The 72089-nt window shown below is 40.5% G+C and overlaps 2 protein-coding genes across 4 annotated transcripts in view; one reads left to right on the top strand and one right to left on the bottom strand.

Annotated features, from left to right (window-relative positions):
• The first annotated feature begins 9386 nt into the window (after positions 1–9386).
• RMDN2 (regulator of microtubule dynamics 2) lies at positions 9387–48501 on the top strand. 3 transcript variants are annotated; one of them, XM_063305602.1, is made up of 11 exons: positions 9387–9476; positions 13915–14383; positions 19381–19564; positions 21601–21703; positions 24671–24731; positions 33366–33441; positions 34173–34250; positions 40419–40517; positions 42053–42106; positions 42242–42322; positions 47498–48501. In XM_063305602.1, exons 2-11 carry the CDS (start codon positions 13926–13928, stop codon positions 47549–47551), a joined length of 1248 nt encoding a protein of 415 aa, XP_063161672.1. In that variant the 5' UTR covers positions 9387–9476; positions 13915–13925; the 3' UTR covers positions 47552–48501. The 3 variants fall into 3 exon arrangements, 2 of the variants coding, with proteins under 2 accessions (XP_063161672.1, XP_063161682.1); XM_063305612.1 differs by having other exon boundaries at positions 9388–9476; positions 13972–14383; XR_010068095.1 differs by lacking the exons at positions 42053–42106; positions 42242–42322; positions 47498–48501 and adding an exon at positions 37621–38183 and having other exon boundaries at positions 40419–40490.
• A 12751-nt stretch (positions 48502–61252) lies between these two features.
• Positions 61253–72089, bottom strand: part of LOC134488483 (cytochrome P450 1B1) — a 13618-nt gene continuing 2781 nt past the window's right edge. The window contains exons 2-4 of the mRNA XM_063290980.1: positions 70004–70271; positions 65263–66291; positions 61253–62195 (exon numbers count right to left, since the gene is read on the bottom strand). Coding sequence (XP_063147050.1) covers positions 61589–62195; positions 65263–66291; positions 70004–70271 — 1904 coding nt within the window. The 3' untranslated portion in view covers positions 61253–61588. The remainder of the gene's footprint in view (positions 62196–65262; positions 66292–70003; positions 70272–72089) is intronic.

Consider the following 72089-nt stretch of genomic DNA (forward strand, 5'->3'; position numbering starts at 1 on the left):
CCTCTTTGGTTTTTTTGGATGATGCCTAAGTGCCTTCCCAACTGGGAGTTTGATGGGAGCTTTTGCATGGAAGCAGCGACTTTGATAAAGTTTTATCCCCATACTAATGCCTTTCAAAATGTTGTTATACCTCTTCAATTACATACTATCAATATGTCCTATATATTATTTTTAGGGTTTTGTGTTTTCTGTGGTATTTTAATGTAATTTATCATTCTCATTTTTTATTTTGTTGCTGTTGTTCTGTACCTTACTCTTTTTTTAGTTGCTCGAAATATCCTTTCCAGGTAGAAAGGCAAAAGATAAATACAATAAATGTTACTTTTTTCTCAAGGCTTCCCTTTTCAATGAATCCTGAGAATTGAAGTTTGGTGGCAGTATTGTGAGCTTTTAATCAGAATCCCCAAAATGATCTTAAATCCAAGCAAGTAAGCCAGGGTTTCTTGGCCTTAGCAACTTTAAGGTGTGTGGACTTCAAGTCCCAGAATTCCCCAGCTGGCGTTGAAGTCCACACACCTTAAAGTTGCTAAGATTGAGAAACCCTGAAGTAAGCGATATAGGTAAGCCTTCGGGGTCTCCATCACTTTTGATGGCTCAAATCTCTTAATAAAGAAATGACTGCAGAGTGGTCTTTATTTTTTTTCCCTTCTCCCTGTCAAAAGGACAAATGGGGACTGGGTTATAACCAATGCTTTCCATAAGCTGCCACATATATGTTAACTGTGAATTATCTTTCATATTATGTAAACAGGAATAAAAGAAAAATATGTGGATTAATAGCCAGAAGAAGAGCAATGGCAAGGGGGTGGTTCTTCTTCTTTTTCAACCAAATACCACAAGCAGTCTGCACTTTGTAAATTTAGTTTATTGCTCATTCCTGCCCTTTTCCCTTGTCTTCCCATACTTAAACACTGTTGGAACAGTGCTCTGAACCATATATTCAATAGAATAGCGTGATCCTTCCAGAGTCAATTAGCAGCATATTTTTAACATAAAATGCACATTTGTGGGGATCATAAGTACTGCACATGGTAGCTCTTTGAAGATTTTGTTGGAAAGGTGTACAGCTGTTCTGAATTGAAAGTTAAATCGGGAAAATCTGGCCTCCCTGGAGGTCTATAATAGTTAAATGGCACCCCATTGCCAGAATCCTTTGCTGCTAATCTTTCCGCACTCCTCAGTTTCTGAGACCTGCTTCACTAGAATCAAACAGCTACAGCTGTAACCCTGTGGACTTCTGGGATTAAGTTCCCTTGCAATCATTAGGACTTTCTTTTAAGCAGATACGTTTATCGCTGGTTTAAAAATTAAGGATGAGCAAGATGCTCCTCCAGATGGCTATGAACTTCATTTCCTCTGAGTGCTAGTTACATGGTCCATGGAGAGGTGCAGTCCATTAAAATCTGGAGAGTCACATATGGCCAGGCACAATCATAAAAATATTCAATATAGCAGCCAAATAAATAAACCTTTTTCAATGCGTGGAGTACTGTGCATGAGTAGGAGCAATATTTATTACTATTGGTGTTTGGGAGGGGTTAACAAAGGCACTAAGAAAGGATAATACATCGGATAATGTTACAGCTATGGAACATGCATTTAGTAACAGCTGGATTCACATATTCCTAAATTATAATGTGGTTTCCTTGTTTGAGGCTTAGTCTGAAGTGTGAACCCCACTGATAGTGGCTTATTCCATCAGAAAAAATTATTGATCTCTTAAGCACAATTTGTGAACTACGCTACAATATTCAGATGAAATATGGGAGAAGGTAGCAGACGTTTAGGGACTGTTAGGTATTCTAGTTGCATCTCCTAGAAGTCTTTGACTAGCAGAAACAAATTACGAATGAGCCCCCAATTCTGAAAAATGTAAGATCCAACCATTATCTGGTTTTGTCTTCTTGCTTAGGAGAAGCACATAATTTCTCTTGTAGGTGGAATACAGAAGAGGGTTTTTATATCAAGAAGGCTGAAGGTAATACAACTTAGGTGTTACAGCTAGAGACTTCTTGATAGGTCTCTAGAAGTGAAATTGGGTAGCTTTATCTAGAATTAGAGAGGAAGTATGCTCAGAGAATAACTTCCCATTAAGAGCTCGCTGAAAATGAAAAACCCAGTAAAACTATCCTCCCCCAGAGAAGCAACATGGAAAACTACTGTAATAGGAGCTGAGTCAATGTTTAGAGCCATAGATAGCTTTTTAATTTCCTTTGTTTGGAATAGCAAATTGCCTGCATCCAAGAATCCCTGAGCACATACTTTTCTTCTATTTCGCTACAATTCATTTTCCTCTTGATTCCCAAGAGACAACAACTAAAAATTATAACAATATTGTATCAACTGAACATCTGATAAGGCAAGCTCCAATTAAGAAAGTGTATGTGAAAGTGTACCCTATTAGTGCAGTATCCATTAATCTGCCTAGCTTTCATTCCTCTACTTCATTGGTGCAGGCTTAATCACATTAATACTACAGCCAAGTATATTTCCTGCTTGGAAATATTCATGGCAGTAAAACATGGGGAAAGTAGTACATGATGATGCTGGAAACCATGGCTAATGAAAGGGCCCATTGAAAATAGATTCATTTGAGGAGTGTTTCTTAATACCACCCATTAGGAAAAGTTTAACTAAGAGCTCATAGTGGAGCCAAAGAGGGCACGACCGGCAAAGCTCATTAAACTATGAAACAAAAAACCCTAATTTCATTAAAAACTGCAGCTCGGATGCCCCCATGTGGACAAAGTAAAATATTTTGATCAGCAAAATATACTGATCTTTTAGCAAAGGATCATTCAAAACTTGTTTTAAAGGAACGCTTTTCATCTGGTTTGCCAATAGGAGAAATCAACAATATACTTCAAGTAAAACAAGAACCCCATTTCTTAGTATGAGTGCACTTTTATAAATCTCAGACAGATAATCTGATAATCAGCCTTGTAATTTTTTTTTCCAAAGTGTATGTGGAAGAGCAGGCTGCTTAGCAAAATTGCAAGCATCTGGGCTGCCTTCTCCCCCTCCCATATGAGCTTTTTCCCCAGTGTCAGCACAGCAGAGTTGCAACCTTGACAGAGGTGTGGGAGGAGATGTGGAGAATGAAGAAGAAGTGTGTTTTGTTGCTCTGCAGCCGCCAGCAAACAGAGTACAGCAGCCAAACAAAAGAAGGCATTTTTCCTTCATAGGGAGTGGATGGTCCAGAGGAAAAAGAAACATAGAGGCACAGCAAAGCAAAGTGTGGAAATGTGCAAGTATGCTGGCTGTTAACAGAGAAAAAAAAAGCTGAAAAAACACAGAGGAATGAAGGCAGAACAATATTTGTAAGAAAAAAACATTGCTATGTAATATACTATAGAGTGTAGTATAGTAATTGATTAGTATAGTAATATAGAAATAACAGCAATAGAATATAGGATAGAATATAGGATAGAATATAGGATAGAATATAGGATAGAATATAGGATAGAGGCAATAGAAAATGAATAATAGTTTATAGGAAAATGTAATAACTGCTTTCCGTTCTGGACATGACACTTTGAGGGCTCCACTTCAGGAATAATTCTGTAATGGGAAGAAGGAATAACCTTAAGGAACAGCAGCTACCAAGATAATGTTCAGATAAAAGAAATCTTAAGTCTGGAACAGAAATGTAATTTGAGAAAGCGTCTCAGACAGGACCCTCCCTAGTTCTCATGGGGAGGGGGGAAGCATATTCAGACTTGCAAGATGGATGTCAGCCCTTCAAGGTAGACCAGACTGGGAAACTAAAGTTATGAATGCTAATACAACTTTTATTATAAGGATACAGTAACAGAATCTTGCAAGTCTGAATACATTTTCCCCCTCCCTCTTTACAAATTGCCCATTACAAATTCAGAGATGTCCAACACAGATAATTAGGGGAACGAAACTAAAGAGAAATTGGATATGTTCAACTCTGAGAAAAGATGATTGAGAGGGGATATCATAGCATTTTTCAAGTATCTGAAGGGATGACACAAGAAGAAAATCAAGGCCTGCGTATCACATACAAAAATTGATTTAATTAAAAGAATATGGGGACAGACCATTTAGACTTGACACAAGGAGCTATTCTGGTCAGCAAGGTTAACGCCACCTTTTTTTCTAGCCAAAGGCAGGGTTTGAACTTTAACATCTGGTAGAGGGAGTTCCTCCTTCCCCAGTTGTATTAACCTCAGCTGAAAGCAAAACCAATCAACATCTTTACACAGGGAAAAAAATACTTCCAACAACATCTACAACTACATAACCACTTGATCAGTGAAATAACAATATTAAACAATTGGATTACGTGTGCTTCTTACTATAGTCCTTTCTCTCTGGTTTGGATTCCTGGTGCTGTTCTTGATTACTGATGATGATGCTAATGGGATAGGGATACACCATACCCCCATCCTGGGTGTGCAATAATAGTTATAGTACCATCTGCAGCACAGCGTGTATGAAGGCTGCCTCTGAGATGAATTTATTTTAACCTTCACCCAAGTCACAACCCTACAGATGTCTGTCAATGAAATGGAAAGGATGTGAAGGAGTAGGCTATGATGCCATCCAAGACCCACAGATTACTGGCAGAATAAGTCAGAGCTGTGCTATGCATTTCCTGCCCCATCTGCTAATGGAGGGTAGAGATATTCATCTCCCAGCACTCCCTGTCTTGTAGAACACAAATATGCAATTGGCCTTCTGGTCTCCTAGAATGTGCACATGAGATAAATTCTTAAGGCTCTGTACCCAAATAGTTTGTTCCAATTGTATTCCCTGGAAAGGCTGTAACTTGAACAAAAATTTGGTAAGATTATCTCCTGCCTCTTGTGAAACCTGGAATTGACTTCTGGCATGAAATAATTGTGAGGTCTCAGGATCACATTGTCTTGGTGGCACGCACCACTGATCTCTCATAAAGAAAGCTCCCAGTTCCCTACTCAATGAGCTGAGGGCACCAACAGTAGGTAAGTTGCATTCCAAGTGTAGATGTTGATGGCTGTCTGCTTAATGGTTTCGAAGGCAGCAGTGTTTAAGGTCCTGAGAAGCACTGAGAAATCCCATAAAGGAAAAAGATGTATGATTATGATGGGGGCGGGGGAGAGAGAAATAGACTGGTCTCCCTGACAAAATGTTTAATGTAGGGATCTCCTGATATTGGGTTTCAATATGGAACCCAGGATGGTCACTTGTCCATACAAGGTATTAGTCCTTAGGCCACTCTCCAGACCCATCTGCTGGACACCTAAGAGTTCTGGAGCCTCAACCACTGCTGCTGTTGTTTTATTTTGCACCAACACTTGAAGGTCATCCAGATCATTTGGTAGATTCTAATGATTCTTGGGTGACTGGATATCAAGATAGTCTCCACTGCCCATTCTGGCAAACCAGTTTTCGGGAGATGTTCCTGCTAAAGTTCCAGGTGCATAATCAAAGCCATCCTACATCCACATGTAGAATGGGTATCTGGTTTAGTATGTCCAGTTGTACTGACAGTTGCCATGGGTTGTCTATGCTCCTCTCCACTAATGTGAAGGAAAAAGCCTCTTGGATAAAAAATGGCGATCAGGATTACTCATGCTCTGAGCATTTCAACCTTGCACATCAGGTTGCAAACATGCAAGGGTTGGTAGTGGTGGAATGCAGATAGCAGAGGATCTGGCCATGGCAGAACCAGGACATGTCTCTTTCCACCCTCTCCCCCCAGAATTGTGAGAAGAACTGTTTCACCTTCCTGTTTTCTGCTGCTGCAAAGTGGCTCACCAGGAAGCTACAATGTCTGATATTCTTGGGAAAAACTGGGGCGCAGGGCCAACTTTCCCTATGAAAGGCTGTGTCAGTTCAGCCAGTCTGCTGTTAACTTCTGCGATCGCTTTATGTATTCTGCTGACAGGGAGGCCAGATGTATCTCATCCAATTGATCAGGTGAGGTTGTTAATGTAAGCCTTTCTGGTGGTGGTGTCTGTCTGAATTAAGACATGTTGCCCCTCTATGAGGTTTGCCAATTCCTTCAATGTCAAGCATACTACCCTCAGCTCCAGCTGGCTGATGGGATAGTGTTTACTCATACTGAAACCATTGCCTGTGAACTGAATAGTTATGCAGGTAGGCTCTCCAACCTGTAAGACTAACATCTTTAGTAATCTGATCCTTTACTGGTTCTCTGAGCAACATTCCCTTTGCCAGATTGGTTGGTACAAGCTATCTTATCCAGGATCTCTAGACTTATATATGCCCTTTTGGTGAACTGATCCTTTTGTGGAGGAACCACTGAATTGGCCTGGAATGGAAATGAGCTCATGGTACTACCTCCATTGCTGTGATAATCATTCCTTGCAGCCTTCCTTCTCCATAAGAGGTTGCCTCGTGGATATTAGAACTGATCATATATTGTTGCTTTTTGGTGCCCCCCTTTGACATGAAAAATTTCTTTTCCTGTGTGAATATGATCTTCAGATGCAAGATCTGTATTAACAGTGCTCAGTTCCTCTTCCAAAAGTATTATGAATCTACACTCCTCCAGGCACAGAAAGGTGTGGTGCTTTACTGCTTTCTTCCTTTGGGGAGTTGTGATGAGCAAATCACCAAAATAGGCATAAATGTTTTCACTTAGAGGAATATCAAGCTGCTAGATTTCTTTCCTGCAAGGCAACAATTATCCTCCTGAATCCTCAGGTGTCTTTTGACAACATTTTGGGTACTGAAGCCAGACTAAACAGGAGAGCTCTGAACTGGAAGTATTCCTTCCCATATGCACAACTGGGGAACATCTGGCATGCCTGTCTGATGGGGATATGCAAGTATACCACTGAGAGGTCTAGGTAAAGGTTTCCTTTGACATTAAGTCCAGTTGTGTCCGACTCTAGGGGGCGGTGCTCATCTCCGTTTCAAAGTCGAAGAGCCAGCATTTGTCCATAGACACTTCCGTGGTCATGTGGCCAGCATGACTAAATGGAACGCTGTTACCTGCCCGCCAAAGCGGTACCTATTAATCTACTCACATTTGCATGTTTTCGAACTGCTAGGTTGGCAGGAGCTGGGACTAGCAACAGGAGCTCACCCCGTCACGCGGATTCGAACCGCCGACCTTCCGATCGGCAAGCTCAGCAGCTCAGCGGTTTAACCCACAGTGCCACCGCGTCCCTACTGAGAGGTCTACTGATGCTGTAAAATTGTTTGGTATGATGGCCTATGTTGTGATCTCAGAGTTTCTATTCTAAAAGATTAGAGCCTGATGAATTTGTTCAGGGGCTTGAGATTCAGAATGGCCCTCCTGGTCCCATTCTTCTTTGAGATATCCTGTGATACCCTTGTTTACTTGACTGAGGTATGGGTTCCATCTCTCTACTTAGCACCATGGACTTCAAGAACATGGGTGAGATAATCCCTCTGAAAAGATTTCCTCCCCACTTCATTTGTCTCTCCATATCTACTAGATGTGCTCCTTCTCATTTTTCACTTCTTTCCCCCAAGAACATGAACTGGAGTATTCCAAAGATGGAGCAGGAGAGGAATGCGAGACATCCAAAGACTTTGTGGCCTGGTACCCTCAATCTTCTCTAGAGTCTTGCTTAAGGCACAATAAAATACTCCCTCTCCAATCACAATGTGCCCCATTGCTGCCTCCATCTCTGAAGTAAGGCCTTGTTGGCCTGGAATCTGGGGTTCCTGTGACATTTTGCTATGTCTACACAATTCAGCTAGGGATTCTCTCATGTAACAAGAGTCGGTCCTCTTTCTTCTGATAACATGTCCATTCTGAAGGCTTCTTGAACCTCCCATTGCTATGCTGATACAAGGGAGGGGAATGAGGTTGACTTATTTGTCAGGGCATAGGCAAGGGGAGGGAAGTTTTGGCTGCTCTTTGGCTTCCTTCCTGGGAGAGGGAGTTGGTGGGGGGAGTCTTCTGTATTAAGTCACTGCCATTGACCTACACCATCTCCAATTCTGTCTTTGTGATAGCAAAGACAAGCAGGCTGCAGCTGTCATCTACTAAAAGCAAAAGCCCATGTTCCCCAGTTGGGAGGACTCAGGAATTTTGCAGTTCTTCCCCCTAGGCAGCTTGCTGTGCTGCCTGCATACTTTGTTGTTCAAGCTCTGTGTGCTTTGCTGCATGCCAGGCGCTTTTACCTCTGGTAGGCAATGAAGAAAAAAAAGTGTCATGTGGCTGTGCTCCCCACATGGTATCTCCTGATCATGACTTCCCCAGCCACTGGCCTCTTCTGCCACCCCATACCCAAGGTCTTTTTGCAGAACTCCTTGTTGCTTTGCAGTACTATAGACTTAAAATGGCAGGGAGGAAAAAATGTCACCTCCGCCACCCACCTCTACTTCCACTCTTTGCTTTCTTCCTTTTTTTCCTTTTGTATCCTTCTATTGGATGCAAGTGAAAAGAAAAAGGTGGTTTCTTGGCCCAAGATGGAGCCAAGAAGAAATGCCCTTCCTCTACTCTAGAAGGCAGAGTTAAGTTCCCTCCACCAGATGCAGAAGTCTAAGTCAAGAAGAGGTGGAATGAACCTTTCCTGTTGGCTCCATCCTTAGTGATCAAAATAAATTTCTCTACAAAGCAAGTATTTAATGCATTTACTGCAAATTTGATGGGAAAAAAAATCAGTCAAAATAAGGTACTTTTAATTTCTTTTATTGTCTTTGGCGACTGTGTGCCATTGCACTTTAAGTCAAGTTATAAGCTATATAGTTTGGGCTCCTTCCTAGCTTACATATTACAGTAAAAAGTATTCTGGCTCATTTGTTGTGCAATCTTCCAAGTAAATGGTAAAAGGTCGTTTCCCAAGGACAATTTTCAACTAGCAGTTGCATCACTGGTGTAAACAAAATTACTTTGTGGCTGATTGGAGACAAAACGCATTCACTCCAGTGTAGTCACTTTGTTCCCAATAAAACAAACCAATTCTTTACGTCAAAACTCCTGTTCCGTTCAATGGGAATAACCTCGGATAAGTGGGCATACTAAGGCTTCCGCCGGTATCTGATACCCGAGACCTTCGAGGCGAGGGGTGGCGGCGAAGAACCTGCCAACCGGGGGCCCAGCCGGCAGGGTCCACGGCGGCGTTTACGATGCAAGCACTCCCGGAGGTTGACAAGGTCTCCATCCCTGACCGAGGACCCCGGAAGTCTTCCCAACTCCACGAAAGCGTCCTCAAGGCGCGTTGGAGGCCAACTTCCACCGCTCCACAAGCGGCGCTGGCAGGGGACGATGGGAGCTGCCGCCCAACGTGCCTGGCGAACTACCCTGATTCAGCAGACCCTCTCCGCCTCCAAGGACGCGGCGCTTCCCCAGGAGCACCGTCCACCGCCCGCCCATCCGTATCCGGGTGTCAGACCGTGTGGGCGGCCCTTGAGCGTTTTCGCCGCTCCCCGCAGGCTCAGGTGCAGAAGCGGCGGTGGCAGCGCAATAGGAGCAGCTTTGTAGCAAGCCGGAGCGGAGCGCCAGCGGGAGGGCTTCCCTGGTAGGTGGAAACGAGGAGACTGGGCATGTCTGCGTCCCTCGACGGGGAAAGCCGGGCTGGTTGCCTCTTTTTTTTTTCTCCCTCAGAGGCGCTCAGAAGAGGGTACAGGGATGCATGCCCCCGCCCCCGGCAGCGCCAGAGGCTCCCTCTCTCCCCCACTCGCGTAGTTGGCGCCTCGGCACTCTCTGCTCCGCTCAGCTATTGCTTCAGGCTGCCTGGGCTGTAAACAGCACCGCGCCTTGGGAGTGTCGTTTCGCCCAGAACGAACGTGGATCGATTTTCGGGTTATGCATGGCTGTTTCGGTTAGAGGAAAGCCTTCCCCAGCCCCTGCGGCTTAGCAACTCACCGAAAGCACTTTGCGCAGTCAGAGACAAGCTTTCTGGGAAGAGAACACAACCAACATTTTTAAGGCACCCTAAAGATGAACAGCATTATTAAGTCATGGGGAGTCTACCTGTCCAAAACTTTTGCTATACTGTAATAAATATCCTACAAAGCAGTCCTACAAAGTTCTAGACAGGACTACTTAGAAATAAGTTTCCTTGAATTTAGGGGGGTTCCAGTGTTTAGCCTTTCAGGTGCCATTAGATTCTTTGATCCAACAGTTACAACCCGGGATACTCCTATCTGAAACTGATTTCCTTGGATTATTTGCTACTGTACGTATGAGTTTTAAATAATACTTGCTTCTAAGTAAACATTTTAAAAAATTCCATGACACTTTATTCTGAAGCAGGCCAGTGAAGTTTTTAGCAGTGTATGGAGAACTGTAGCTGGATAGTTTCAACAGTATGGATTGTTTACTGTGTAACTTCTAGGATTGCAACACCATTTGCAAGGTGTCTTCTAATCCGATTTAGGAAATAGGATGTTATTGTTATTTATTCAAGAGAACATAGGCACTTTGCCTGTGATTTAGGCCCTGCCCCACATGCACCTTAATATGATGCAGTCATAGTCATAGTGTGGCTATATCAGCTTCATCCTTGACCTCATCACACTGTCCTCTTCTAATCCCAGGCCAATAATTAAAACAGCCTTATCCTGTCAACTTCACTTTGGTTTTAAATTTCAGTGAAACCTTGATTTATCAAAGATTGAGGCAATGGACTTTGCACAGACCATGTCGGTTTTTACAGATTGATTAACAGCATTTGTGTAATGACAGAATTATGTAAATGATATAAATTGCTGCAAGTGACTAGTCTCTAATTTAAGTGACATTTGTAAATAATGGATATCCCCTCCCTTAAATTAGTCTACTAAAGTGAAGATTCGCACTAAACCAACCTTGTCCTACCACCTTTCTAAGGTATGTAAAATCTGAATTGGTGAAGAACTATATGAGCTTGACATTTGGGAAGGGCCCAAAGCCAGATGATCTACTGTAGGTGTGATCAGTTCTGTTACAGGCGCGTCGGGTGCAACGTGCTAGCCCATGTTATACTGCAACCATTTATTTCCCAGCATCTGTCACTTTCAGTCATTTCTACATCCTCCGCTTCCACCAATAAGATACTTGGTTGTCCAACAGCTGCTCACTTTCAGTTCTACCTCCTATAGGACTAGCTAGTTGTACAATTTTTTTAAAGAAAACTTTATTAAAGCATTTTCAAAATATACATAAATACTGAAAAGATTGAAACAAAGCTGCCCACAAAGAAAAAGAAACAGAACTAAAAAGGTGTGAAAAAAACACAAAACAAACTACTACAAAGTGACTTCCGACTTTCTATAACAAAGATATACATGAATCAATATCAATTTCCTACTCCGATTCATATTATAGTAAACATTTCAATAAAGCATTTAAATTCTCATTATTACATTCCCTTCTAAAACAAAATTACCCTCCCAATTAAAGAACAACATATAAAATCCTTCAAACATAATTTGGAACCTAATATAGTAAATAACACTACTCTTCTTCACTATAATTTGCTCCTATCTGCCAACTAAACTAACATTAACCAAAAATATAAAAATTATCCAAACAGCATAAACATTTATCTAAACCCTTAAAAAAACATCCTGAAAGCCACATTTAAACAATACCCTAGACAACTCAATTTTCCTTTGACTATTTAAACGTAAGTCACCAATTCTCATCTTTTTCTTTGGAGAAACCACTTTACTCCTAAGGCAGTTTTCAGCCTTATCAGTTTCTCTCAATTCTTGTGACAATTTGGACTCCACAAATTCTGAGAAATGCTCCAAGACTTGAATAACAGCATTGTAGAGATCTTTAAATATCAAATTAATTTCCTCCATACTTCTTAACAGTAAGATAGATTATGATGCCCTCTAGTGCCTCAGGAAGGTAAAGACATTAACACTGTAACTGAACACTCTCTCCGTTTTATCTCCGGTGTGGCCAATCAGGAAAATAAAAACTAAAACAGCATTCCCATGGGAAAGTGAAAGCAAATAGATCAGAACTCCAGTCCACAGATTCAGTGAAGAAGAGGAAGTTTTATATTCCTCAAAAATCACTTTAATAAAAAAACAATAAAAAAACAAAATTCTTTAATTCTCAATTTCACAAATTATATATAAAACACCAAATTACCAAGCTAATAATTTTCAAAAATAATGAGAGTCACCAAGGGATTCTGCATTTCTTTGTTATAGAAAGCCTCTCTTTGGTAAAATTCAAACAAACAAAAAATACCCTTAGTGCTGTAGAAATGGGGTGGGCAGCTTTAAGGTCCATTTTGGCTTCAGAACAGCTTGGGAAGAAGATGATGGCCCCACCTCCCAGCTGATCACTTACCAGTCGATCATGAAATGCCATTTTGTGGTCTTCTGGCTATGACCAGCTGTCTGGAGAACACATGGAGTGATTCCTGGGGTTCTCCTTAATCCAGAGAATGCTTCTGGACTCCAAGGAAGCCTGCCTGGGCCCAAGAAAAAAAGCCACTCTGACAGGTCAGTCCGCAGACAGTGGAAAAAACCAGATCAAGCCATCATTATCCCCACTAGAAGTAATCATGGCAGAATCTGACTCCCACCTAATTATGGCTATTTCTGCCTTGCCTCCCATTTCTGTATTTCACATTATTTAAACTTGGGAGATGGACAGATGGGCTGTGGGAGGAACAGTAGACAAACCAGCCTACAATTGTCCAGGCAGAATCCAGAAGTGAATCCTTCCCATTCCTGCTGTAGTTCCTGAGATGGGGGATGTTTTGCTTGCTGGCTGGTGGCATCCTGAGAAGGAGACTGGAGCCAAGCCAGAGGAGAACACCAATCACTTTGCTTATAATGAGTAGCACACTCACCAGTCAGGGCACCGCCACTTGGCAGTGACTCAGAATAGACACCATAGAAGCCTGATATGGATGGGTGCTAGGGACAGCAATTTTTGTGTTGGGATTTTTTTGTGTTATGTCAAAGCTGGGAGGACAACATGCTACATCACTGGTGGAGAAAAGCACTTAGGCTATAATATAAATAGAATTTTCTTGAACTTTCTAGATTACAGTCACTCAGTTTATAATATATATGAAATTGAGACTAAGTTTTCCTCATTGCCTTGGGTAGATTATTGAGTTGCCTTAAATGCTGTCTGTTCATCTGTTGATTTTTAGCTTTATATACAACTGCTCCCCAAAAGCTCATGGTTGGTAATGGGGACATAGAAGACTACTAAAGAATGCATACCATTCAGCACAAAATTAAATTCTGCTGAATGTTATGCATTCAAAATTACCATTTTGTTCAGTTGTGGCTTCAAATTATCCTGAAAAATTACGGTCTCTCTACCATCACTTGAAAACCGTCGAACCTTAATATGGAACTTAACTAACTGCTCCATTGGTATATGGATGGGAAAGATGGTGTCACTGTAATAGATGTGATTTTTCTTTGGGAGAATTGAGCAAAATAAAGTTTGAATCTACTGCTTCGATTTTTTCCTAAGTTTAAAGTATTTATAGCCTACCCACTCTGCAAAGGATCATATAGTACTTTGGAATCCTTGGTGCTCTCTGAGCTTGGTTGTTTGCTTGCAGACGTTTCATTACCCAACTAGATAACATCATCTTGCACTACGATGTTACCTAGCTGGGTAATGAAACATCTGCAAGCAACCAACCAAGCTCAGAGAGCACCAAGGACTTCACAGTTCAACCCTGAGCTACAGATATTCTCTTCTATTGGACTATAGTACTTTGCTATGTAGAACAGAACAAATTTAGGGTTCAGATAGATGAGACTTCAGAACCTCATTGAAAACCAGACCCTTATGGAGCATCATGAATGCCTCCAAATTTTGATGCATATCTTTGTAGCCCAAGTGCCTTTTAATTAAGAAACCTAACAAAACTGATATATAAAAAGAATGACCTGTACCTCTAGTATTCTTTTGTAAAAGGCAAGGCATTTCACAGAAAGTGTTAAAATACAGTTTCTCTTCTGCTTTGTATATTGTTTCAGAAGCAGGAAGCATGTCCCAATTTGAAAATAAAAGGCTATTATTTGGCTTAATGGCAGGAGCTGCTGGAATAACCTTTGTCCTGTGTTGGTATCTCAAGACGCACAAACGCAGCAAAGCTATGCATTTGCCTATATTTCCAAATTCAGCTAACAGTTTTGATTTAATAGATTTTCCATATGAAACTCACAAAGGAGAAAGAGCAGTGTTGCTGTTACAAGGAAGACAGGTTCAGATATTGGAGAAATTGAATGGCTTAGTAATAAGTGTGGAAGAACTGAAAAGAGAAGTGACATTTCTTAAAGAAGCTATTCCGAAGTTGGATGAACTTGTTCGAGATGAACTTCAAGGAAAAACAGGAAGTCGCAGAACCAGCCCTTTGCATAGGCCTGCGAAGAAGCGAAAGGTTGAGGCAGCAGCTCAAGGCGTATCTGATACCACCAGTTCTGAAGAGGCTGAAAGTGAAGGCGGGTGGGTATTTAAAAAATATTTTTAATTATGTTAATGAAATGCTTAGTTTTTAAAAGATAAAAAGTCCATAAAAACAAACTACTGTTTTTACAGATTTAAATATTCAGTAAAGTCCTGGGTTCTTCACATAACTAATACTGGCATCCTACAACATCTAACATTCTGGATTGCTTTCTAAAACATCGCAGTAGTTGGGAGAGGCCATTTAAAGGGAATTTACATTTTCTTTGCTGTTATAATCTGCGTGGAACTAAGTTGATTTGAGTCCTAATTTCAAAGCAGTCAGTACTAGTGTTACCTAGAGTTTGTAAAATATTTTAAAGTCTAAATATTTGACCTCAGAACTCTCTTTTCTGTCATCAAAACAGCTTTTCTGACCTTAAAGTGAACCATTCCAGGTCTGCCAAAGTGATCTGACCTTGAAATGGGACACTACAATCTCAGTTTTGATGTCGGCATGGGATTTTCTGATAATCATTTCAGCCACAAAACATTTTGCATCCTTGGTATGTCTCAGCTTGGAAACCCTGAAGTATTACACAATTTGCAGTTTCTCAGCCACTCAAGTCTTACCCTGGAAAATAGAGTTCCTGTGGTGTAACTGATCTTGTTCATTGTACTGTTTATATTATTTCCAGTCAGGGTTCATTTTGATTACAATTCTTCCTATGTAATTTTCAACCACTGTGGCCTCATGAAAATGGTCTAGCAACCTTGCTGTTTCCATTTCAATATATGAAGCTGAGTATAGAGTGGAGCGGAACATTCTCCTAGGAATTCTAGCAGACTTGTATACCCAATGCAAAATAAATATAATTGGCCTATTGCATGCCTATGTACAGTGTAGTATTTCTTTCAAATGTATTATGTCCTGCCATTTTGTAAAATCAAACAACTTCCACTGAGTAGCTAATATTATAAGTTAACAGGGTTAAAATGAACAAACCACAAAATCTTAGAAACCAGACTGATTGAATGTCGGTTTTATATGAAAAAAGATAATGAGATTAGTTAATTTGCCTTCATTCGGTGGCAACCCTTACTTAGATAAGTTTTGGGTCATTGGTATGCTTTGTATCATGAAGAACTAAACCAGTAAATAGATACGTGGCTATTTGCCTGTTTTTTTGTGGGCTTTTTTTTTTTGCCCCTCAGGTACTAATGTTTTAATACCTTGTGTTTCAGATTAGCTGAATAAGTTTTTTAAGTTACTGAAAGCATGGTTGTCAAAACATGTGGGGAAATATTATATAACTATATCATCTTTTGTTCTAGGAGTCTTAAATTGCCTCCATAACATTTCCTTCTCCCATTTTTCCCATTGGTCCTAATAACTTTTCTGGGCAGTGAGTTGGGCTGGGAGACAGGCTGGAACCCAAAGGCACCTGTCCTTTTAAAACAAGATCATTTGTGAGTTTTAAACTTCAAGGCTAAAAGTGGATTTGAGCCAGTATCTCCTTGATCCTCATGTTAACCACTATGCTACACTTTTCATCTTGCCCTCCCCACATTATAGAATGTGTTCCTGGCATGCCACTTAAAGGCATTGTGTGGCCCTCAGCCCAAAATGTGTGCAGTGCTTCAGATTTGCTTGGGAAGAGATGCTTTGAAACAGACAGTAGTGTGAACACAGCACGTGGCCCTGACTCATTCAAAACAGGTGCATCTCAATCCAGGTTCAAGTTGCAGCCAGATGCTGCATTTATGTTTCAACACATTGCAAAGCACCTTTTTCCAATCCAACCTGAAGCATTGCACAGTCCCTGGGTTGAAGTTTTCAGTTAAAAAGCATGATAATTGGCTGAACCAGCACAATTCATTGTACTAAAACTTTTCTTTTTTCTTTTTAACATTTCTGCCAATTGCATTAATATTTTATACTGTTCAGGTTTCATGTATGAAACACACTGATCTCTGGAAGATAAGTTCTGCTCTAGGAAATGCAAGGCTCTGGAATTAATCTTTCTTAAATGGAGGCAAATAAGCCAATTGTGTCACTAGTCTTTATTATACAAGTGTCATACATAGCTATCTAATACCTTATATGGATGTTTATGGACCATATGTGAGCATCATGATACTCAGAAGGTTGGATGTGGCTACCCAAGGCTTGTCACCATTTGTTTTACATTAAATAAGATATTTAGGAGGATTGCTGCATGAATACATTGAAAACCTTTCTGTCATATGAAGAAGCTTATAAACCCACTACTGTCTGCATATCTCTAGATATTTGCTAAAATAGGATACGTCACAAGCCATTAACATTTCTAGGTTCCATTTGTTGTTGGGCTATCAGATCCAGGCTGCAAAACCTGATGTTCCCTGCATGGCAGTAGAGAATTATTTGCCTCTCTTTGCTGCCATCAAGTGGTTGTCAAAACTGTTGCAGCCCAGATCAGGTAACCCTAGGATTTGTATTGCTGTGTCTTGCTTATTTTGTTCAAACATGGTTGATGCATACAGTTCTGAAAACTAACCAATGGAAGACAATCATTGAAAGTTCCTACTATTTTTGAGCAGGAAGGTGAAATATGGGAAGCAGTGTCCACTGATGGATTTTCCAGTATTTCAGGTCCACAAAATATTTGACGTTGGGTCATTTTGGTGCAGTGTACATTTTAGTGTAGAGCCAGTTTGGTATAGTGGTTAAGGTGCACATCTAGAAACTAAGAGATTGTGAGTACTACGCCTCCCTTAGGTAGTCACCTCATCTGGGTGACTTTGGGCCAGTCACCCTCTCAGGCCAATCCGTGTCACAGAGTTGTGGGGAAAAAGAAGCAGTAGTATTAGATATGTTCACCACCTTGAGTTATATATAAAACAGGCAGTATTATTATTATTAAGAATGATATTAGTGTAAATCATTTAAGCATAAAATAGAAAAATAAACTGAATGGCTAAAATGCTGATTGTAAAACATTTTGTCTACTCAAATTATTATTATTTTCTTAAGTTAAACAATATGGTAACTATTCTGTATTCTGTAACTAAGATTTACAGAATAGGATGGATGCCATGAAGACATCCTGGTCAGTTCACTTATTCTGTGCTTTCATCCCCAGTACCAATCTTTTGAGCCCTTCCCAGTCTTTGGGACTTTCTTCAGATCTTTCCTTTTCTTGATGTGGAAGGCCAAAATGCTTGGATCCTGCTACCGTCTAAAGTAGTGTTTCTCAACCTTGACAACTCTAAGATGTGTGGACTTCCAAGTCCCAGAATTCTCCAGCCAACAAGGCTGGCTGGGGAATTCTGGGAGTTTAAGTCCACATATCTTAAAGTTGCCCAGGTTGAGAAACACTGCTCTAAAGGGAAAAGCTGAACCAGATATAGAGATGCTTGGTTTACCCATAAAGGCTCTGTTTACTGATACAACTTCTACTTTGTCTCTTTTATTATTTATTTATTTACTTGCTTACTTACTTATTAATTAAATTTCTATACTGCCCATCTCGCATACAACGACTCTGGGCAGCTTACAAATAATAAAAATGGCAAATCGCTAAAAACAATTCAATATAAATATAAATACATATAAATACAAATATAAATACAGAATATAAAATATAAAATTCAAGATGGGAAATAAGATCTTATCCTTGGCACCCTCACGGGGCCAACCAGTCCCATGAATAGCTGTCCCCCCTCCCATCCCAGGCAGCATAACCATGTCTTTACTCCCTTCCGAAAGGTCCGGAGAATGGCAGCCTGTCTTACCCCTGGAGGTAGCGTGTTCCACAGGGCGGGGGCCATGGAAGAGAAAGCCCTCCTCCTGGACCCTGCCAATCGGCAGTCCCTCATGGACAGGGTCCGTAACATGCCCGCTCTGCCTGACTGGGTGGGATGGGTCAAGGTAGCAGGGGTGAGGCAGTTCTAAGCATTATGGAGAGAGACTGAAATAAAATACTTCCCTGATGCTGACTGTACTAAGTTTCGAAGACAAAAGCAACATACAGCAGATAAAAAAGTCACTAGTTCTTGCAAACTTGTAGTAATGAATTTGATGGCTTGAATTTTACTAGCATAACAAGTCTTGTACTAACAGAGCCGGTGTGGTGTAGAGGTTAATGTGCTGAACTAGAAGCAGGGAGACCAAGGTACTAGTCCTTCCTTAGGCACCAAAGACCACTAGGTGGCCTTGGGTCAGTCACTTCCTCTCAGCTCTAATCAATTTCAGACTCTGCAACAAGCCTGCTGGAAAACAAAAGCCCTTGTTACATCATGCATTGAAAGCTTTTCTGTAAGAATTAGGTAAACACAGTTCAGAAACAAGCAGACTGTGAAACCTTGTGGGACAAACGCTAAGAACTACAACAACAGCTTATAATACCCATTACAGCCTTTTCAAGGCTAAGAACAAGGCCTTGATCATTGTTTTTAAAGGATTGAATTGTTTTCATTGGAAACTAAGAGATAATTTACCTTGTCTCAAGGTCTTGATGATTGAATAAATGATACTGACTGCCACGATAAATCTGAATGCCTCTAAGCATTCATAATACTCAGAAGGTATTTGATTCGGTGCAGAAACGTTGCTAGTTCCAAATGATTGCATGTAAAAACCTGCAATTCCGTTTTGTATCTTTTCTACGATTCAATTGTCTCAATAATTTTTCAGGTGGTAATTTTAAAGAAATTTCTTTCTTTTTTTTACAAAGAAAAACATTTCACCAGAAACTGAAGGTAAGGACAATATTAATTGGAAAAGTTGTAGTTGCTGAATTTCATTAAATTAAAATAAGCTTTATGTTTCAATACCAAAAAAGTAATTTTAATTTTACTGAATAGTGTTTTTAAATAAAAAATAGTACAGTAGTGCCTGATTTAAGCCTAATTTAATTGGTCTGTCTGTGGATATTACAAAATTAAATGAATATGTTCAATGTATACTTTGCAGCTGTCTTAAGATAGCTAATTAGTAAAATAACAGTTACAAGCTGCATTATAACCATTTGGGTTTTCAAGAAGAGGTTATATTTTCCCCTCTGCTATTTTAGTTACATTACAGCTCATACTGATACTGAAGGAGAATCTGAGGAAGAAAAAGGATGGATCAATTCTTCCATATCTTCTCTGACACCTGAAGAGAAATTAGTTCTGCAGGAGGTGGACAGACTGCATGGTGGCTCAGAGCATGAGAAAAGAGAAAGCTTCAAACTATTGCTTGAAAGGGAGGAACAGGTACTGTCTGTAGTTCGGTACATTCCATGGTGTTCTTTTGAACGTTTTAGTCATGTCAAAGTTTAAGGATATGTTTGAGTAGATTAGTTTTAAAGGGGAAAAAATCCTGTTGCTTAAAAATGGCCCCTTTGGTTAGCATTCCCAAATACTTGCTGAAAGTAGGCTTCTTATACAAGTGGTTATGGTTACTCAGTGCAGAGGGGAAAACATCTATTATCAAGTTACACCCCTCCTGGTTTCCCTTTTCTGGTCACCAACAGGCCCACATAGGCTTTCTTCCCACTTTAACTTTGTGGTTTATGTGAGAGTCAGTGTTGCTTTTTACTGTGGAGTTAGAGAGGGATGAGGGGGTTCCAGCAGCTAAGAATTTATCGAAGTGAATATTTGTAGCTCAGGGTTGAACTGTGGAGTCCTTGGAGACAATAGAAAAGCCAAAACACCAGTACACCCCCTTGCCAGATATGCAAAGATTAACACTAGGATTAACACCAGATGATCCATCAAACAGCACAATACACCCTAATCAAGGAACTATTAACTCAGTCAACCAACCAAGCAGCAAACAACAGCCCAATCAAGGAACTCCCAAGGAGAGAACAACACCCCCACCAACACAAGCAGGGCAAGCCACTGTATATAAACAGAGAGCAAGGCCCACTCCCTCTTCACACTGAAGATGTTGTCTAGTCTGACAGTGAAATATCTGCAAGAAAACAACAAGGCTCAGAGAGCACCAAGGACTCCACAGCTAAGAATTTCCCATTTTGTTCGCAGAATACAATAAGGAATTTAGTAGGAGAAGAACAAGAGATGGGTAGGTTGCTGGGAACCTCTCTTGTTTATGCTAACATGAAGGTGGTGGGAGGGAACCTTCACTGTGTAACTCTGAATCACGTGTGTTGCCTGTGGTCATTTTAAGGAAATAAGTGATGCTTTCTTCAGAAGGAGGCCCCTTGCATAGGAAGGAAAGACCGAAGTTAGCTCAGGTGATAAAAGAGCCTTTGGGCCATTGAGGAAATGCCAGTTTGCATTCTCGTCAATGGCTGTTCTAGACGTGCCCACCATGGCAGCTGATTTGTGAGAACCCCCACAGCATGTTCTCAACATTCCAGATGTGGCACACAAATGTTGGGGTCCCCTACTCTGGATGAGTGAATGAATTTCAGTGGTCAGATAAACGCCTTTAAAGGCTCAAAGTATCCTGTATTCTGTTTCCAGTTAGGAAAAAACACTTTACCTCTTCCATGTAGCTGCCTATAGAAACCTAGCAGGCCACACAGAAAAAAATCTTATTTCACTGCAGAGGCTTACAGCATGTATGTGTATCTAATTCTAGATCCTATTGCTTACTTCAACAGAAAATTCTGAAAAAGGTATTTCACGGCATAGGGCCCAGTTATTTGAGGTTACTGCCTATTTCCCACAGTTTCTGCCAGCCAATATGATTTGGCAAAGTGGGCACGCTCTGAGTCCCCTCAATTAAACAGTGTCACCTTTTGGGACCCAGGAAGTGTGCCTTGTCTGTAGCGGCACCTTCCCTCTGGAATGAAGTCCCCCATGAGATCCATATGGCTCCCACCCTGAGGGCATCCAGAAGGCCTTGAATACCTGGCTGTTCTCCCAGATTTGGGGTTAGGGTGGACGGGGGCTCCCGTTTTATTTTTTGTTGTGTTGTCTGGATTGCCATCTTGTCATTATCCTGTAATTTGTTTTGACCTAATTTATTGTATTTCGTTGTTTTTATTTTGTCCTTCACTCTGTGAGCAGCTCAGAGTTGGTTGGAGTCGGGCAGCTTCAAAAATGGAGTAAATAAATAAAGCATGACACAATAATACATGAAGGCAATGAATTTAAAATACAAGACAACGTGATTACTTACAGAACAGCACATGGCAATTGGGGGCAGGTGCATTTTAAGTATGTCAAAAGGTATCTAGAGTAAAGGCAATCTAATGCATGGGGGCAGGTGCATTTTAAGTATGTCAAAAGATATCTAGAGTAAAGGCAATCTAATGCATCTCTGTGTTTGCAAGCAGTATCGAAACCATCCTGGCTTTCTTTGGAGACTTGCCCGGGCTTATGGGGACATGTTTGAGTTAACTGCAGATGCTGATGAGAAAAAGAACTATGCTGCTGAAGGTTGGCTGGTCAATAGACTTTTTTAATGCAAATAATATTTGTTCAAACTAGAAATCTACCAGGAATGCTATTTTATTATTGCTTCTGCTAAAAATAAGTTCATTTAGCCAGCTGAAGCAGAGAAATATGAGCTGGGGTAACAATCTTGCTGGGGATTGTGGTACTAATCTGATTCCCTGATTACTTTTCTTTGCTTGTACCGGAGCAGCCTTGTACCAAGAAAAATGGTGATGATGTTTAGCTGAGCAAGTATATTGGTGAGATTTCAGAGGAGGAGCTTCCCTGCCCCAGTTCTGTTCTGAATCCACAAGGAATGCTAAGGGAAGGGCTCAGTTTTTATTCTGTTTGTTTCTACCCAGGCGTGTATTGCATTTTTCAAAATATTAATTGCAAAGCTGAATATGCTTATTTATTTATTACATGTACATTCCATCTTTCCTCTGAGAGCTCAAGGCAACATGCAGAACCTTCCCTTTTCCAACTGTCTCCTAAAAGTAACCTTGTGAAGTAGGTTAGGCTGAGAGAGAGTAACTAGCCCTATATAACCTTCCATAGCTGAGTGGGGACTTGGACCTGGATGTCCCCTGTCTAGTCCAGCATCTTAATCACTACACCACGCTAGTTTTATCCTGGAAGTATGTCCTATTGAATTAATTTAATCTGGAGCCAAATGGGATAAACTCCCAATTTAATGTCTCTGTTAAATATCTTATGGGTTCTGCTTTAACCTTAAAAGAGGGCTAATTCATCACTGAGGCCAAAGTTTAACCACACTTACCCTCCAGCTTTGTCAGTAAACATACATATACCCTTCATGCTATTCCTTTTGGTTAAGCAACTTTGTTCAAACTAATGAAAAAGGATGAGAAGTAATGAGTGAAAACATTAAAAGCAGGAGATAAGGGGAAAAAATCTACATCTAGCTGATATCAAAATAATTCATAATAACTCTCCATAACTTTATATTCTTCCAAACCATCCTTGCTTCCACCATGTCCATTTGTTGTTGTTGTTGTTGTCCTGATTCATACTGGCTTTTATTTCTTCAAATTATTAAAATCTTTAATTTTGAGGATGTCATCAACTTCATCCTATCATAACTTTCTCAGTCTTTTCTTCCCTTCAACCCATTCACTCTTCCTTCATATTTTTGCTTTGCAATTTAGTCCTCATTCATTCTCTCTATACAGCCCACACATCTCTACATACTTCTTTCATAGTGGTAACTTAGTTTGGTATTCAGTCCACTTTTATCTAGCACCCATCCATTCTTTTTCCTGTCTCTTCTTATTTTAACACATATGCCACATGGACATACTGCATCCAACGTACTTGTTTCTGTTGACATACACAACTCATTTCCAGATAATTAAGTGGACAGAAGCACGTTCCCATTCATCTGTTTATGTCACCTAATAGAATACTTTTTGTTAATTCCAAGTTGCATTTTTTCATATGCTGTGCTTACCACCCGATGACCCCATAGATAATGACCTCCACCACCTATCATGGTTTTGGTCAATTAAGATATTCACATAAGGTGTAGGCTAGGATACCAGTTGTCAGCCTTCCCAGGTAGACCAGACAGGAAACACGACTAGACAAGCCAATTCTACTTTTAAGGCTACATTAACAGAATCTTGCAGGTCTGAAAGTACAAATCTCCTGCCATCTCTTTTATAGCCTCAGAAGTTAGGGAGGGTCCTTTCTGAGTTTCTTTCTTTGCCCATTATGCAGTTCAGGCTATACCCTATCTTCTCTGATTGTTCCGTAGGCAGCATCTCTTCCCCCATCTCCCAAGGCCAGTCCCACATACCATTATAAAGGTAAAGGTTTCCCTTGACGTAAAGTCCAGTCGTGTCCGACTCTAGGGGGCGGTGCTCATCTCCGTTTCAAAGCCTTGGAGCCGGCGTTGTCCATAGGACACTTCCGGGTCATGTGGCCAGCATGACTCACGGAACGCCGTTACCTTCCCGCCGAAGCGGTACCAATTAATCTACTCACATTTGCATGTTTTTGAACTGCTTGGTGTGCAGAAGCTGGGACGAGCAACGGGAGCTCACCCCGCCGCGCGGTTTCGAACCGCCGACCTTCCGATCGACAGCTCAGCGGTTTAACCCGCAGCGCCACCGCGTCCCTTACATACCATTACATCAGTCTTAATTGTACTTGTGCCACATCGAGTATTGCCTGCCAGTGGTAAGGCCAGTACTGGTCAGTTTTGGCAAATATTGGCCAGTATACCACAAATGCAATTAAAGCCCAGTTTTACTGCAAGCATGCTCACACTATTCTGGTTCTCTGATCTAGAGACTACTTTGCAAGCTAATATACCTGCCTGCATCTCACCAGCTAGGAGGTACTTGCAGTTTCCTAACATACTCAGGGTATTTTGTCAAGCCAGCTTTGTTTTAATTCTTCTCAGTCTTCACCACCAAGATATCCAGCTCTCTCATCCCTTACATCTTGCAGATCATTTATATCACGTTCTCTCAAGCTTTGACTCACAACTACCACCGATATCTCCTAACACCCCATTTCATAGGGCTGTGATTATAATAGGTGCAGCATCATTAGTAGTAGGCTTTCCATCCACACACCATCTCTTACAACAGTGTTGCATGTGTAGACACCTACTTGTGCTGCAGTGACTTGACTTTCCCCCAGTAACCATTGTGTGTTCCCAAATTCTGCTCTGGAGGATTTCTGAGCCTTACAGAAGGAGTTTGGACAGCCCAGAGGAGTAGAAAGAGAGCAGTAATCAGCTCTATTGTCAAAGGACAGCAGATAGTTACCATTTAGTATAGTAATTCTTTATTTTGGACAAAAGTAACTATGGTAGGGTAATTGACTTCAAATCACAATCATCATGTGATTGTTTTCATTACTTTATTGTTGAATGAATGGAGCATGGTATGGTATTAGCTTATGCATATTGTTCAAATCTGTAAAATGCACCTTTTTCAGGAAAACTTGTTGGAGAGAATGCAATTAACCTGGACCCATCAAGTGCTGAGAGTCATCAATGGTAAGTTTGAATAGTGGAGATTTTACCACCTCTTTGATCCAATCTGTACAACTTTTAGGCCTGAAATGCCTAAAACAGGCAAACTGTTTTTAATAAAAGCGTATTCACAGGTTCAGTGTATTTCTTCATAAGGTTGGGCTAGGAAAGTTATCCTAGATGTAGCAGGTATACATTTCTTTTATGATTGGTCTGTCTGGCTCAGCATTTTCTTCACTACCAGATTCCCAGCTGCTGTTAAAGATTTTAGATAGGAGGCTAAACAGACAAACAAGGGAAAGATGACACTTCCTTTGTGTTGAGTTTGATTCCTGGCAACTCCACGACGAACGTTTATTGTTCTCTTGGCAGTAGTATGAAAGTAGCTTACCATTGCCGGGATATTTCCAGTCTAGCCAACAGTCCTGCTTTTCCCTAGTGGTTTCCCATGCAAATACTAATCAGGTTTTACCCTGTTGAACATCCAAGGTCATATAAGACAGCTCAGATGCTACCACCTTTTGAATAGGTCTCTGTTGTTATTTTTTACCTTGGCCATTAGAGGGAGCCATTACTGTAGATTCTCTTTTTTTCTAGTTTTGTCCTAAATTTAAGGTCAATTCTCATTCTTCATTCAGAATCTTTCCATGTTACTGAATTATTTTACGGTTCACCAAGGCTGTACATTTTCTTAAAGGCAACTTCTCTTCTGTGATTTCGGTGAGAGAAACAGCTCTGCTGTTTGGAGACTTTAGCTCAACTCTTTCATATCCTGAATTGCCTTTCATCATTTGTGTTGGATCTCCTCTCTCCCCTTGTTCCTCATTTACAATTATATAGAAAAATTACCGTAGCTCCCTAAGTAATACATTTAGGGCCCAGCCCAGGCCCTAAATGTATACAGCCCAGGCTCTTCTCACCTGGAACTCTCCAGCTGCTACCTGGTAAAGCGAGTTTAGTCTCAGCAAGTCCAGAGGGTGGTAAACTGGGGGAGGCTTGGCTCGCCCCTTCAAAAAATACATTGTCACTTATATGTTTCCTCTTGTCCCACTCACCTTTTTTCAGTTAATGTCCATGGCTGAATGGATGAGGCCATTTTCCTACCTCTCTGTTAGTAAAGTGCAGCATAATCCGGCACACAGAAATACGGCTTCTTGCATTCTATAGGATTTACTCCTGGGTAAGTGTGCTTTAGTGGGACGCAGTGGCGCTGCGGGTTAAACCACTGAGCTGCTGAGCCTGCCGATCGGAAGGTCGGCAGTTCAAATCCGCATGACAGGGTGAGCTCCCATTGCTAGTCCCAGCTCCTGCCAACCTAGCAGTTCGAAAACATGCAAATGTGAGTAGATTAATAGGTACCACTTTGGTGGGCAGGTAACAGCGTTCTGTTCAGTCATGCCGGCCACATGACCACGGAAGTGTCTACGGACAAACGCCGGCTCTTCGGCTTTGAAACGGAGATGAGCACCACCCCCTAGAGTCAGACACGACTGGACTTAATGTCAAGGGAAACCTTTACCCTTTACCTTAAGTGTGCTTTGGATTGTTTGCAGCCATAGCCGCTTCTTCTTTTTTTTTGTTGCCCAGAATTCTGACTTAAAAAACATAATCAGTTCTACAGCAACTCTGCATACTTTTCTTAACACTCCCAATAAAACGTTTTTTGAACTTTATAATTTTTTAAATAATTACCAGCTGCACTTTCCTGTCTTCAGATCATGCTTTAGGTTGACTCCATTCTCTTTACTAGCTATTATTCCCTGGTCAAATTAGCCATGCAGCTTTGCCTTATAATACTAAAAATACCACTTCAGCAAATAAGAACGTCTGTTCAGGGTCTCACAGTGCAGTTTTTTATGTGCATAAAAGGGGAGCAGGGAGGGACATGTTTTTCCACTGCTTAGCCTCCATGTGGTCATTTTCACCATATTCCTTATACTGTATAGCAGTGATGGTCCAACTTGAAAATCTACCTCCTACATGAAGACTCACTGCATGATTTCACTCTGGAAGCCTAGATTATAGCAAGCACTTCCAAAGATACTTATCATACTTATTAATGTATTAGTGCTTTTATACCACATCAATCATTCCAAGTGGGGTCCTGCAAAAGAGTAATATTATAGCATCATATACAGTAAGAAGTATTCCATAGTAATCATATATTAAATCATATAAATGATATTATTAATTAATCATATTAATCATAAATTATATCATCAATCGTAACAATCACAACCACAACAACACCATTCATCCCAGGTACATTTTCTACTCCCCAGTCCCTAAATGTTCCCTTAAAAATGTAAGTTTTCAATGGCTTTCTAAATATCCAGAGGGAGGGTGGAGATCTTATTTCTGGTAGTAAGACATTCCAAAGAAGAGGGGTGCCAATTGAAAGACCTCTTTTCTTCAGACAGTAATCCTTGACCTGATTGATGAATGATGAAGCCCAATCTTCAAAGCTTGTTCCTTGGTTTATTCCTTTGCATCTTGCCAATCTCTCAGAGAGCTGTCTTGTCTTTTATTTCACTGGCCTGTGGAGCTGACAGTATTGATTTGTGTTGACAGAATGGTTACTGATCCCTATAGGTTTAGAAATATCCTGATCTTAACCTTATTATTAGAATTGAGTTTTACTTACAGCTCATATTATGCATCCTCAAATAACATAAATTCATCAACTCTACCAGGAAAGAAAGATAATAATTAGCACCTTTAGAGAGGGCAACCCTTGAAGACTCGTTCCAAACCACCCAGGAACTGAGCATCCTAAATGCTCAGACTGTCATGCTTATGCTCAGGCCACCACAATAAATATTTCTCTAGAAGTCCCATCCCTTACTCAGGCACTTTCATGGAAAGTCAAGACCAGATTCAGATAGTGATGTAATATTTAGAGCAGCTATGAAATAGTCCTGATAAAGATGAAGATCAGTTCTACAGAATCTAAGAATATTCACACTCACAATACAGGTCTCAAAGTTTAAATCCCAAGTTTCTTTCCTGTGCCCTTTTGTCGTAAAAGATGGTTTGCCAGTCTTTTCTCAGACTGAGATGCTGATGGCCCTTGCACTGTGTTGATACAAGAATCCTGCCTTTTTCAGGCCCTTTGTTTCCTACCTTGCCAGCACCAGCCTTCATAGAGAGCCAGTCTCTTAATGGACAGTTGTCCTCACCATACCCATGGCATGAACTCCAGATGAGCCAAATAGTGGCAGAAAAAGGGGGAAAATGCAGGTCACCAGCTTGCAAATCTGATGGAAGGATACTGGGATCAGTAGTTTAGGAGCTGAGAAGAGAAGGTCAAGGAGCCAGGAGGTGGGGGTTGTCAGGAGGTCCCACTAATGAGAAACTGGCCCACCCAAATCCTGTGGAGTTTCAGGATTTCAAAATGGAAATTTTGCAAGTTTTGAACTATGCCAGAGATGAGCTAGAAAGAAATGCAAAAACTAACAACAGTGCATGACTACAGGGACATGGCACTGATCCAGGAGTGGCCCTAAATCCCATGTGGTGTGGAGGTGCCTTTGTTAGTTAACACTAACATAGTAAAAACTATGTTTTTAAATGATTGCTTCATTTTAATTACATTTGTTTATATTAAAATTGTTCCATTGTTTGGTGTCATAACATTTCAGTACATTAAAAATGTAAACCATTTTGTGTGCCAGGGCAGAGAGGCAGCATATAAATACACATGTTTTCACTTAGAGGAATATCAAGCTGCTAGATTTCTTTCCTGCAAGGCAACAATTACCTTTTGAGTACCCTTTGGATTATGGCTGTGAGTCTTGGACCTCAATTGGATAGTATAGTATCAATAATGTACCTATGAATAATGATGAAACCTCCTCCTTTTTGCTCATACCATTTTTCTGCCCTTTATTAAATGTATTTCTCTCTATCTTCTTTAGCCAGTTACAATTTATGCCAACAAAGTAAAATAAGATTCATCCAGCTATTCAGATGAAAAATTGGTGACAGACACTTTATCACTCCCTCTTCCAATAATCCAGCTTTGACAATACATTTCTTTTCCTGTTCCCATTAACAGATTTTCTTCCCTACTATTCCATCTCTCTTAGCTTCTTCCCTGGGCAAATTATTTTCTTTCTCTAAGTGAAATTGAAATATACTTTTCTTGGGCATTTCCAGATGTTAAAAACATAAAGAATCTCCACTGTGTAAAATTTTAGAAACCACAGTTCTGCCAAGGATCAATGGGGCTTGCTATAGGAAGTCTTACCCATCTTCTGTAAGCTGAATTGGGTTTGCTCTCAACTAAAGCTCATATTGATAAGGTCTTGCTCAGATTTCACAAGTATATTGTTCTAAGAGTCCAGATTTCTGGTTAGACAATGGTTGGATTTGTTAATCTCTAAAGTGGTCGGAAATCTGCCTTATTGGATAAGTATTTATTTTCACTAGCAATTGTGCCTTTACAACCTGAGGTGCTGTGAGGAGTTGTGAGAACTGATTTCTAATTAGAAAGAATAAGAAGCGTATGGCAATACCTAGATCCTTATCTTGGTATAGCAGGTTGAAACTGGGCCATAAAAGAGCTATGTATTTAGTTAATGTTTTCAGTTGCAAACTACATCTTCAGTAGCAGTAGATACCAGCAAACACTTGTTGTACAAAGACTGCCCTTCACAGATTGAAGACTTACTCTATTATCTGTTATTTTGCCCATTATATTTATCAATTTGTCAGAAATATTGAAAAGAGGTGAATTATCTCTCAGTTCAGTTGTGATGAAGAAAAATAAGTTTTTCTTTATCTGATTTTAATGAAGGAATGTCCCAGACTGTAACCCCATCTGTACTAGCTATGCAAAAATATCTAAATCATCCAGAAATTAAATGGTAATAGGTGTGGAGTCAGTGTTAAGATCTCCTCATTTAATTATGTTTATTTTTTTTCTAGTGTTAATGGACATAATGGCTTATAGCTAAACATGTTTAATAAATAAACATGAAACATGAAAAATACAAAAGATGGAATCCAGGGTTAGATTCTGTACAATCAATAGGACTTAGGTTTTTATGAAATGAAAGCTCTCTGATTTTCAGTGGATCTACTCTAAGCATGACTAAGATGTGATTCCCATTAGTTATTCATCCTCATGTCTTGTTTATCACAGCATAAAGATGCCTTGCTAAGTGATTTGATTTATGTAACAATATTTATATGCTGCCCCAACCCATGCAGGCTCTGGGGATACAGTAATTAAAATGATACACTAATGAAAGTCAGCTATGATAGTTGTCCATACAAAACTAAGGGCCAAAAGCTTGCTAGAATAATACCATTTTCAACTTGCTTCCTAAAAGTTCACCTGGTCTACAACCTCATAAGAAGCGATGACCCTCAACAGACCCTACCTAGGTGGCTGAACTGGGGAAGCAGATTCAATTTTCGCAAGGTATTGCCTGATATAACCTGGTGCTATACCCTAAAGGTGTAATGGGCTGTGAGAATAACCTTGAGAGGAAATGCTCAGTGGGGAGGGTAAAGGAAGCCAGTGAATTCCACCATTCACTTCCCTTAATGTGTCTCATATTTAAACTACAAGCACAGCTTTGAACCAAGGCGGAATATGGTTCAGCTATATAAAGAGAAGGAAGGGAGGGAGGGAAGAAGGAAGGAAGGAGCATGCCAGCATATTTCTGAAAGACTGGAGGAGAACCCCAACATGGCAGTGAAGAAGAGTCATAGAATCCTCTAGCATCACCCAGCCATTGTGGAGTGGTATAAAGCCAGTTTGGATTACTGCTATGTCAACATAATATTGGTTGGTTGGCTTGAAGATACCCTAAGTCTGTGTTTCTCAACCTTGGCAACTTTAAGATGTGTGGACATCAACTCCCAGAATTCTGGGAGTTGAAGTCCACACATTTTAAAGTTGCCAAGGTTGAGAAACACTGCTATAAGTCATTAATAGGGATCTTGCTTAAGGCTGGATTCAGCCCCAAAACCTTTCTGCCTCCTTTTTAAATAATTTTCTTCAAAATAAGAATTGTCTTGCAACATCATTCTCTAGCGTAGTTTGAAGTACAAATAAGGAAAATAATGTATATGATTACTATTGTCAAATCCCTACCATTACTGAGAGACAGATATGGCCATGGGTGGCATCCACAAAGAAACAAAATTTGCAGTTGTGTCGCCCTCATGAGCCATAATGTTCACTTTTCCTGCTTTCACTGAAAATAGCTTGTCTCTCACCTTTTGGAAGCTGAATATAAGGCAGAATGTGCTATTGTTTCTCTGTTGTTTTGTTTTATAAAGTCTCTTCTTGATTTTTCCATATTTTTAAATGAATGAATTAATACATGCTAGTTTCATGTACACAGTCTGGGAGAGAGAGATCCCAGGTTGTTGTTGTTGTTTTAATCTGGTGGAAAGTGATTGCTGTCTTGTGAAAAGCAATTTAGAAATTCAGCTTTTTAGAGTAGAGGTTGTGAATTCTTGTTCCATGTTTAAAAATCTCCTGTTAAACTTACCAGTTACTGGTTTGTAGAGCTGAAGTACTATTTCAGACTTCCTTGGGGCATGTGTCACCTGGATGGGCAGCCTTTATCCTTAAATTATTTTCTAAGACAGTAATTTCTTTCTCTCCTTATATAAGATCACAAGTCTGTGATAGCTTAGTACAACCTGAAATAGTATCAAAAGATTGCAAAGGAAGGCTGGCATAGCATTCATCAAATCAAATCACTAACACATTTCTATATCAAAATAATGGCTTGTGACAAGAAAGCAAATCAAGCTGTTCATTTCAGGTAATTGAAATACCTTCTGCATAAATCACATTTATACTGATTCTGATCACGTTTTTCTTAATGCAACATACCCCCAAACAGGTATGTTGTAACGGTGTGACTTATGAACGCAAATTGCAATCGTATCTGAGGCTACAGCTTTTCTCTTGTAGATGTCAATGAATATAGCAATATATACTGCAGATTATTGCTCGTGTGACTTTTCCACTAAGAGAAAATAAGCAGCTTTCTTATTCATCCAGAAAAACCCTCACATGCAGAAACATAGCCCTTAACTGGTTTAACCCAGCGCTTTTCTTTCCTTGTCACGCACAGACTTGGGGATTCTGTGAAACTTCAGGATTATCTTATTTGTATTTCATTGTTTTCTTTTCTAGCTGTAATCCGTTTAGCTATGGCATGCTGAGTTTATCTGATTAGCACCTAATGAGCCAAGCGGAACTGGAGAGAAAGTGGTATTGCCTTTCTACAACCTATGAGAAATCAAGTTTTTAGCAACCTTATTACTTCTAAATACTTGAAATTCTTTAACTGTCTTTGCTAGGAATATCAAGTCTGCTTTCTTTCTGAACTGTGCTATAATGTGATCAATCACATCTGCCTGGATAGAAGAATATCCTGAATCTGTGTTGTAAAGGAAATACAGTGGGATACAGACTATAAGATAATGTGTTGCTCTATTCCAGCCTTCCCCAGCCTGGCATTCTTCACCTGGATGGCAATCTAGTTTCAGCACGTGGCGCTATGCAGCTGATGGGTATTATTTTAGGGAAGAGTGTTCTGTTCTTAACAGATGGCAATTGTATTCACAAGTTTGGAAAAATGTACTTCCATCCCATTGGTGTATGTCAGTTGCAGGGTGTGATTGCTGCGTGGAAAGCGAGGCCAAGGAGTGTGAATGCTTAATAGCTGGAGTTGAAACTCCTTTGAACCATCCTAATCTTTATGGATGATCTGAGTCAGGATTGAAAACATAAAGATTTGAATCACTTGGGAATCTGTTGACACAAAACAGATTTAGAGCTAGCAGATGAATTTTGATGCTGAGTTGGCAGCTAAAGAGGTACAATAAAAACAGGGCTGTTGTCTAGTTAAATAAATCCTTGTTGCCTCGCCTTTTGCAGTTTTTTTTTGATAAGCACTTTATTCAATTTCAGTATACATAGTTGAAGTACAATATAACAAATATAGAGAAACAAGAAAAGATAGTTAACAAACAAAGAAGGGACTATAAAAGTGAAGAAACAAAAGTTTTAAGAAGTTAGAGCAATGAACCTGTGCACCACATTGCCCCTTATTCCAGTAGATCTAATGGAATTTTCTTTAGCACAAAACGGTTTAGGATTGTACATATGGATGACTTTTTTTCCAGAACAAGAAATAAATAAATTTATATAGTCCTTTTTGTTCGTGTCTGCACAAATCAGTAGAAACCATCTTAGAAGAGGCTGTACTATGTATTAAAAGGAGGAATGCCTCTTCTAAGATGGTTCTCTGCCTTGTGTTACTTACGTACTAAAAGTAATAGACATTTGTTTATAAAGCATCAGGCTGGCATTACAGGTGGTCCTTGTTTAGTGACCACATTTGGAACGGCAACTCATTCGTTAAGCAGAGTGGTCACTAAGCGAAACCATGATTGTCCTTACGATCTTGTTTCAGCTTTCCTTTGCTTTACAGACCTGCAAAGGTTGTAAATGCGAGGATTGGTCAAAAAGTTACTTCTTCATCACCATGGCAACTGCAAACAATCACTCAGCGAGGCAGTTGATAAACAAGGATTACCTGTATTATAATTCAAATGATCACAAAACAATAAAGATTCTTCCACTCCTTCCCCTCCCCTCCTTTTTTGTCACTTCCTTTTCAGGTTTGCAGTGATGTGTGGCTACTTGTCCCAGTTTGAAACTATACAGAACAAAATCAGGAATGGCTATCTATTTAAGGTATGTTTTGGGTAGTTTTCTTAAGCTGCTTGCTACTGTTATTAACTTAATTCATCCTGACAGTACTGAAGATTATGTTTAAAGCAAAACTAACTCTGCCTGGGAGGCGTACTTTACTGCTGGAGCTATGTTGATGAGTGTGTGGGTCTGTGTGTATAATCTTCCAGACAACTTGAACCAGCTTTCAAACTGAAAAGATTTAAAAGTGCACCTTTCAGATTAGCCACAAGGTTTTTGTCCTGTTCCCAGCCTAAATGCGGAAGGAGCAGCATGAGACCAGGCTGACCTGGAGGCCCAGAATGTGTGTTTTGATCTGTTTGCGTTAAAAATAACTTCATGTGCTCTTGATTCCATGGACTCCGAGTTCTGATAGTGTCTCAGCTCCCAGCAGATTTAAAATGCTGTTCTCCTTTAAAATCAGCACCAGTCGTACTCCTGAGTTTAGCTGATTGAGCCTGGCAAAGCATGGCTTTTGCTCATTGTTAAAGTTAGCAGTTTTGCTGGAATTCTTTGTTTGTTTGTTTGTTTGTTTTTATATCCCGCCTTTATTCTGCATTTCACTTTTGTAATTCCCGTCTATGCATATTCTTTAGTTTGAGTGAGAACTTTTTTAATGCACATATAACCTTGATGAATTCTAACGTTTATGGAATACCTGAGCAAACGAGATGCCTGACAAAGCAGTTGAAAATAGGAAGGGCAGTTCTTCCTCATGATCTTCTTTCTTACAGGAACATCTTGACAAAGCAGTTGCACTTAAGCCACAAGATCCCCTTTTATATTATCTTACTGGAAGGTGGTGTTATGAAGTAAGTATCCTGTGATCCTTTAGCCATCCACTCATCGGGAGTTCATGAAGACTTTTCGGAAATGAGGGCATCTGAGTAATTTTATAAAATGTGGGGCTGGATTAAAAGTCACGCTGGTATGAGGGATGTACTTTAAAGCCCTGAAGGGTTTATGTACAGGATAACTTCACAGCAGACTCTTAAGATCTGATGGAGGAACTATTCTTAATGTCGTAACAGTGAAGGGACAATCTTTTACTTTAGTTCCTGTATCTGCCTGCTTATATTATATCATGCTTCTATTTTTTCTTCTGTTTAAGGATATTTGCCCTTTATCTGTTTAATGGTTGTTAGCCTCCTGGAATAGAATGAAAGGCTGTAATTTGTTTATCTCCATTCATAAAATAAAGCTACTAATAAAGACCTACTCTTTTTCATAAAAGAGAAAATACTCTTTATAGCTTGTATATCTGTTTTAAGTTACATTAATCTAGAGATACAACAATGATCTGAGATTGAAACAGTATCAAATTCCTTTAGGTCAGGTAAGAGAACTTCAGAGTTAAATTAGAAAATGACTAGAATACTGAGGATGTCAATATTGTTCTTATGAAATAATCTAGACAAAAGGATTTCAAGAAGGATGATTATTTCTGAAGCAAGGGGACGGAGGCAATTGGAAACCTGTTAAAATTCAGGGATGCAGAATTCCAGATGCTAGATTAATTGCATAGGGAAATACTGCCTCAGTAGATCAAGTGTGAAATTCAGTCTTATATAGATGTACGTGGGCTGTAAAACCCAAGGGTACTTTCTTTTGAATAAACAAATGAAGGCTTGCCCTGGGTTTTCCATTTCTGAACTGGTAAGGTACCTGATTCTTTTGTCTGGATGTGAGAAAAGGCCTGCTCATCAGTAAAGGCATGCATTAGTCTTGGATAAGTCCACTATCCCTCCATGAAATCTACTTCATAGAATTGGTGTTAAGCTAAACAAAGCCTAATTCTAGGAAAAGCCAGGAAGGGCTGGCAAGGATAAAAATATATCAAAAGGGCTTTTTCAGAAAATATGTGAGTTCAGGAGCTGCCCTGTCTTTTTGAGACAAACCTCAAAATCCACTTGGGGAATTTCCTTTTGCAGATAAATTGTTCGCCTCTTAGAAGAATGGAATAATTGGGTGTTCTTTATTCTGTTATGGCAGAGGTTAGCAACCTTTTCAACTGGGAGAGGGCTGCACACTTAAAGGAATAGTTCCACTTTATTCTGTATTGATCAGGAGCCACTTTGGATTCTGTGTCCTGTTCCAGGCAACACATTTTAAGAAGATTCAGAGAAACTAGAGCAGGTTTTGAGAAGAGTAACAAAGAGGATCAGGATCAGAAACTAAATTCTGTATGAGATATTGAGGAAGATGGGAATTTTAGCCTTGAGAAGATTGAGAGGGGAACTTGATAGCCCTCTGTGTGAAAGGAAGTTGCACAGAAGAAGTAGAAGACCTGTCATCTCGTGTTCTAGAGTGCAGGGCACAGAATAAAGGGTTTCAGTTACAATAAGGCAGATCCCAACTAAGCATTAGAAGAAGTTTCCTAACAATGACAGCAGTGTAGCAGCAAAACCAATTAGCTAGACAAGTGGTGGGTTCCACTCTCTGTCAAGGCCAGAAAGCCATCTGTCAGGAATACTTCAGTTTGGATTCCTACACAGAAGAGGAGGTTGAACTTGATGGCCTAGATGGCCCCTTCCAACGCTTATGATTTGACCTTTGAATGTCACAGGGCAAGTGTCCGTAATGGGATGTTATCAGTAGGCTGGGCTGAACATTGACATTTGTTTGAATTCTGTGTGCTTAATGAGGAATAAATGAATCTGTTTTGTCTTACAGAGGCAAAACATTTCATTTTCCACTCTTACTTTATTGGAAAAACCATTGCAGCTAAAAATTGGCTATTTTGCTGCTGAATGTGAGGAATGCAATCTGGGTAGCTCTGGGGATTAGGAGATGGGAGCTCAGAACTTGGTGTAGCCAGTGGGCGCAAGTTGCTCACCTAATATAATTCTTTTAATTGTTAGGCCAGCTGAACCCTGGTAAGACGGAGTGGCTGTGGGTTAATGACTCTTCTGTATCTGGGACTTCGTCATCTTTGGTTCTGGATGGGGTTGCACTGCCCCAGACAGACCCAGTGTGGAATCGGGGGGTCCTCCTGGACTCACGGCTCCTGCTCAAAGCTGTGGCCAGGAGGGCCTTTGCGTAACTTCCTGTTGTGCACCAGTTACACTCCTTCCTGGATTGGGAGGCTCTTCGAATGTTCACTCACACCCTTGTTATCTCCCATATAAACTATTGCAATGCCCTCTACATGGGGCTACCTTGAAGAGTATCTGGAAGCTACAGCTGGTCCAGAATGCAGCCGTGCGGGCTATCTTTGGTGCCCCTAGAAGGGCACATGTAACATCTCTGCTCCGCAAGCTGCATTGGGTACCAGTTTGCTTCCAGGTCCAATTCAAGGTGTTGGTTATCACCTTTAAAGCCCTACATGGCATGGGGCCAGGCTACCTGAGGGACTGCCTCTTCCCCGTTACATCAGCCCATCACACCCAATCATGCAGAGAGGGCATGTTGCGAACCCCGTCAGTAAGAGAATTCTGTCTGGCGGGGTCTAGGAGGTGGGCCTTCTCTGCAGTAGCTCCCGCCCTCTGGAACATCTTGCCCCTGGAGGTGATGCTAGCCCCATCGCTCCTGGTCTTCCGGAGGAATTTGAAGATGTGGCTCTGCCACCTGGCTTGGGGTGGGGAGAGGAATAGCTATGTTTGGGGATGGCTAGTGCCCTAAAATTGCTCCTCCAATGCAAGGACCAAATTGGATCATAGCCATCTAGACTTTATTTTTATCTATATTTATTAGTTATTTGTAATTGTATTTTATATAGAGTATTTTTATATATTGTAATTGGATGGTATATTTATTGTTTTACTGACTATTTTGTTGTAAACCACCCAGAGTCCCTCTGGTGGGAGGAGATAAATAAATAAATTGAAAAGTCCCTGGATTATTTGGGGGTAAAACGTGTCCTTTTTTTAACCAAACAAGCCATGTCAGGATACTGTGTGGTAACTCTCTAAATGCTGCCCTGATATCCTCAGAAGAATGACAAGATACAAATGAGAAATTATAATAGGAACAGTTCTGTATAAAAAAGATAATGTATAAAATGCATTCCTTTTCCAAAATTGATTTAATTCTCCAGCTGACAGTATTAAAAAAAAAACCTTAGTGATTAAAATGCGATTGGGAATTTTACTTTAAAAGTGGCTTCAATATAACTTCAATGACATTTACTTAAGTGGCATAATAACATTTCTTTTAAAAATGCTACCTTAATTTTATTTTTAGAACATGCTAGAGTCAAGTAAAACAAGACCTTTGGGGAAAGAAGGGCTGTTAAACAATGCAGATCAAATTCTTATCCAAACCAAAATCCTCTAGATCAGTTCTTATTAAGTTTTGTAAGAAAACGTATATTGGCCAGATAGTTCCTTTACTTTGCAATTTAGCTACAAGTTTTAGAAGCTGATTAGATTCCACAAGGAAAATCTAGAAGCCTATGTGCTGTAACATCACAGATGAAACTTGTATATGAGCCATCAATTTGTGGTATTCCAAGTGTGTGTGTGTGCATATGTGTTTGTGTGTCTGTGTATGTATAGAAATTTGAGTGGCCTCTAGAATTTTATAGAAACAGTATTTCCCTTTATTTTAGTCTTCCAACAATCCATATACACTCCATCTGGATGAAATGAACTTAATAATGTTGTACGAAAGTCTCTGATTTTCCAAGAGTTCTCCCTCATAGCTATATTGACATGCTGTTGTCCAGTCCTTGAGTTGACAGAAAGTATACCAACATAAATTGCATGGCCCTGATGCCTGAAGCCCCATTCTTCTCCAGTGACAAGGTTAGAGACTGATGCTGTCCTAACAGTTTTAACGTAGGGCAGTTCAAGTATAGCAATTGGCTGATTTCCCAGCGGCATTTCCCCTTCAACCCAGTGTCATCTCCTGGTGCGAAAAACAATGTGTTTTTAATGTGTGGTGGAGCCTGCTTGGAATACTATGACTTGTGCCTGGAGATTTTTTCCAACTTTCAGGTTGCTTGAATGACTGATTGCTTCCATGGAGGTTCCCGGCAATATAGAAATATTCAGACTACTTATGCATACAGGTCTACTGCTCTTCTGGAAGAGCACTGTACCCATGTCCAAAAAGGAGAAGAGAGGGGAGGAGAGAGCAGAGCAGAGCAGAGCAGAGCAGCCAAGTCTGGCTGATGGGTCACAAGCATGATGGGCTAAAGTGTGAAGAAGTCTTATCTGCTTCATTCTGTGCCCCTCTACTGTATGTATAGCCTATTCTATACAGCGCTCTTCCAGAAGAGTTCTAGACATGCATTCAGAAAAACCCTAATCGACAGGTCAAAGAAATGGCAGAGAGATTACAAGGAGAATCGGGAGAGCTTCTTCTCATTCCAGCCCTTTATATGCATCTTATGAAGTATGGAGTGAAGGGAAAAGAAGCAAGGAAGTATCAGCGTTGGCAGGAAGTTGCCATGGCTGATTCAGCTGGTGCACCTAGGCTGTGCCAGTGGCTTGTTTTTGAGGCTGAAAGATGAAACAGGCAGAATTCTTAGCAATTTCACTTCAGCTCTCCTATATCCCAATCAGTAAGTGCTGTAAGAAAATGGCAGTGCTAGCAATGAGTGCCTGCCACTGGTGGTACTTGAGAGTAGCCCGTGAAGTATACAAAATGGCATTGGAGTAGGCAAAACAGCACACAATTATGCACCGTAATAATACCATTAGAAAGTGCATTCATGTAAAATCTCTTGTCATCCAAAGGAGCAGAAATGCACCCATTTGTAACAGCCAGCAATTAACAGCTTGCAGAACTCTTTGCCACTTTAAATCAACCAGAACACCAGTCTTTTTAAAAAGTCATTTGCTGGTTTTTAAAAGACTTCTCTTTCAAAAGACCATGGCTCAACATGGTTAAAAACAGATCTAGCACTCTTCCAGATGAGGGCTAAATCAATGTATATAAGGACTGTGCATATTGCATAATGCATCTGCAAGCCAGGTGCATCAGTGGGAACTAGGTGCTTGGTCTCTTTAGCAGCCCAAGTCAAAATGGACATAGAAGGTAATGTGCAGCAACTGGAGGGGAGGAGCATACCCACCACAGCCTAAAGAAGCGATTGGGTATTTGGCAGATGCCAGCCTCTGACCACATCACCACCAACATAACAAGGCATCACAGATCATTCATACAGCAATACCTGTGTTGGGAGAACAGAGAAACCAATATTTTAACATTAGAGTATACTTGAAGCTGCCTCTGCAATAAGCTGGGATTGAGTTGAAGGCAGTATCAAGAGGATATGTTTTCAGAAAACTGATGACAAGGCATATTTGTGCCATGGTTAGCTGGATATGAGGATGTGTCCCAAGAGAGCTTAGAAGAGTACATAACATACTACAAAGAGTAAGAGACTGTTAAAGTTTAACTCTTTCAGTAGTAAGCTTGACTGACCATATTTTCGTTAAAAAGGTGTTGTGAGAAAGGGCTCTGTGTGCTTACCAGTTTCCATGGTTTTCATCCTTTTGCAGATCATTCCAATAACTACATAAAATGTGTATTTGCGGTGCAGCCCATTCTTCATACCAGATGAGAACAGAATCAGCCTTGTTCTGTGATGCTTTTGCATCCTTCCTTATCTTAATCCAAAACCCCAAAGGCAAACATATATAAATAAGTCTAGACTTTGTTGAGTCTGTAGTCCAAGACTGGAATATTTAAACTCCCCTAGGCTTCATGCAACCATGAAATCTCTTTAATGCAGCCCATGTGGTCCTCTTTGACCACACAAACAAAATACAACAGTACAATAATCAAAAATGGGCAGAATGGTTTTCTACCACTTGGAAGTAGAAAAGAGTGAATAGTTCAGGATCTGTCCCCCAAATAGAATTGTAAAAATAAAAAAAAATAAACCTCTGCAAAATCAATAAGAAACATGTCATGGAGCTATTTTATCATGACACTTGGCTTGTAAAACTGTTTTCTTTTCATACCTGAAAAGCATTCTCTAAATGACTATTTTTTTCACCCTTCCCTCCTCCTCATTGGGGTTTCCAAAGGTCGCTCAGTTGTCTTGGATTGAGAAAAAAGTAGCTGCTGCTCTTTTTGGGACTCCGCCAACTTCAACAATACATGAGGCTTTGCAGAATTTTCTGAAGGTAGATACAATATTCTCTCTTCTCTCTGGCTGCCAACTGGCTGGCATTCAAGAAATTTGTTCAACAAATTGTTCTCTGCAGCTATAAATTCAACACTGTTCAAAAGACTTTTCAGAGAATATCTTTAGAAGGGTGACCATTCCTGTTCACCTAAACTATATTTCAGGAGTCTTCTGTGTCCCTCTTCTTTGAATTTCATCCATAGAGTTGTTTATGAGCATCTCCTGTGAGAATGGCACCTGTTGTCATCTTTGACTAGTTAAAGTGAAACACAGGAAGTTTGTCTGAGCAATTTAATAATTGCTGCTTAGCATAGATGTCCTAAAGAAGTTAGAGCTTTCTCCCCCTTCTCTTCGTCTCCTCTGCTTACTCCCCCTTTTCTCTTTGTTACTTCTTTTTTTGGCTCTTCACTTTCGTCCTGTAGTGCTAGTTAAGAAGCAGAAATCATGGGTCAGGTCTAGATTTCAGAACAGCTTCCATGATCTTGTCTCCCCACGGCATCCCCTCCAGTCTCCTGAAAATGATACACAAGTAATCCAGCAGCCCTTGTTAGTAAGGAGGGGTATGGTGAGGCCATGGGAGTAGAGTAGGCCATGCAAAGTGATTTTGGCTGTTCTCTGGAGATCCTTCCTTCTACCTCCCAACAGTTCACAACCTGACCCTTTATGTGCTGTTTCAACAGGTGAGAGAAACCGAGCAGGTATTAAGTCTGTTTCTGCTCACCTAGTTGGCTGTAAGTGAACAGTAACCCAGTGGTAGGTGGGCCTAATGGCAGTTGAAGTCTCAAACGTGTGGAGGGCACAAGGTTGCACACCTTACTGAAACCCCTAGTTGTGGCTTACCTCAGCTACAATCTCTGGCTATTGCTGGCTTCAGTCTTGCCAGCCTATGGATGATCCAACCTTACTCTTTCTGGCTAGGTTTTGTGGAGATTTGTTCGCTTTGTAAGAATCAGGTCATTGACATGCTGGAACATTTGCACATGAGGCTTTGGCACCACTCCTGGATTGATGCCATGCCCTTGCCCTGCTGAGCAGCTGAGCTGATTGACTTCTGTGTGGCATTGTGAATCACCCAGGTTCTGGTGATTTCCAGATTTCTACATAGGACTTCTACTGAAGCTTGGGGGCAGATAGTTTCTCACTGGTGGGAATTCCTGCCTTTAAGGTCCTTGGCCCTCTTCCCCCCCTGCAACTGGGAAACCACATAATACCAAAACACCCCACCTGGACAGAAGGGAGGCTTTGTAGCTCCCTCTAGCAGTACCTTTAAAATTGTTCCCTGTGAAAACAGATGTAGCAAAGTAACAACAGGAGTGACAACACAGTACTAGCTGGCTGTCAATGTTTATGTTCAATCATTAGCAACTCGAGGGAGAACTGTTCAGGCCCTGGAAGTACTGATTGGCATTGTGACAGCCTTTGAGCAGTACAAAATATTTTGAAGGTTTGGGGCATGAAAACAATGGTTATATGGAGGTATGCCTAGTCTTGCTGTGGCATTCTCATTTTTCTATCTTTTGTCCTTATACTCAGGCTGAAGAAATACATCCCGGATATTCTAAATACAACTATGTGTATTTGGCAAAGGTATGGGGCATCACTGTCTTTCTCCACTTTACGTTCTTTTCTCATTTTCATTTTTGAATACAGAACAAATTTCTGGTCACTAACTACCTGTTGTGATTTTTTTTTTTTTTGTCCTTGTCCCTCATTCTATCTAAGTGCTACAAAGATCTGGGCCAGAGAAGCAATGCCTTGAGGTGCTGTGAAACAGCATTGTCCATTCTGCCAGTCACCAATGAGGTGGGTCTGAAGGTTGTGTATTTGTCTTCTGATGAAGGAGCTGTGCAAAAAGATTTTCTTCTGCAGCTACTTTCCACACTGTCTCTGTCACATATGGAGATGTATGTGTGTATGTATGTACGTACGTACATACGTATCGGGAGATTCTGAGTTCTAGTCCCGCCTGAGGCATGAAAGCCAGCTGGGTGACTTTGGGCCAGTCACTCTCTCTCAGCCCAACCCACCTCTCAGGGTGGTTGTGGGGAAAATAGGAGGCAGGAATATTAGCTATGTTTGCCACTTTGGGAGGGAGGGAGGGAGGGAGGGAGGGAGGGAGGGAGCGAGGGAGGGAGGGAGGGAGGGAGGGAGGGAGGAAGGAAGGAAGGAAGGAAGGAAGGAAGGAAGGAAGGATAAAAATCTGACAATAATAACATTGTTATGGTCATCTGGGTAGCCCAATCCTAAATATATTTTCTTTCCATATCAGTGGGATTTGGGAAACAGGGATAGAAGGAATGGGATATATTTGGTACATTGTCTTCTGCAGCTATCATTAATTTCAGTCAAGATGGAGAGAACTTCATGGTGAATTGAGTCTTTATTACTATAGAGGAAGATCTAGAAACGAAAGGAAGGGAAGTCATGTGTTCAAAGTCTTGCAAAATGTGTAAGAAAACAAAAGAACTTGTGATGTCCCTGATTGCAGTGTTGAAAATGTGTAAAATCTGATATTACAAAATTATATTTAAGCAGATGACTACTGTCACAGGGCTAATGTCTAATCTGATTATGAACTGGGCAATTTGCAGTGCAGCTACTCACTCTGATTGCTGTTGTCTAATTTGAAAATTATTGCTGTCTGATTTGGAAATACTCTTCAGGGGAAAATGGCCACTTATCTGCTGCCTTGCCTAACCCTGTCAAGCCCACAGACTCACTATGCTGAAAATGCTGCAAATGACTTTAAAAATAAGGGGGAAATGAATCAGAGAAATTATATCTAATTATGATTTAATTATCTAGATTTTTTAACTATGCAATTGTGCAGTATAAGTTTTGTGCAATGAAGGCAGAAGTTGGGAATGAATACCATAAATTCCTTTCCAGTACTGATACTGTACATGATAGCTTGGCCAGTTTTATTGTCTAATTGCACCTGTCTGTCTGTTTTCCTTGAAGACATGAAGTTTCAAAACCTGCCTACAATAGGAATAATCCTTAGTGTTCAACCTATCCTTGGATGCTGGCAACATTTGGGCCTTATCTGGGCTCTAAAGCTAAGCAAGGTCATTCTTGTTTAAGATAGAACACCTCCAGGGATCCCAGTGTAATAAATTAGGCTGGGAAAACATATCCCAGAAGGCAGCAGTGGTAACCCATGTCCATATCGTTGCCAAGAAAACTACATGAACGTGTCTGTGAAGTCACTAGGAGTTAAACTCGACTTGAGGAAGAAAGACTTTACCTTTTCCATGCTCAATGGAAACCTGTTGTTCTGCTGCTTAATTCTTCCAGGTCCAGTGCAAAGTTCTCTGATAGTTCCCAAAGGACAGATAAATAAACAGATAAAAAGGACAGATAAACTGCTAAATCCCAATATTGATATTTCTAACATTTGTAACAAACAGAGACTGTTTCATGCTTGTACTTAAATGCTTGTGTTTATTTTAAAATAGTATTTTTGTTATTCATTGAATTCATTGAATTTGTTGTTCATTCAGTTCAGTCACTTCTGACTCTTATTTTGCCAGGATTATTTTCCAGTCATGGCTTTTTTTGAGTTCTTGTAAGTTCCTGCTTGTGTCACCAGTGATAGTATCTAACTCCCTTGTCTTTGGTCAGCTCTTTTTCTTTTTCTTTTTCTTTTTCTTTTTCTTTTTTTAATTTATATTTACTAAAAAAAATCATAGAGTAAAAGACAAATCAAAAAGAAAGAAAGAAAGAAAGAAAGAAAGAAAGAAAGAAAGAAAGAAAGAAAGAAAGAAAGAAAGAAAGAAGGGGAAAAAAAACTAAAGTTAAGAAATATAATGACTTCCAACCTTCTTTTCAACAGATAGTTACAATTTTATAGTCCCTCCTCCCTCTTAGATATTATATAAGTCCCTTCAGCCCCTCATTTAATCTACATATTCCTTAATCTTCAAACCCATAAATCATTATGTCATTTCTTCTTTTAGCAAAAATCCATATAAGGTTTCCAGTCTTTCAGAAAAGTTTTTGTTGTTTTTTCTCCTGACCAGACAGGCCAGTTTTGCTATTTCTGCAAATTCTGACATTTTCACAATCCATTCCTCCGTTGTGGGGGATTTTGTTTTCTTTGTTGTGCGTACAATAATCTTGCTGTAGTTACCATATACAAAATCAGTCTAGCATATGTTTTTTTCTAATTCATTGCCCATAAATCCCAATAAAAAGAGTTTTGGTTTCTTCACAATATTAATCTTAAACATTCTTTGCATCATTGTATGAATTTGTATCCAAAATTTCTTAGCTTTCTCACAAGTCCACCACACATGATAAAATGTCCCCTCATGTTTTTCACATTTCCAACACTGGTTTGAAATACCTTTATACATTGTTTATAATTTCTCTGGTGTCATGTACCAATGATATATCATTTTATAAAAGTTTTCTCTTAGATTATGACACAATGTAAATTTATTACCGGTTACCCACATTCTCTCCCAAGTGTCCATCTCTACGCAATATCCAAAATTAATAGTCCATTTTGTCATGCAGTCTTTAACCCTGTTCTTCTGTTTCAAATCTTAACAAAAGTTTATACATTTTCACTATTACATGTTCATCATTTGTACATAATTCAATTTCAAATTCCATTTTACGTTTTTCAATTCCAATTGCCTTTGGTCCATATTAAACCTGTCTTTTAACTGTGCATATGAAAATCATAGAAAACTATGTCCTTCTCCAGTCAATTGTTCTCCCCTTTTGTCAGCTTTTTCAATGGCCTTACATTTTTCCAGGTCTCAAGGTCTTCTCAAATAATTATTTCCTTCAGATTATGCATCTGAAATATCTAAAATACTTAAGCTTTACCTTCCTTATTAATGTTTCCAATGAGCAGGTTTTACTTCACTGAGTTTTATAGATTGAGTGATTTGTTCTGCTTGCAGGCCGAGGGGTTCTCAGCAATCTTCTCCAACACCACAATTCAAGGGCACCAATTCTTCTTGGTTCAGACTCTCTGATGGTCCAGCTTTCATGGCTGTATGTTTCAGCTGGGAAAACCATGGCCCTGACAATTCATTCCTTTATTGTCATACATTTATAGTGTGATTTCTCTGTATATTTTGTCAAAATCTGTCATCACCTTTCTCCTGGGAAGCAGGTATTTCTTTGTTTCATGGCTGCCATCACTGTCTCTATGCATTTTTGAGCCTAGGAAGATCAAATCTATTACTACTCCAGCATCTTCGTCACCTACTTGCATTAGGTTGTCTGTCGACATAATCTTTAAGGGTTTTTTTTAAAATATTGAGGCAACAGACTGGCTTTTGCACTCTTCTTTTACTATCAGTTAGAGATTTCTTAAGTCTTCCTCACTTCTAGAATATCTGAGTTTATTGACATTCCTCTCACAATTTTAATTCCAATGTCTATTTCTTCTAGTCCAGCTTTTCTCCTGATATATTCATATACATTAAATAAATAAAATGACAGTATACAAACTTGGCACACCTTTTTTCCAATTTGGAACCATTTAATTGTTCCATATTCCATTCTAACTCTTGCTTCCTGGTCGTCATATAAATTGTTCAACACTGCACTCATGTTTTTAAGGACTGTCCACAATTTGTTCTGGCCTATGCACTTTAAAACCTTAGTATAATCAATAAAGCAAATGCATTTCTGGAACTCCTCTGCTGTTTTATTATCCATTAGACATTAGCAGTGAGATTTCAGGTATTCCTACCTGTTTTGAATTCAGCTTGTACATTTTTTATTCCCTATACTGTTGAAGTCTGGATTGCATAATATTAAGCATCTTACTAGCATATGAGATAAGGGCAAATGTTTGGTCGTTTGAGCATTCTTTAGCACTGCCCTTTTGGGGTATTGGAATATAAAATGAACTTTGCCAGTCCTTCGGTGACTGCTGGGTTTTCCCCACCTGCTTATAAGCCATGTTGATGACTTTAACAGCAATATCTTGTATTATAACATTGCCGCCTTTCAAACAAGAATTTTTCCAGAGCATTTAGATACATTTTAAAATGAGTATTAAATTAGAAAGTGGCTTAAAATAGACTTGCATAGAAAAAGCTGCACAAAAGAAGCCAGTTACTACAGGTAGTTTTTGTTTCGTGACCACGATTGCGGCTGGCAACTTGGTTGTTAAGTGAAGTGGTTGCTGTGTGAAACCATGACTGTTCTTATGATCTTACTTCAGCTTTCCTTTGCTTTACAGACCTGCAAAGGTTGTAAATGTGAGGATTTGAAACAAAGTTACTTTGTCATCACCAGCATAACTGAGTGGTCACTAAATGAGAACTACCTGTATAGGTAAATATTTTACACCAGTTTCTTATTCTCAGCGACACCATTGGAAAATTTGCAGTGATATAGTTATGGAGTCTAAACCAGGTAGAAGATAACTTCACACAAACTATGATTTGCTTAGAGATGTGCCACTTAACACAATTTCATTTCCAGTGGCCACCCAGGTTTTGTGGGAGCTGAATTCAAAGTTCAAGAACAGCAAGATGCTTAGAGGTGCCAGAGCAGCTGTAAGACCAACAAAGCTGTGGTCCCTCTGAATATCTGTGTTCAACAGCCAACAAAGGAGAGGGAGAAAATGCAGATTAGAAACTTCCAGCCACAGGAATGTTGGGTTCACTGAAACACCTCCAAAGGTGACTGTTGGAAGACGAAAACCTTTAATTATGAGCCATTAGAATTGTAGGTAATGAACACTTCTTTAGAACATTACACATTGCACTTCTTTAGGAGGAAGTTGGAAAGGAGACGAGTGGCATGAGGGTAGGGTCTTCTCCCTTTCCCCTACTTTGTTTCCGTGCTGCATTTGGAAGAAGAACAAAGCGGTTATCCTTTCTGCACCGTTAACCCTGAACATAATCTCTTATTTTGAAGCAGAAATTGGCACTGGCTTCAGCAGTTCTGGGTGGTTCTTAAGGCATAATTAGATAAGCTTAATTCTTTTCTTTTCCTTTTTAGGATCAAGAAGCTGAGAAAATTTTAGAAACTTTACTTCCATCCCTGAAGCTTTGATGATGACATGACACCATTTTGGTTCTGTGAAAAAGGGCTGAAGACCCAGTTCCCTCTTCTGGAAGCCTTCTGTTGAATTCAGAAGGATTTCAGTCCATTTTGGAGTTAAGATTTGAGGGGATGGGGAGGAGTTTTAATTTTTAATTATGGTGAATTAGTGACAAATGAGTGGACTGACTTTTCTAAGCCTATAACTTTTGTACAAGTTACTTCAAGGCCTGCAGTAATAAGAGGCTTATGTGCAATGTCATCTGTTGAACAGAACAGTCTTGCGTTCCGTCCATACAACCCTATTAAGGTGGATTTGCTGAGGCAGTCAAGCCCGCCTGACCATTGCATGGGGCTGCTGTTTCGTGTGAAGGACTGCAGAAGAAAAGTGAAACCATCTGTCCTTTGCCTCTGGCACTACCCTTCTTTAAGCTGAAGAAAAAGCAAGTCATTCTGGATATGGCTTTATTTTAGTTTATTTTATTATTTTATTTCTATTTTTTGCAACATCAAGCATAAAAACAGCTCCACATTCACTGCCTTTTCTTTTCATAAGGTTTATCTCCAACTAACAGGTTGCGATTCAGGATCCTTAATGAATGGTGCCCAGGAACTTAACCAAGGGAAATTGTGCATTTTTTCCCTTTTTTTAATGCACAGAGACTGTGCATTTAGCATTTAAGATACTAATTTTAATTCATTGGGACTGTCCAAGTGTGAATCCATTGCTGGCAATGGATATATTTGTAGTTACTGAATGATGGGCAGTAATTTTGCTGAGAAGGATTAGCTAGTTGGTTTTATGCCTGAATGCAGATGTATGCAGCTGAATTTTCCTGCTGAACAGACATGGGAGATATTGTGTGTATGTGTTTGTGTGTGTGTGTTTTCTTTTGAAAAATATCAATTTTGTAGGATAATAAGGCTTTGTGGATATAACTTTGGTCTCTGAATCTTAGATTTTTTTAAAAAGACATGGTGAATCTGTCATATTTTGGCATTTCTGTGGACCCAAATGTTTTGGCATTTCCTTCATTTGGGTGATATTTCTCCTTGGAGATTATGGCTCTGCTGCAGATGGGGGAGAGAGAGAGAGATTGAGTTCTGACTAGCACACATTTAAAAGTACAGACTAGAGATGTTATTTGAGCCCGATGGAGCAGGAAACAGCTGGCTCTCCTCCATCTTTCTTGCCAAATCAACTGCCATTCACATCCAAGCTCAAAAGAGCAAGCCAAAATGTAATCTTAAACTTGTGAGACAGCCATAAGTGATTTTAGTCCATGGTTTTGGGGCCAAGTAGACAGGCAGACCATTCAACTGTGAAATAGAAGTGTCCATGGCGAAGAAGAAAAAATGCCCAGGAAATGTCTAATACCCAAACACCAGTTGTGTGAAGTTCTAAACATTACCTGTTTACTTGGTTAGAAGTCTTTTACAGTGTTAGATTGTGTTGCTCCCAAATCCTTACTGCCCAACATTGAGATCATCTACATAGCCTGTTTACTGCAGCACAAAGACACCCCATTTACCATTGGCTGAGGACATGTCCTCACAAAAGAGCCCCCATCATATTGGCAGCCCACTGCTGAAGCAGGCTGAAACCAGTTCAAGGTGTTCTGGTATGAAAGTAGAGTTTTCCCTCTCATCTGGACCATCCATGGCATATGGAGGAGGACACTTGAGGTGACATGGTCAAGAGCAGCAATCTGCTTGGCCTGGCAGGTCTGCTGTGGGGCAAACCTTTTTGGAAAAATGATATGGATGTACCTGACAGCACTCCACAGCTGAACATGCCTCTTTCAAACACCAAAACTCCTTTCTTGAACTCCGGATCCAAGAACATTTATGCAGCAGTTGCATCTGGCCTTCAGAAATCTAATAGTTGTTAGGTTGATAGGTCAACAGTCCTGTAGAAAAAAAGTTCAGAAATGCATTAAGGAGATGCAGTGGGAATAGCACAATTGATGCTGACATGATTTCACCCAGCTTCAGGATGGGAGGAAAGCATGGCACAATGGCTATCTGGATTACCCCACTATGTTCTAATGTCCTACCAGCACTAAAAAAAACAACAACCTAGAGATGCCAAAGTTAGGGTGCTGCTGAATTATTTGTCCATTATCACACATATTTTGTATAAATTTAGGCTGTTTCCAAATGCAGAATGTGCCATCCAAAAGACAGGGCTCTGATCTTGGGGGATAGAGAGTGGGTTCCAATCTCTAATTCCCTCTCTCATCACCAGAGGCCAACCATTCCTGACATTAGATGTTCCTCATAGAAGATAAAGGGGCATGGTAGGGGTTGGTCAGAGTATGAGATGAAGACCCAGACTTTGTCCCAGTTTTCCTCCATGACTAACTCTATTGGTTGCAGTAATCCCTGCCCATGCCAGCCACCGCCATGTTTCTACATTGCTAGATAGGACAGTGCATGAAAGAAAAGATGAAGATACAGTACTTCATTTCAATCCAGTTCTCTCTTTGTAGCAAAGTCTAACAAGGAGCTGTCCTTCTCCAATGAGAGAGAGAGCAAGATCCCTCTGGAGGACTTGCATATTCAGAAGTTTGTAAAACATTGAGTATAAATAGCTGCATATCAAAAAGACCACTTGAAAAAGAGGAAATACAAGACCGCTTGAAGGAACTGGAGCTCATAGCTTGAAATATTTACACGGTGCAAAGCAGGCTATAATAAACACAAATTTTGTGCTTTTTAATGACCCCTTGGCAGAGAAATTCTATTGTTTGATAGAAAAGCAAACGTATGTATTACTGCAGCAATTCTCGGTTTGGCAAGATGCCCTCATATGTTGTTTGCTAACAGAAATCACTTAGAATTTGGACTATTATTTCTATTTTAGAATTACAGAATTTATAGAAGTTTTTTTAATATTTATGCCACCTTCTTTAGGCAGTTTAAACATTTAGATAATCAAAAAGTAGAATAAAATTGATGCACATGAATTTCACATTGCAATATTAAGACCATTGCTATTAAGAATGTAAGAGCCAAGGTTAGTTCTATAGTCAGAGTGAGATGTCTGCTTTGGGTAGCAGCTGTTGCCCTGGGTTGTTTCTCCTAACCTGCTCCCTCCAACTTATTTCCTCTTCTACATATCTCACAGAGATACCTGTCCTACACTCCCTCAGCTGCGTGTTCATAGGTACAATGGAGGTTTGCTAACCCATCACCACCAAAGAAATAAAAGTTGACAGATGACAGTTCCATCAGTTTTTGTCATGGTCTGGACCTTCTTTTCAGGCAGCCTATTGTCAACCAATAGGCTACAGTTTCATGCATGTTACAAAGCAGGTCTATAGCCTTTCCTCACCTGAGAGTCTTTCCCAGCAAATGCTGAATTACAAGTTTCACCATTCTGCAGGCTAGCTAGGGACAATGGTAAAGAACTTGTAGTCCTTTAGCTGACCTACAACCCCAAGTATCCCTCAGCCATGAGGCTGAGTAGGAGTGCTGGAAGAAGTGGTTCAGCAACAGGCAAGCTCATGCAGTGTCCAGTGTACCCTGTCTTCATATGGAGCTTAGAATTTGTCTCAAATCCTTTTCAATGGGGAGCAAATATTATCACTTTGCCCATCTATAACCTAGCAGAAAGCAAGAATTGCCCAAGTTGCTGGATTGCTTCAAGGATATTTTTTGTCTGTTATTTTTTGTTAATCTTCATAATAAAGCCAACAGCCCCTCATAATAAAGCCAACAGCCCCCCACCAAAGAGAATAAAGCAAATAAATGCTAAATTTCCTCTGTGATACTCTCCCTCTCTCCCACAATCTTCCACTGTTTTTCCTCCCCTCTAATCTTTTGCTTCTTGATCAGTACTGCTGAAACTTATTTGAAAAGGATCAAAGAGCTGAGGCCCACCTGAAGGCACAAGACTTTGCCATAACTGTGTCATGTCCCAGTTCAGAAACTCAGTGGCAGAAGTGACACCCCGGGGAAACTCTCAGGGCCCCCGCATTTGGGCAGGGCAGCCTTACAAAGAGTGACTTGTATTGTGGAAACAATTTTACACTGAACAGGTTTCAGTCCTTCCTATTCCTGATCAACGCAGGAACTAGCTGTGTGCTCATACCACAGTTGGGGAACCTTTCAGTAGTACTCCAGCCCAAGGATCAAACCATTTTACTTCTCCCTGTGTACCAGTTAATGCCTTCCCTCCTTGCACTCTTAACTGCACCAGCATTCGTATTTGCAGACAAGCCAGCCCAAGCAATACAGATGGTTCCCATTACAGCACAAAACAGAAACATGTGCAACGTCATGAACAACTTGCCAGCTCATTTCACCTCAGGGAGGTCTGACTGATCACTTGAGGCAGGTAATTACATATTGCCAGTAGAAGCACTGGATGGATGGATGGATCTGACTGAAAGCAGAAGGTAAAGGACTTGCTATACTGTGCTCTCTGTTCATTAATAAAAACACTCCATAACTCCTGCACATTACATCAACGTCTTGTTAATATTATGAGTGCCTCTACCTTCCAATGGGTTTCTGAGTATGATCCAAAGTGCTGGTTTTTACCTATAAAGCCTCCCTTGAGTAAGGGCCCAGAATATTATGAGATTGTCTCATCCCATTTGACACTCGCCAGCCTGTCTCTCCTACCTAAGAGGGTAATGCTCTGAATTCCCTCAGTCTAGGAGGTGGAAGGGGTAGGAACTGATGCTCTGTTGCAACCCCATCCTTTGGAATAGGCTCCCCCCCAGCTAGACCTTACATTAGTCCATTTTGGGGAAGCTGGGGAAGCATAGCTTTTCCAACAGGCCTATTGAACAGGGATGCAGAGATTGCCCTGAAGAAAGGATGTAGCTACCATTACAACAACATCAGCTTAGCCTGGAAAGACAGGAAAAGGTGAGGAAGAAATTCAAGACTGGCCCACACTGACTCTCGTGTATAGGAGGGAGGAAAAAAGAAACTCTGGCCAGTTTTCAAGATTGATGTCACCCCTTCAAAGTAGAGCAAGCCCGGAAATACTACAAGAAATACTAGGAGTCTACTTTATTGATATAGACCAGTGTTTCTCAACCCTGGGAACTTTAAGATTTGTGGAGTTCAATTCCCAGAATTCCCCAGCCAACATGCTGATATAGCCTATAACAACAGAATCCTGAAAGCCAGGCAGATTTTCTCTTTTCTGGGTTAAGCTGATGTTTTTGTAACAGCTGTCATGTACTATCTTTGTACTCATCAATACTTACTGCTTCTCAACCTTTTGGTAAGATCAAAGGTAGTATCATATCCTTATACTTAGATATCTATACTTTGCTTCCTATTCAAATGGCAATGGTTATTTTAAATTCTACTATTTTTTTAAAGCTATTACAATGCCCATTGTTTTTCTATCATTTGATTTGTAGACCACCTAAAGATATGAAATTGTGCCAGTGTAGAGAAATACTAGGAATAAATAACTAAATAACTCCTACCCATAACTGTATAAATTGCATTAATAACCCTGGAAGTATGTCTGGATTGCTGCAGTGTGTTCTGCAATAAGGCTGCCTCAGAAAAAAATTTGGAGCCTGCTACAAACTGGTCCAGAATGTGGTTTTCAGGCTGGTTACAGAATCTGTGTTTGCAGAGCATCTGACTACTAACTGCACTGTATTCCACTTTGACTTAAGGGATGGTTCAAAATGCTGGTGGTGACCTTTAATGCCTTCAAGGCTGGAGATGAGAGGACCATCCACAAGTGCTGTTTTGTGTGCCTTCTGCCCAGCTTAGATTGTTGTTTCTGAAAATCAGTGTGTGTGTGTGTGTGTGTGTGTGTACACACACACAGACACTGTATGTACATATACATTTGCATCATTGCCCATCTAACCACTGCCCCTCCCCCATTAAGTGTGGCCCCTGGCCACCAAACATTTCCATCCCTGGTTTAAGATCAGGATACGGGAAACACCATCTTTCAACAGATGCCCTTGCTGCTATTGAGCTCATGTTTGGAAGCATTGCAACAATGCCAGAAACATATTTACCTGGGTTGGAGTGGAAGGTCAGTTCAATGGCTGCACTTAGGCTTTGGAATTCCCTTCCAAGTTCTTTCCCTTCCTTAATGGCCTTTTGGAAGATTCATAACACTTTCCTTTTTAAAGAGAACATTTGGATTGTAACAGTTCTTTGATCAAATTAATTTGGTTTCAGAAATGTTTTTTAATTGCTGCTCAATTCTGTTTTTTTGTTACTGCTTACTGCTGTTTTTAATGATGTTTTACCATTGTTAATCCACTGTGAGCTGCCAGAAACTCTTCTAAGGAAAAAATGGAAGGAATTCAGATAAAACAGTGAATATATGGCAGTGCGTGAGGCTAAGGAAGAACTTTGCGAATGGCCACTCACTGAGTTCAAGATTGTTGAGAAATTGGAATGGGGTTCACTGTTTCAACATACTCCTAAGCAATGGGATAGTAAATGACAGAAAAAGATCTGCAGCTAAAACAGTCACTGGGGTATATTTGCTCAAATAGGAGCAGAGATCCAGATTTAAGTCTCTGAAGTCTATGAAACCATTTTTTTGCATTTTTCAACCACTCATTTAATTTAATGGAAAATAAATTATATTCTTTTCTTTTTCACAGGCAAGACAATATAGTGACATTCTTATGGGTAGGCTGCATTGTTTTTGTATACAAAATACAATACTGAAAGTGTTGGAGTAAGATCAGGATTTAAGGCTACCAAATCTGGACTGCAAAAATCCAAATGACCACCAGATGACAACATTTAATATAACATTTAGAGTTAATGTATTTAAATATATCACATTTAAACATATTAACTCTAATTACTAGCAACCATCTAGAGGTCATCAGGGTTTCTGCAGCCCAGATCTGCAAAATTCATCTAAAAAAGAGATGTTCACATTGGTTTGCCACAGAATGGTCAAATGATAAATTCCTTAAGAATCCCAACTTTTCAGCACATCCACACATTCCCCTAACGTTGGCTCAAAGATATCTCACTAACCATTCTTTAAGAACACTGCATGCTAGAGCCTTTCTCTCATCTCTAATGCATAGCTGAGACCAGCTAATTTTGGATTTTTCTGACCCAGTGTGGAAGTAATATTTTCCATCTCCTTCTGAAACACTTGCTAGATGTGTTTTTTGTTGTTATGGTGGTGACCATGGTGATGATCCAGATGGGACTGGGATCTGCCCAACTCCTATTGGCTGGTTTTGGTTGTTGCAAACATTCCCTACTTCTCTGGTCATTGCTGACTTCCCTCCATAACCATTTTTTGTTTGTTGTAATGGCTGATATTACACAAGGATTGTAGGAATAGCAGCAAGATCATGAGAGAAAAAAGCTTATTTATTAGCTGTGGAGGAACAAAAATCCTGACTGACAAGTTGCTCTGATTCTACACAGATCTGACAGGCAGATCACTTTAGAGAAGGCTTGGTCTACCATTTCCTCCACCTCTTATAAAGCTGTGGCTCTAATGAACGGAGGTAGACCAGGACCTCTATAAAGTGCTGTTTTATTAATTCTGCTAGCATCCTGGTTTATTAATTCTGCTAGCAATCTTCTAGTACTAACAGGTAAATCAGGACCACTGCAAATAGTAGACCAGGTTTCCTGCTCTTTCTGCTGTTGATAACACAGCATCAGCTTTCCTAGAGAAAGGGCTAGATTAGGATATCTGTGCAGCATTATAAAGGTGGATGTTTCACTTACTTTTTTCCCAGTGGCAGGAAACTCTACCAATCATTGTGTCTTAATTTACCCTGCAGTAAATTATTCAGACAGTACTATTTGCTGGTCTCGTTAAAGAAGAAGAGTAGAGGCTAGCTATGTAGATAGAACAAATTAGGCCATCTTATTTTTGTGCTACCTCACAACACTGATCACAACACTTTGACCAGTTTGTTTTTCAGGATTTTCTCTCATTTATTTCATTGATTCCTTCGTTCCCCCAAGGTCACTTACACTTGTGTCTGTGTGTGTGCCTTCTGATGGTGGCAAACTGCAGTTAGGTTTGATCGCCCGGCACTATAAGCCAATAACCACGCAGAGCAGGAGAATCAAAGATCATTTATTCAAGGTACCTGGAATAAGCAGACTTCCCTCCTTCAAGGGGAAAGGAAGTGCTGAACAGACAGCAAGCAGTACTTTTATACCACTGACAGAGCTTATCTGATCAAGGTATACATCCTCCACCTGCTTAGAATGAACTCTTAACCCTTGGTTATGGATTGCACTTATTTGATTAAAATATACAACTTCCATCTGCTTAATGTGAACCTCTAACTCCTGTGATTTCTTGGGGGCTTCCTGCCCAGCTGGCAAATGGCATCCCCCTTATCTGGCAGGCACCCTAATCTATTTTCCTTTTATCTTTATTTTTTTCTAATAAACATCCTTATCTATTCTAGCCTACTTTCCCAATTAACATCTATTCTGCCTTCTAGCCTGGCAAGGTTCAGATCATTCATCGGTCAATCACATATGTCCTGCTCCACACATGCCCCCTTGCTTTCTACACATACATTGATACACAAATTCTGAGTCAGATGACTCATCCCTCTGTGTCGCTCTATATCCCTGTGTCCCATATATCCAATTTCCTGTCTCTCAGTTCAAGTCAGTGTTGACTTCTGGTGACTGCCTGGACAAGTCCCTGCAATTTTTATTGGTAAGATTTCAGAAGTGGTTTGCCATTGCCTCCTTCCCAGGGCTGAGAGAGTGACTGGGTTTGTGCCTAAAGCAGCACTAGCACTCATGGTCTCCCAGTTTTTAGCCTGATGCCTTAACCATTACACCAGACGGTCTCCAGCCCCCTTATCCTTGGCTCTTCCCGTTTTTCATACCTTTTTCAGTATAACAATACTGAGACTTAGTATCTGTTGTATCCTTGTTTTTCCCCCTCCAGACTGAATTAGTTGCTCTGCAGTCAACTCCGTGTTTCAAGCATCCTTGTCATACTCTTCAAAAATATGATTTGGCAACAGTGTACAGGATGCAAGGTGAGACACCCAAGAGAAATAATGCATTAAACAGAAAATGGTGGTGGGTGGACCCATATTTCCTTTTATTCCTGCATCATTAAAAAGTTTACCCAGAAGGCACAATGTTCTGGACTACAGATACACAAGTTTGCCTTCTCACTTCTGCCAGAAGCTGAAGGAGACAATGCAGATCTGTCTTGGAACAAGCAGCAACATGAGCCAAGGCTTCAGATGAAGCTGTTCAACTTGACTGAATCTCAGCAACCGGAAGGAAGCCCAGACTTCAGAGAAATCTCTCAAACTAAGCATCCTTTCCACTTGAGAGGTTAATTTGGAAAAGATGTTAATCTTCAGTTGTATTGTTTCGGTTGAACTAAAATTAATCAATCATCACAAGTCAGAAGCCTGATCCAACCCGAAATCTACAACCAAGGGGAAAATCTGCATGAAAAATTAAGGATATGCTTCTACAAGCCTGCAAGAAAGCTTCTACAAGAAATTAGGAGCTACTGAAGTTTTTGAAAATGAAATATATTTGTAGAGCTCAGGTCTCTCAACAATACCTGACTTCTGCTTTGGCTCCTCCACATTGGCAATTTTAATTTTGCAGAATATTCCAAAAGAGTTAGGTTTCATTAGGCATTCAAGAGAAGAAAATTTGTGGGAAAATAAAATGGGAGTATTCAGTCTGCTGCCTTTACCTTTACAGGGCAGAGAACAGAATAATGAAGTAATCCACCTAGGCGAGACACTTGCCAAGACTTTCTCAAACATGGGACCCCTCAGTGGAACATTTGGGGGAAAAAACAAGGGTCTCTTGAAAGTTCTGCCTACATAAAATGACACTACAGGAATATAATCCTGTAGTTTCCAACATTTGATGCAGCTTGATCTGCAGATTTAAATGACTATATATTTCTCTCAGGTAAGTGGGGATCTTTGGTGGTTTTCAAAGGTCTAAGAAACAAGGGCAAAGTAGGCCTGCTTCTTCAACCCCAATCATGTGATACCCATAAGAGATAGACTTAAGACAGAAACTGAGGAAACAAGAGATGAACTACAGGGCTAGAACTGATACCAAAATACCTTGATCAACAGAATATATGAGTATCTTACGACTCTCAGTGGCAGTAATATAAAGAAATGTATTACAGACAGGGCAACATTCATCTCTGAAAGAGCTGGTGTATCTAAGTCATCTTTCCTAGGGAAACAAGCTACTTATCTGAGGGGCTTGCCCCTTGTAGAAATACACATGCTATCTCCAAAATTCTGTAACCTGTTAGGGCCATTAAATATATTTATTCTTCTAGCAAAAACCTATCCATTGAGTTCACCAAGTTTATACTGGCATCATTATATGTTTGTCTTCTATTGTAGGAATTAAATTCAATCAGCAGTTTCCCTATAAACTGTCCATCAACTGTGGTCTTACCCAGAAACCAGTGCTTCAGGAAATAGGTGTGAGTGCTATATATATTTGCAAGACACACAAGTGCAAATAAACAATTCAGGTCTCTTTATTAAAACTATACTGATTAACAATGTAGAAAATCCTATGCTAAGATCTTATGTGTAGGATGGTGCTTATGTTCCTTGTAACAATAATTATGGATAACAGACATATAATACAGTAATGAAGACTAGGAAGACTTCTCTAGTCAGTCCAACAATAACTTATCCAAAACACATCATCCCCAGCTGTACCTGTCCATAGAACATGTACTGATAAGGGCATAGGTGAGTTACAGACCCCCATTCTTTTTATACATGATCATATTACAACAATACATGTGATCAAGTCAGATTAATAATGCATATAATTAACATGGTACAAACACACACAAAATCAATTTCTCTTTTGAGATGAATAGGACATAAACCAAGAAAGCACCAGGAATTTCCCACCTAGGTTACTACCAGCATGTTAGGAGAAAGAGGCAACACTAACACTCAGATATAGTCTAAAAGTTCAAGGTTAGTATAAACTATTACCAGAAAATAATATAAAATAAAATGAGATTACCTTTTACTGGATAAAACATAAATGAATGTGTATAATAATAAAATCTATATAAAATTAGAAGCTTAATATCTTTATAATCCCAGTAAAATATAAAAGGCAATTAACTCCAAAGGACAGGTAGGATCTGCTCAGAATATGAGCCTTTATCACAAAAAGATGCAGGCTTTAAGCCCCAAATAATCTTCCTCTGCTAAGCTTCAAATAAAAGGTTATGATTTTATAGATAAACAAGAGGCAGGGAATAAGGAACTAACCGCGCTGGGTAAGAAAAGGGACCACGGCACCCAGCCAAGATGGAAGGCTTTAAGCTAAGCTAAATAACCAAAACTTAAAAAAAAACATTTTTAAGAACAAATGTATGAAGTCTAAAGAGAAGAACTTGAATTTTCTACTTTTGGAGGGGAGATCTGGATGTTCTTTTGTAGAAAACAACACAGCTCCTAGAGGATGGTCAGGCAAATTTTGTGGGTGGATGTACATATCTGAAATTTTAAGAGCACGTTCTGCCCACTCTTATAAAACAAAAAAAATTAAAAATGGGAGGATGCTCCCAGCCATTTCCTGTAGCTCTCCAGCATGTTCTTTGATCACTCCCAGCTTTTCTTTGACTTTTTATGGGCAGGTGGGCACATATCCAAAGTAATCATTGGATTACAACCCCACACCAGTTTTCTTTTCTAAGAGTGCTTGTAGTATATTTTAGGCCAGAAGCATTTTCAGAAGCCTGGTATTTTGTTGTGTACCATGCCAGCTGCCCATTCATTTTTTTAACACAACAAATTAAAAAAAAAGTTAGGTGGCACAAACATAAAGAACCTGATGGGCACTTAGAGTGACCCATGTTGCCTGTCCCTAGCCATAATAATAAGTAAAATTCAAGACAATCCAAGATGATACAAATTTAAAAATTTCAGTAAGAACAAAGTATTTGGAGTAGAAGAAAAAAAATAATTTGGATAATATAATAATCCATCTTAAAAAAAACCCTCTAGATCTACTGGATTTCAAATGTAGTGACCACTAATTGGATCAAGTACAATATGATTTAAAAACTTTATAAAAGTTATCTATATAACTGAATTGTATTGGCATATATAAATGCCATACTATCAACCTGATATATTTTAAAGGTTTTATGGAAGCTTTAAGTACAAATTACAATCAACATTTGTTAAAAGAAAGTCAGTGACCTTGAATTATGAGAATTATTATGTTGAAATATTACATTCCCTAACACACACACACACATATACTTTCTTTACATAAGTAAAAAAAAAATTCCTATTGACCAATCCTCGCTTGACCTGAGATGAATACGCCTATAATTATACAGAAGGTTTCACAGGAGCAGGCTAAGTTCTGTAAGACCAATTTTTATTTGTTGTAGACTATGAAATAATTGATGATACTATCCGTCTAAATTTGCTTTTCAACTCTATGATTTCTCTCTCAAGTTAATTTTGAAATTAAGAACTCTTAAGTAAAGGAATGCATGAGTTTACCCACATTTTGAATTTCAGAAATAGAATGCACTGGCAAGTATATTGGTCTATACAGCTGCAGGATTATATAATACAGCTTCCCACAATGTAGTGCCTTTCAGAGGTTGGGCTAACCCACCAGTATGATCCAAGGTCATGCTGGCAGAGTATTATAGAAGTTGACTCTAACACCTCTGCAGGGTATCAGGCTGGGGAAGGCCAATATAATGCATTGCAAATCACAAATCTATTTTTTTCACCTTCCAATATTTAATTTACAGATGGGTATTTTTTGAAACTTGAGTTTTCAGCAGGACGTAAATGAGACGTTTGAGAGTAGTGTTCTAAATATGACATCTAAAATCAGAAGCAAGGGACTAAATTATTATTTACTGGAGGTGTTTTGCTCAAAAACAGATGTGCTTCACCTTTTCAAGCTAAAGGCAGCCATGTCTTAACTAAAAAAAGCCAGGTAACTTAACTGATTTATAAATGCTGACTGAATTACAAATATTATCTGATTATGTGGAATATCTTGAAAACATGAATTAGAGGGATAAAAAATAATTCACATTGTTAAATGCATTGTCTCATGTCAATATATGTCATGCATATGCAGTGCAATGCACTTGCTTAGTTAAGAGAATGTGAACTGCATTTCTGAATTTATTTTTAAAGTCACCCTATGAACAGCAAAAACAAAAACCCTACTTGAATTTCAACATTTGTTGACCTTCAGGAATACAACTACACGCCTATGGCAATATATTGGATAGAGTTGCTTCAGCAAAAGTCAATGTACCATATTTAGGTAGGTGAAGGTTCATTAAAAAGCAGATCAGAGTTGGAATTTAAGGCTGCTTTCAGATGGGTGTCTCCTGGGACTAATAAGCATCGCTCTTGCAATTTGAGATATATTAAGCGTATGACTCTCAGAATTCTCAACCAATATATTGAGAATTCTGTGAGTTGCAGCCCCAACATCTGGAAGGCACTCAATTACATAAGTTGATTTCCTACACTTTTTCTATATGTCACCTCACACAATGGATGTGACAATTCTGTCAGTGGAAAACTCATCTAACTGGCCATCTGAAACTCAACACTTGTGTGCATTATCTTGATGGTGGGTACTATTTTATAAGCCTATGCGTTATTAATTCGTCTTCAGCATTAAGATCCTTTTCTGGATAGAACGTTTTTAGTGAAATATAGTGAAAAGATAAAAACCACAAAGAAAATACAGAGGGGAAACTATGTAATGACGGAACTGTATGGATAGCCTGTAAAAAGATACATGAATGAAGTATGGGAATTTCACAGCATAATTAGGGAAGCATTCTAATCATTAAATTCACACTATGGAGAATGGCAAGATTTGCTGAGGTGAGTAAAACATCAGTTTGCAAACCACACCATATTTAATCATATATTGCCTTACTTCATATCTTGCTAGCAGCTCTCCAGAATGCATTGTATTTCTAAATGTTTCATTAAAAAAAAAAGGAGAAATACAATCCTTATACAAGTATTACCGACAACATTCAAACCTGAGAACTCATGTATTTGGCAGGCGATTTTCAGATGCATTTTCTGCCTGAAGTTTCTGGACAGCGTTATCCAGCAAATCCATGCTATCTCGAAGTGTGACACTGAGCGTAAATGGCTTTGGTTTAATAGTCAAGCCGTAAGTGAAATCCATTTTAGAATCTTCCTTTGGATTAGCACTGAAATTGCACTGGTGCACCAAGAGAGCAGTAAACAGAAAGAGTTGCACTTTGGATAATTCCTCCCCAATGCACCTTCGTTTGCCTACTGAAAAAATCAGCACGCTGCTAGCAAGGTCCTTGTTCAGGAATCCATTCTCATCCAGGAATCTTGCTGGACTGAAAACTTCTGGAGCAGGCCATTTCACTGGGTCATGGTTCACTGACCACTGACTGATGAAGACCACTGTATCTTTGGGTATGCGGTAGCCCATTAAGGTGGTGTCAGCTGTGGTGGAATGAGGAATGGTAACCGGCACAAAGCTACTGAAACGCAGAGATTCGTACAGGAAAGCCATGACAGAGGGCAAATGGGGCTGATCCTCAACACACGGCAGGCGGTTTCGGCCGACAACTTTGTCTATTTCTTCTTGAAGCTTAGTTTGTACTTCTGGATACCTGGTTAAAAACAACAACAGCAGCAGCTGTTTTCAGAACTCTTTCAACTCTTTGAGAGCAAATATTATCTAGGCAAACCTATGCTACTAGGAAAACACAAAGACGATACCAGGTGAGGGGGCACAGTTGGCAGGAAAAGAGAAAATAAGTATGAACCTCTTGTGACTGTGTGTTTTCCCTTGCAAACGCATTCCCCAAGAAGAGTTATGATGTATTTGGGCTTCCTTACCATTTTGGAGACAGTTGTCAAGCTTTTTTAGTTTCTACGAACACCTTGCTAAAGGGATTCACACATGTATTCTGTCCTTTGTGTTCATTTTCCCAACTGTATGTAAGACTTGTATCATTCTCCAATAGTTTTACAGATGGACACACATAGCATGCTGAAAATCATGGCGTGCAAGGAACTGACCAACCACCCCCTCCCAACAATCTTACACAACGCTAGCAGAAAATAGCAATGACAATAGGGAAGCTAAAGAAAAAAATAGCTGAACACTTATTCTTTGTTCTTTAAAACAATGCCCACTGTAATATTTTGACTGGATTTGACTGAAACAGGACTCACAACTTACAATCCTGCAACCGCGTGTGTAGTTAACTGCCACTGCAGGATTGCAGCTTTTGGAAACTCCTGCTTTGCCTACTGAAAGTTCTGGGTTTAATCCCCAGTATTTTCAAGTAAGACAGCTGTGCCAGAAAGTCACTGCCAGTAAGTTGCAACAACAATGGACAAGATGGTCTGATCCAATATAGGGCAGCTTCTTATGTGAAGCATTTACATTAATTGTACACATCATATAAATTTAATAAATTATTATAATGAAAGATTGTAAAATGCCCTTCCTGTGATGTTTCAGCAGAGATCATCCTCTAGTGCCATGCTTCTAATGGTTTTAATTTGGTAACAGTGCAGTTTAGAAATTGGCATAATTCTGTATTTGCTTCCACCAATGGGAGCGGCTTCAGCCAGACTGTTTCTATGGAGGGGAGCTGCTTTCACCAATTCTCCAATCCGTTTTTTACATCCTGCAAAAAGATGCATGGGCAGATTGCAGAATCCAGAATTATGTGGGATTGGAGAGAGTGTGGAAATCTGTCTTGGCAAAAGTCTCCTCCCTATCTTCCTTGTAATTCCTCCCTTGGATCAAAAAAAGAGCTATTTTTTTCCATGTCAGCTTTTCTTTAATGTGTCTGTAGTGACTATCCAGCCAGCATTCACAATGCTGCAGGTTCCAAGCTAGTCTAAATGCCAGACAACATCTAAGTTTGAGTACATGTCTTCTCTGAGGCATGGGCTTTAGCACATATGCTAAGGAGATTCCCCCCTAGACAGTGAAAACATTTTGTTCTTTTAAAAGATAAAGGCAGAACTCTAGGGAAACGGACCAAGAAGGTGCTGTGCCTGAGATGGGAACAGAAGGGGTGTGTACCATTTCTACAACTGATCTGATAAATAGCTATTATTACCCCATGGGGCCAGTGGATTCCAGAGAAAGAAACAAGCTACATTAAATTTTCTTTTAGAGAGAAGCTGAGTTAAATTTTAATTTATTTCTTCTACAGGCTTATGCCCAATATTCTTTCTATCTCTGTAAAAGTTCAGTAACTATACACTAATTGTTTTATGACAACTCTGAGTCTTACATCAACAATATTCTAGATCAGTATTTATCATCATCATCATCATGCCCACTAGAAATCCAGACTCCTGACCTTTAGAAAAGCCTTAAAACTGACCAAAATGGAAAAGTATTTAATGAAGATCTATCATTATGCTTATTTTTACTACTAATTCTGGTTATAATAAGCCGTGAAAGGTTTTGACAGTTTTAAGGATTATTGGTTCTATAGTATTCTGTTTTTCTGTTATGATCTTCTTGATTCTTTATTTTATACTGCCTTGAATCCATATATAAATAAAATAAAACATATACATTAAAAAAATGCAACAGAGATTTCCTATTTGTCATCTACTCAGAGCATTATCCTATCAGCTGATTTTTTTTAACCAAACTAAAGATCCAAGGAAGAGCTACTATTTGTTTTAACAAATGCTCTCAGAGAATCCATGGAAAATCCATTCTGTCTCCTGTATTGATAACAGCAAGATTCCTTGTTTCAAACAGAAATTATCAGTAACATCTCACAATCCTTTTCTTTCTAAAATCAAGGGGGAGAGAGAGATGGAAACAAACAACATTAGAAATAATTGCCAATTGAACAGCTGAAATAGTTATCGTCCAAGATTATACCAGCCTGCAATAAATAGTGTTGACTAATGTTAGATTGCTTAATCTCCTTAAAATACTGAAAGATTTATTCTCTGGAAGATTAAACGCTTGTTTCAATTATGAGTCCTTGGCTTACATCTACTGTAGTCTTTTGCTTTCACAAATGGAGCTCCATTCCTCCAGGAGAGAAACTTTACTTGGGGGCATAAGGAGGAGGCAGTATTTGTTCATTCTTCCTTTGTTCCATTCCCCACTTCCCAAATTTGCTCCAAATGATTGAGAAAGGCTGCTTGGGAGGTGTTATGTGGATAAAGGGGAAGTAAGTGAAAATTTGCTTTTGTTTAACACAAGGGCGGGTTAGACGTCAGGCGCTATTATGCAATTTTGTGTGATTTCACCTCAAAAAGTCATTTTAAAAAAAAAGTCATAACCTTGCAAGACTGCAAACTCTCTCAAGTTGTCAGTCTTCTTACCCTGAACATTCTCAAAATCTCATTAAATATTCAGCAACTTTTTGTGCTCTCCAGAATGCACAGTCTAGCTCCAACTCAGGCAACACAGGGGAATAGTAGTTCACGGAAGTTTACAGAAGCTGGGACCATGGTGGGATGGGGAGATGAATCGTGCCCCTGGTGCATTCAAACAGGAAAAAGTTCCTCCCTCAATTTTTAATATTTTATTTTTTGCTGCTATCACATGATTTTAACTTTCCAGCAGGATTTTGTTCAGTTATGTCCCCTCGACCGTTTTTTACTAACCTTTCTTATATCGCTACCTAAAATTTCTAACCGCGCACGTGCAGCGCACAATAGCTCTTCCGGCCATCAGCTCACCTGATGAGGAAGATCAAGAGCCACTGCAGGGCGGTAGAGAGAGTGTCCTGGCTGGCGCCGAAGATGTCCGTGACGGTGGCCGGCACATGCTCCAGCGGCAAGCCAGGCTGCGTCTGCTGGAGGCGGATGAAGGCGTCCATCAGGTCGCGGAGAGGGTCGCCCGGGCGGAGACTGCTCCGATGCCACAGGAACTTCTGGCGGACGAAGCTGTAGAACTCGTGATTGAGGGAGCGGAAAGCGCGGAAGGCTGAGCGCACCGGATTGGGAAAGCGCTGCAGCCAGGGCAGCGCATCGACCACGCTACCGGCGCCCACCGTGCGCCCGAACTGCTCGTTTCGACCCACCAGCCGCCGGAACTCGACGTCAGCGTGGCTGTAGCGGCGGCCGAAACAAAGCGCGCTCATGACGTTAGCCACTGCCACCCCTATGCTCCTGGACGGATCTACGAAGGCGCCGCCGGCGCAAGCGCTCACCAGGAGCTGCACCACCGTGCGCGTCTCAGCCAGCAAGGGCTGCTCCAGAAGGCGGCGCGCCGAGAAAGCGCGCAAGGTCGAGTGCGCCAGGCGCCTCTGCAGTTTCCACAGCTCCGAGTAGCCGCCGAAGGCCAAGCTGCGTCCGCCGGATACTAGCTGAAACGAAGGGAAAGGAGGCCTACCAGCGAAGGCTGCTCCTTGGCGGATGAGGGCCTCGCGGATGGCGCGCTCGCCGCTCAACACTACTACTGGCCAGCTGCCGAGTCGCAGCTGGAAAACGCTGCCGTAGATAGCCGCCAGACGCCCAAAGGCTAGGTGAGGGGCGCTGCCCAGTTGAGCTGCGTTACCCAAAAGGGGCCACGGGAAGGGGCCTGGCGGTTCCAGCCTCCTCCGTCGCAGGCACTCGAGGACCACAAATTTCACCGCCTGGAAGGCGACCAGCAGCGAGAGGAGCAGGATCAGCAAGCCTTGCATTGGCGGCACGCCGGCCCGGAGTGCTTCTTCCAGCCCGCGAGGGCGCGCGCTGCGGAGAAAACAGGCCGCCTTAGAAGCGCTTCTGTGGGTCAAAACTTAGAACCGCCTTTTTATGTATTGCACCAGACTCTGGGGCTGGTTTTCCGTGTCAGCTTGCAAATGCATATTTAGGGGTACCAGATATCGGCCGCAAAAATGAGGATTATGACTAGATGGCAGCAAAGATTGGTAGCCCTAGTATATTTCAGTATTGCGTCCCCTTAAAAATAATTGCCCACACTTTATACACTTAGATCTCTATTTTTATCCCAAGGGATTCCCCCCCACCCCACCCCACCCCACCCCCACCCCCACCCCCCAAGATAATCAGACCCACAGTCTCTCCTCTGAAGCTTAGAATAAGGAGTCCACCAACAGAATGTAATTGGTGGCTGTTAGCAATAAACTGAAACATGCTGGTTTTCAATTATGTGCTTTATGTTCCCAAAATATATAACTCATGCATTTTTCTTTTTGGTTGCATTAATAGTTACCCAAAAGGGATATCCAAAAGGGTGCAATACGCATCAAAAGGGATGGGGCTTTGATTGCATAATAACAGCTGCCATCTTGACTTTGACCACCACCCATGCTACAGAAAGAGGGTTACTTACCTGTGAAATTTGTGAATTTCTGTCTGGCTGTAGGAAACAAGTATTATTTCACTTGCAGAGAGTTAAGTGCACTGGGTATCTAGGTAAAGCTTTAGTTCTTAATACAGCTTCATAGGAGCAAGCTCACTTGCATGCTGAAGGATTTGTGCTGGAAATGTCTAAAACCTTCCCGAAGGCTAAGTGACATTTAAGGGAGACAGGATATAGGTAGATATAGATACTGTGTATATGCAATGACATTCAACCATAGTTGAGGAGATCCATTGACTTCTGAGTGTCTCCTCAGTCTGGCTTCACTCTTTTGTTTTTACAATAAACTCATGTCATGCTGTATTGTACTTATAATGGTTCATTTTAAGTTAAATATTTTAAAATGAAAAATGTTTAGTCTCTGTAACTGAGTTTTAATGAAGACAACCATAGAGTTTATTTATCGGATAATGCCTGTATTAAATACAAGCTTCATGAAAACAAAATGTCATTTCAGAAGTCAGTCCTATGATGGGGCTTATTTGACAAAGCGAATTAGCATCACGGAAAGTGATGGAATTTCCTTCTTCATGAGCATGCATGAGACTTATTAATAGTGTAAATGCTTTATTTTCTATTTATTTAAAACAGGTAAGGAGGAAGCAAGTAGCCTGCTTTTAATTTTATTCTTAGCCCATGATTTCTCAGGAGTCTTAGGTCCATATTTCCTACCTCCCTCCCTCTATCTTAATCACCTACATGACTAACACAAAATTAACCAGGGAGAAGCTTTGCACTTTACTATAGTTGCATGCCTTGGAAGACTTGGACCCATTTTGAAGTGAGCAAGTTAGAACAGAGATTTCTGGGCGATGTTTCCAGTTTAGATTTCCAGTTCCATGAGTGAGAATTTTCATATTTGTGCTAATTGATGAGCCACATCAAGTAGAAAACCAAAAGGAATACCTAGCAGAGAACTGGAAGACCTGAAGTTTCTAGAGATCTTCATGTATACCAGCTTATTGCATCACCTTCCAAAGCAAGTCCTTTAATGAAAAAACACCTGGACAGGATTTGATGTATATTTATGTTAAAAGGTTCTCTTCTCCCCTGGGATCACATCACAAAATTAGTGCATCTCCTAAAAGGGCTGGGTTCTCAGAACATGCTGAGGTTCATCTGATGGGGACTACTGAATTAACTATTGCCTGAGTTTGCATAACACAGTGAAACAAGCTTGTTTAGCTCTGCCACCTGAATTGCTCAATACAGTATACTGAGCTACAAACTAGCCAATAAAATTTTAGCCTAGTTAATATCTGTGAATCTAGCCAAGAAGAGTTATTTCACTGACCTAGTGGGGGACTCTACTAAACTGGAAACATCACTATTAAATCCCTGTTCTAACTTGCTAACTTCAAAATAAATCCATCTCATTAAACAATAGATGATACCAAATTACTTACTCTGCAACTAGTTTGAGCTAATCCAAGTTGCTGTATGTGCAAAGTGTTTTACAGGCTTTGTTTATTGTCATGACTTAGTGTGTGAGGATAAAGTGTAACTTTTCCAGGACCACCCACAGATGGGGATTTGGATCTGAATCCAAACAGCATTGCATCCACTATTACTGGTTGGCTGTCATTTTCCTAACAAAGGGTTGGGGTGGATGAAAGGTCAAGGTAATACTTAGGAAAGCCTGGGGCTGCCATATCTGAACTGCAAAGATACCACATGACTACTAGATAGCAGCAAAGAGTTATAGAAAATGCTGAGTACAGCAGCCTGGTGGTTTTCCAAATGTTTGCAGGCCAAAAAAGCCACTTTTTTTTTTTCCAGGTATGAGATGTAGGTGAAGAGCAGGGAGAACTGCAGCACTATTGCCACACATTTCTGAATTCTTGAATAAAAACTATGCCTGCCTTTGTAATAATTTAGCTCATGCAATTAATTAGAGTAAAAATACTGTATTATGCAACCCAGTTCAACCCATAGTTGAAAGTAAAAACCACTGTTTCAGTAGGACTCAGTCCTAAGCGAATCCACAAATCTTTAAAAAAAAAGCCCATTCAGTAAAACTTCTTTCCATGTAACTGCTTAAGGATGCATCATTTTACCTTGATACTAAGCATTAAAGTTAATTGTTACATTCAACCTGAAGTGAATAATTGTCCCTTGGCAGTCACTGTTCAGCTGGATTTCCTCTCATAAATTGAACAAGGAATCCAGCAATCCAGCCACTGGAAACAACAGAGGAAGTTAGTTCCAGTTGTAGCAGGACTGGGTTCCTTATTCAGAAATCAAGTCAATAGTTGATGTAGCATACATAAAACTGGGGAATTCAGCAACTTGGCTGTATTTGGATGATCCCCAACAGCATGTTGGATCAGTGTAGTTATGCAGCTACAGAAAATTGGGTTAACTGGGAAAAAAAGTGGTGGTACAGACAATTATGAGCAAACCACTGCGAGGATAGAGTCAGAGTGAGAGTCATGCATTAGTTCCCAAATTAAAGATGTGGAATATCAGGGTTTTGATGGCCTCCTAAAGTCAACATTGTTAGAAACTTGCCGACTGCAAATCTTAGGGAATATTGGGACCTAAATTCCAGTTCAAAAAATAGGGTTTTTAACTTGCCATTGTAAACTCAAACTACCATAACTCAAAGAGACACTGGAAAACAACAGGTCATTTAAGATTTCTAAGGAATAGGTGTGACTTGAGTTGTATGGAAAAAAGGATTTGAAAGATCCCTTGACTTACCGAAAGGGATCTGTGTGCCTGGCTAAATAAGGATCAAAGGCTTCCTTCCATGGTGTTATACTTGCATGGAAGAAGGCACCTGTATTTAGGAAGATGGTAAAAACATACCTCTTTGCCAAGCTTTTCCTCGATACTGTAATGATTGATTCTAATTTCGATTTTAATAAATTAATTTTGCTTTGTTTTACACTTCGGTCCCCCCCCTTTTTTTTTTTGTAAGCCGCCTCAGTGTTGGAAGAATCAGAAAGTAAGTAAATAAATAAATAGCCTATCCCATTTGAGGTGCGTGCGTAGACTGTCTCGTGAGCATCACGACTGGAAGGCAGGCTGACGTTAGCCACAAAGAAACCTCAACCACCCCGTCCTCAAACGCGTGGGGACGAAGCCCTTTCCCTTTGCAGGACTAACCTGTTAATTAACGCTTCTCCCAGATCTCTCTGGGTCATAATGCCTCCGTCCACGATTGAGCTCTGCGCACAAGGTGGTTGCCGTTCCGGTCTTGGGGAGCGAGAGCAGCTTAAGACCGTCGTCCTGGCCGGGGGCTGCCGGTGATATAAGCCGCCGCCGCCGCGGGTGAGAAACCTCGGTCGGGCAAGGAGCCGGCTGGCGTGCTCAGAGTTGCACCGGCTGCTCGGCTCGGCGCCCGGCAAAATCTCTTGCGCTGCTGTTGCCGACGCTGAGGGCGAGAGACAGGCAGACAGAGACCTTTTTAGCGCGCTTGTGGCGGCCACGCTCCGTCTCGCGCCGCGCGCCGGTTGACCAAGGCGAGCGATCCCCGAAGCGTCCAGCCAGCGAACGCTCGAGATGGCGTCAGGGAAAAGCCCTCCTCTTTTTATTATCCCTGGAGGCTGAAAAAAGTTCCTATCCTTCGAGTGTCACCTCCCCGTTGCGTGCAGAGTTGCATTGCGTGATCTGTTGATGGAAAGCCTCTGGCCATCCCCTCCCCCTGCCTTCCCCGCATTAGATGCTCGCACACGCGAGATCCGAAGGGGGAAAGGAGTCCAAGGAGCTGGGAAGAGTGACGGGCTGGAGGCAAGCTTTCCGCCCGGGGACCAAACCAGTTTCGACCCTTCCCAGAACTGTTCTCAAAGTGCCGCCGCTCCTTCCCGAAGTCTAGCTAGGAAATGAAGTGCGGTCGGCTTCTCTTAGCCCGCTTGGTTTGGCCAGGGGAGCCAAAGCGGACAGGAGTTTGCGGCAGAACTTGTCGGGGCATGGGAGCTAAGCAGGGTCGATGGAACCTCCACGATGCCTGAGGGAAGGCTACAGGCAACGTTGGGAAGTTGAGGAATGCAGGGGCAGAGCAATTTCTCTACTTTTGTCAAGAAAAAGTGCCTGGGTGTGCCCAGGAAGGCATCAGGAGGCCTGCTCCCCTTCATGGAGATTTTACCTTGACCACACACCCTAGCAAAACCTTGGAGGAAGGGACTATAGAAAATTCACTTGGTGGGTGGGTTCCCATGGAGCCTTATTTGGAGTGGGTTCCCTCTAGCCAAATTCCCTCAGTGGTGGGTTCCCATGGAGCCATATTTTGCAAACCATAATTCCTGGGTTCACCAACAGGCGAAGCTGATACCATAGAAATCACAGTCATACAGCCAGCTTATTATTATGGCATCATGCGATGTGTGAATCCGGCTAGTGGCTTCCTAGCTGAAGGATATCAGAGGCCAGGTCAGATCTTCTATCTTTTGTGAATGTTCTTAAATCCGAGAGGTAGAAAAACATCATCTCAGACATCGTAAGCCCTCACTCAGAAAACATTCTCCACTTGTATGAAGGTTTATTTCTCTGGAATGTATAAATGACATTAGAAGTTAGTACATGTACAAAAGAAGGTAACAGGAGAATTAATGATATGCTGCAATCGGATAGGAATCCCAGTAGGCACACTGGGAATTCTGGGAGCAGGTCATGGCCATTCCAACAAAACAGCTGCCATTGTCATGAGTAAGGATGGCGAGCAGGGGGCTCCCATCCAGGCTGTAAAGCGCATGCGTAGTACTGAGGAATTAAGCAACCATTCAAAGAGACACAGATCAGGCCCGCCTTAGCCTTTGGGGTTTATCTGTCTGGGTTTTCCCACGCTTCTTCAGTTTGTTAGGATTCTGTTTATGTAGCAGTAATAAACACTAGAGACCTACTCCTCGTCTCAATGTGTGTCTCACTGTTAGGACAGCCATCCTATATATGGCCAGTCATACGACACCCATCTGCAAGAATGCAAACTGGAGAGATTGCTCCCCACTACCTTCTCCAGCTTCCCAAGAGACTCTCCGCAAATATTAGCCTTGTGAGGGAGTCCAGACAAGAAGCACACCCAGGAGTACTAGCTCTATCTTTATGGTAAGGTTACATTAACAGAATCTTGCAAGTCTGAAAGAACTTCTCCTGTCCCTCACTTTTATTCTCCTGAAAACTGGGGAGGGTCCCTTCTGAGAGGCTTCTGTAACCCCTCCTCCTTCGGATTCAAATTTCATTTATCAGACCGTTGTCT

Source organism: Candoia aspera, chromosome 1 (assembly GCF_035149785.1).
Source record: "Candoia aspera isolate rCanAsp1 chromosome 1, rCanAsp1.hap2, whole genome shotgun sequence".
In the NCBI taxonomy this organism is placed as follows: domain Eukaryota; kingdom Metazoa; phylum Chordata; class Lepidosauria; order Squamata; family Boidae; genus Candoia; species Candoia aspera.

Coding starts and splice junctions, on each gene's coding strand:
- RMDN2 (XM_063305602.1), top strand. CDS start 13,926: ATGTCCCAATTTGAAAATAAAAGGCTATTATTTGGCTTAATGGCAGGA. Junction 34,251..40,418: donor CTGGAAGGTGGTGTTATGAA/GTAAGTATCCTG, acceptor GGGTTTCCAAAG/GTCGCTCAGTTGTCTTGGAT. Junction 42,107..42,241: donor ACTATGTGTATTTGGCAAAG/GTATGGGGCATC, acceptor ATTCTATCTAAG/TGCTACAAAGATCTGGGCCA.